The sequence below is a fragment of the Lycium ferocissimum genome, chromosome 7 (assembly GCF_029784015.1).
Source record: "Lycium ferocissimum isolate CSIRO_LF1 chromosome 7, AGI_CSIRO_Lferr_CH_V1, whole genome shotgun sequence".
Lineage (NCBI taxonomy): Eukaryota > Viridiplantae > Streptophyta > Magnoliopsida > Solanales > Solanaceae > Lycium > Lycium ferocissimum.
The window spans coordinates 25,775,447-25,845,825 of NC_081348.1; the positions used below are offsets into that span (position 1 = coordinate 25,775,447).

General features: G+C 34.0%; 7 protein-coding genes and 1 long non-coding RNA gene across 16 annotated transcripts; 7 read left to right on the top strand and 1 right to left on the bottom strand.

Moving 5' to 3' along the window:
- Positions 1-2,375: 2,375 nt before the first annotated feature.
- Positions 2,376-4,671, top strand: LOC132062628 (probable carboxylesterase 9). The gene is made up of 2 exons (XM_059455161.1): positions 2,376-3,006; positions 3,659-4,671. Exons 1-2 carry the CDS (start codon positions 2,754-2,756, stop codon positions 4,366-4,368), a joined length of 963 nt encoding a protein of 320 aa, XP_059311144.1. The 5' UTR covers positions 2,376-2,753; the 3' UTR covers positions 4,369-4,671.
- A 3,874-nt stretch (positions 4,672-8,545) lies between these two features.
- On the top strand, positions 8,546-12,080 carry LOC132062629 (LOB domain-containing protein 31-like). Its single transcript, XM_059455162.1, has 2 exons — positions 8,546-9,001; positions 11,719-12,080. Exons 1-2 carry the CDS (start codon positions 8,723-8,725, stop codon positions 11,959-11,961), a joined length of 522 nt encoding a protein of 173 aa, XP_059311145.1. The 5' UTR covers positions 8,546-8,722; the 3' UTR covers positions 11,962-12,080.
- A 4,247-nt stretch (positions 12,081-16,327) lies between these two features.
- On the top strand, positions 16,328-18,872 carry LOC132064035 (uncharacterized). Its single transcript, XM_059456892.1, has one exon. The coding sequence runs from the start codon at positions 16,690-16,692 to the stop codon at positions 18,604-18,606; it is 1,917 nt and encodes a 638-aa protein (XP_059312875.1). The 5' UTR covers positions 16,328-16,689; the 3' UTR covers positions 18,607-18,872.
- Positions 18,873-20,964: 2,092 nt separating this feature from the next.
- LOC132064036 (uncharacterized) lies at positions 20,965-27,452 on the top strand. Its single transcript, XM_059456893.1, has one exon. It carries the CDS (start codon positions 26,452-26,454, stop codon positions 27,187-27,189), a length of 738 nt encoding a protein of 245 aa, XP_059312876.1. The 5' UTR covers positions 20,965-26,451; the 3' UTR covers positions 27,190-27,452.
- A 7,807-nt stretch (positions 27,453-35,259) lies between these two features.
- LOC132064037 (65-kDa microtubule-associated protein 3-like) lies at positions 35,260-39,566 on the top strand. 2 transcript variants are annotated; one of them, XM_059456895.1, is made up of 12 exons: positions 35,260-35,518; positions 35,596-35,802; positions 35,907-36,149; positions 36,441-36,650; positions 36,733-36,888; positions 37,029-37,188; positions 37,390-37,541; positions 37,623-37,710; positions 38,021-38,094; positions 38,187-38,261; positions 38,352-38,586; positions 38,695-39,566. In XM_059456895.1, exons 1-12 carry the CDS (start codon positions 35,447-35,449, stop codon positions 39,255-39,257), a joined length of 2,235 nt encoding a protein of 744 aa, XP_059312878.1. In that variant the 5' UTR covers positions 35,260-35,446; the 3' UTR covers positions 39,258-39,566. The 2 variants fall into 2 exon arrangements, with proteins under 2 accessions (XP_059312878.1, XP_059312877.1); XM_059456894.1 differs by having other exon boundaries at positions 35,267-35,518; positions 38,346-38,586.
- Positions 39,567-46,105: 6,539 nt separating this feature from the next.
- LOC132064039 (AT-hook motif nuclear-localized protein 1-like) lies at positions 46,106-52,325 on the top strand. 2 transcript variants are annotated; one of them, XM_059456896.1, is made up of 6 exons: positions 46,106-46,420; positions 47,053-47,426; positions 48,246-48,313; positions 50,559-50,690; positions 51,406-51,570; positions 51,665-52,325. In XM_059456896.1, exons 2-6 carry the CDS (start codon positions 47,081-47,083, stop codon positions 51,950-51,952), a joined length of 999 nt encoding a protein of 332 aa, XP_059312879.1. In that variant the 5' UTR covers positions 46,106-46,420; positions 47,053-47,080; the 3' UTR covers positions 51,953-52,325. The 2 variants fall into 2 exon arrangements, with proteins under 2 accessions (XP_059312879.1, XP_059312880.1); XM_059456897.1 differs by lacking the exon at positions 46,106-46,420 and adding an exon at positions 46,478-46,616.
- LOC132064040 (protein cornichon homolog 4-like) lies at positions 51,880-57,700 on the bottom strand. Of its 6 annotated transcripts, none has more exons than XR_009416492.1 (5): positions 57,045-57,694; positions 55,356-55,537; positions 55,128-55,250; positions 54,878-54,993; positions 51,880-52,004 (listed from the first exon to the last, which is right to left on the bottom strand). XR_009416492.1 is itself a non-coding variant. In XM_059456900.1 (5 exons), exons 1-4 carry the CDS (start codon positions 57,114-57,116, stop codon positions 54,966-54,968), a joined length of 405 nt encoding a protein of 134 aa, XP_059312883.1. In that variant the 5' UTR covers positions 57,117-57,699; the 3' UTR covers positions 53,130-53,348; positions 54,938-54,965. The 6 variants fall into 6 exon arrangements, 3 of the variants coding, with proteins under 3 accessions (XP_059312883.1, XP_059312884.1, XP_059312882.1); XR_009416490.1 differs by lacking the exon at positions 51,880-52,004 and adding an exon at positions 53,130-53,348 and having other exon boundaries at positions 57,045-57,693; XM_059456900.1 differs by lacking the exon at positions 51,880-52,004 and adding an exon at positions 53,130-53,348 and having other exon boundaries at positions 54,938-54,993; positions 57,045-57,699.
- Positions 57,701-59,832: 2,132 nt separating this feature from the next.
- On the top strand, positions 59,833-61,481 carry LOC132062630 (uncharacterized). Of its 2 annotated transcripts, none has more exons than XR_009416222.1 (5): positions 59,833-59,974; positions 60,046-60,326; positions 61,015-61,111; positions 61,189-61,313; positions 61,395-61,481. It is a non-coding gene; the product is annotated as an uncharacterized LOC132062630 (long non-coding RNA). The 2 variants fall into 2 exon arrangements; XR_009416223.1 differs by having other exon boundaries at positions 61,235-61,313.
- Positions 61,482-70,379: the final 8,898 nt, after the last annotated feature.

Sequence of the window (70,379 nt, forward strand, 5' to 3'; positions counted from 1 at the left end):
AGGATGATGCTATATGGTTGTGACCCTACAAGCTAAGTTTTCTTCTTTTTATCTAATGGCTAAATATATATTTAGATTCGCACTCGTGTGGTCAAAACCTAGGAAATATAAACCAAGGACTTTATACCATAAAATTTAATGTACTTTAATTTAAGGTATTTTTGGTTTTATTTAGACTAATAAATATAACAAATTTACCAAATTTCTGTAAAGAAATTGTGTTTTAAATGACAGGATGTCGCCCCGACATGCGGCATGGTAGCTGTTGATTGTAAAATCAGTTTGCTGAGGTAGCTTTAAGAAGAAAGCTAAGGATCACTATTATTTAGTGTAAAAAAATATTTAATTATTAGTATTAAATTAATAAAAGGGTACTGAACCTTTAAAGGAGTCAAAGTAGTAGTAACAGGACTACTTGAAGTTTGAAAGTAATGCTAATCATGATTTTTTAGAACGACTTTATGACATTAAAAGTAGATTTGGTCAAGTGATCAGTTCCTTCATCTGAAGAGCTTTTTCTATAGGGGAATATTTGATCCCAAGTGATCGAGAAGGTACATGTGGTAATCTCATAATTTTTAAATAAAAGAAATGCACGCATTAATATAATATGTATACATCTTTTTATAGAAGTGGCGGATCTAACAATGAATTCATGTTCAACAGATCTTGATGATTTAAACGAACTTTACTCTCCGTTCAGATTGTACAGTGTCTGAATTCTAAATCCGTCACGGAGAAAAGGGGATTGGATTGTGACAAAGAAAAATAGAAATGAAAAAAGTGAACATTTCCTCATTTTTATTCTGAAGCTGGGTTGAACTTACTTTGAAGGTTATGACTCTAATAGTTCCTTGGAAGAACAATACAGTGATTTGCTTAACTCCTGTTAAATAATGTATTGTTTTCACCATGGCACTACAAATTCAAAATTGGTAACTGATCCCCTAATTTTGCTTTGGAGTCGATGTTTTCAGAAACAAGGTGCGATTTAAATTCTAGAAATGTAGTTTAATAAATCAATATTTATAACACAATTTCTTAATTTTTCAAACATCTTTCATACACGAAATTAAAGTTTACTACAAATAAAAAAAGACATCTTTCAGAGACAATAGTAAAGTTTACTACAAGTAGAAAGTAACACCATTGAAGTATCTCTTCTAATAATAATTAAAAAAAAGGGAACAAATAGTTGGCCGTATTCACCGTTTACTTTTCCTAAATGATATTCATAGATTATATACCGATTATACACTGTTATGCACATATTATACCTGAATTGTACACATATTAAACAAATGTCGGCTATTTTTAGTTTAAGGTTCCATTGATAATGTTAATGGTTATAATTTAAGAATTTAATACCAAGGATTTTAGTTTAAGGTGCCATTTACAATGTTAACGGGCATGAAACTTTGATGGGCTTGGTCTAAATTGCAATTGACAAATTTCCCTTCAAATGGGATGGTCTTTAATTTTTGTCCCTCAAAATCAAACTTATGCCTAACGGGGAACAACTTGTGAGATATTATGATGCGAAATTATAAACGTATGCCCCGCGAAAAGTTGTTTGCATTGAGGTGCAAAAATTAAAGACCATCACAAAATAGAGACAAAAGTGCAAATTACCCCAAACTTACTCGGCTTAAAAATTTTATGGGCTTAACTTTCATAGTCGATAAGGCCATTTATCCGGAATTAATCTAAGAGCCCACTGGACTTACGCAGCAGAAGCCCAAGGATGACCCTTGATTTTGTAAACTTGGTATAAAGTTGGAAAAAATTACCATATTTAGAAAAGTTTCAAGTGAAATATGAAAATTCCCATAAACAGTTTCCAATGGTAGGAGGAAAATCTTCAAGTATATCAGTTGTCAAGCATTAGAGATTCTATTGCTAATTTCATGCTGTTTTGTATAAGGGAATGACTCTACCAACATCTCTCAAGTTGTATTAGAGAATTGATGTGTGTGTGTGTTTCTTTTAATTAATTTCTTTGATGATAGTGAGTGAAGTGTCTCAATCTTTTAGTGGAATGTCATAATCAGTTGCCGCCTTTTGACGACTCATTATTACTAACTTTAGGTATTATAATTAATTAAAATCTGTTGAGTATGATCAGTTAGGTGGCATTGAACTCATTGTAGTTTTCTCTAATTAATACACCTGCATCTATAAGCTCGTTCTCACTCAGAATTCGACAACTATTCTGGCTGAAGTAATGCTAATGTGTATTCGTTAAATAAGAAATAATATTAATTGCACTAAATTTTTGTCACATGATGGTAAATTTCTAATTTCTAATTTAAAGGTGTTCTCTTTCTCGCAGGTCGAAATTCAAACATGCCGTGTGGAACATGCATTTGCCACTACTCTTCCTAGAAAGAAGATTTTCCAATGAAGTCAATTTTCGACATATATGTTCATAATAAAAGGATAACCCAAAAAAAAAAAAAAAAAATCTCTACCGAATCACTAGGAACATCCAAAAGAATTGGTCAATGTAAAACTAAGATGCATGTATTCACAACCAAAATCCATTTTTCGTGTTACAAGCACAAAATTGTCCGAACTTTAGGGCCGGACATATATTTGTCACAACGCCGTTATGACATAGCAAAAATATACAACTTTCCATAGTTGAAATTACCTTGTTAATATTCTTGGTTACATACAAACAACTCACAATTCATAACTCTTCCCTTTACCTAAATATTCCCAATTAAGCTTTTGATCTTAATTTCATAAGCATGTCAAAATTTGATCCTTACGACCATCTCAGTGTGGTGCTCAACAAAGATGGAAGTTTAACTCGTCTCCTTGCTTTTCCTACAACCCAAGCTACTGGTGATCAAGAACATCTCCCTGGCCAAGCTGTTGTTAGCAAAGATATATCTTTAAATGCAGACAAGAAAACTTGGATCAGACTTTATCGTCCAAGTAAATTGCCCTCCAATGACAAATCTATCGCAAAACTTCCCATCATAGTTTACTTCCATGCAGGTTAGAGGCAGATTCACGATTTTTAATTTAATGGGGTTCAATTTTTAGATTCTTAATTACCACTGAATCAATTACATTTTTGAAATTATGGGTTCATAATCTATTACTCCTTCTGTCCCAATTTATATGACTTAGTTCGAATTTTGAGAGTCAAACAAGAAAATCTTTGACCACGATTTATTCGTATGCCCTTTAAATATTTTAATTTGTTAATTATTGTCACTTATAGTACTTTTTATATAGTTTCTAAACATGTAAATTGTTTTTCAAAAAAATTAAAGATTGTATGTCTGAATTCAAGGTAAAAAAAAAAAAAATTGACATTAGAAATTACTATGTCATACAAATTGGGATGGCGGGAGTATGCACTAAAAACTTAGTGATTTTTCATATATATTTTTATGTTCTAGTGTCGAACGCAGTGCTTGTATTCTTCATCCGCTACTGATGCAGATGATACTGGATTCAAGTTACATTAGTACATTTACTTTAGCTTTAGGTCTAATGTTCTCTGGAGCTTTTCAGTCATGTAAAATATTTATATGCCAGTAAAAAATATAAAAAACTTCTAGTATACGTGCTGTTTATTTGATTTTATTATAATATTTAATTGAGATGAGTTTAAATGAAGTGATATTATATTTCCGTGCAGGAGGATGGATTCATTTCAGCATAGCAAATACCATGATCCATGAAGGTTGCAACCATCTTTCTAGTGAAGTTCCTGCCATAGTTGTCGCCGTGGAATATCGTCTTGCACCGGAAAACAAGCTTCCTGCACAGTACTATGACGCGATCGATGCCATTCTTTGGATCAAGAACCAAGCACTGGATAGTGTTAATGGTGAAAAATGGCTAAGGGAATATGGAGATTTCTCTAGGTGTTACCTCTATGGAGTGAGTTGTGGTGGGAACATTGCTTTCAATTCAGCACTTAAACTTCTGGATCGACAAATAGAGCCGTTACGTATCAATGGGATCATAATGAACCAACCCCTTTTTGGTGGAAAAACGAGGACAAAATCTGAAATGAGGCTAGCCACAGATACATTTTTTCCCTTGCCAGTAATCGATGTGTTATGGGATTTGGCATTGCCACAAGGGACTGATAGGGATCATAGGTTTTGTAATCCAATGGTGGATGGGCCATATAGGGATAAGCTCAAGAACCTTGGGAGGTGTTTGGTGATTGGATTTGGTGGGGACCCTTTGGTTGATAGGCAACAAGATTTTGTGCAAATGTTAGTGAAGGAAGGGATTATGGTGGAAGCTAGGTTTGATGATGTTGGATTCCATGGAATTGACGTGGTTGATAGTCGAAGAGCTGCTGCTATTACTAATTTTATTAAGGAGTTCATTTGATGATCTTTTAATTTGGTGTACGTGGGCATATGTGCACTAAGCTCATGATATGTGCGGGGTCTAAAAAAATCCGACCACATTAGCCTATTGTATGGTGCTTTCTTTGATAAGTAGTATATGTAGTAATGTTAAATTAGGAAGTGATATTACTAGCAGTTACACGATTGATCTTGATCTTATTTATTTCTGCTTCTCTGTTGAATAATTCTAGGAGGTTTTTGACTTTATATTCATCTTTAATTTGAACTTATTTAATTTGTGCAAATGCATTCTTTTGAAGTTTGAGAGAATTTTTGTTCATTGATTTATTATGTAATGATTTTCCGATGACAGCAAGGATACAAATACTCATTGGTAACGTTCAATCCTACTTCTCAAATGAAACGTAGTATGGTCGTAGCAATAATAAACCCAACAAAAGGTTGGGGTCGATCCCATGAGGAGTATGTGTGAGTTAAGATGTCAAAAGTGTGAGAATTTAGAATTTCCTAAAGTATTCTTCAAATAAGAGAGTTGTTTTGAGCAATTACTTCTAAAATTAGACTATTATATTAATCTAGGTCTTTTATCAAACACTTAGAATGCACAATATTTTGTTTGTTTTCAAATATTGAGAAGGACCGGGGTTGTGACCTCAATATGACATAGTTAGTTCATACACATTAGTATCTTGCTTAACTTCTTTAAATTAGCGATTATGATCCAATTTAATTACTACCCATTAGAATTTTCCAACTTTAGCAAGTTTTTTTCCAAACCCAAAGGACTATATTAAAATCCAATTGCATATGACCCAAGTAGAAATCTCCCTATTCCTAGTTTGATTTCATTAATCAAACTTCATTAATTCCTTAATAAGCTCAATTTCTTGCTACTTGTTCAACACCCAAATCAATTTCTACCTTTCCAAGTAAGAAATAGACATACAAGGGCTAATTTAGTGTTTGCAAACACCAAATTAACAAAAAGCTTAAAGACAAGTAGATAATCACAATTCAAGTGCTAATAAGCAAGATAATTAACTATCCATTCACATTAATGTCATAAGAGTCACAACCCCAGCTATGGAGTTTAGCTACTCATAATAGAAATAGACAATATACAAGATAGAAACAAAATAAAGACATAATTAAAGAGTAATTAAGTAAGAAAAAGCAAACTCTATGTTGAAATCCTTCAAAAACCTTCCAAAAGTAGCTATGGAAGCTTTACTAAGTTCAAAGGTGTAAAGATGATATAAGAAAATGCCCTAAAAATATATTTAAAGTCATCCACAATTGTGGCAAAAATGCCTTCTCGCCCAACTACGTGGGTGGCTGCGTGGGTATGTAATTCATGTAGGCAAATCCAGAACTTCATTTTTCTTCTCCTCAGCTGCGTGGGTGGCCACGTGGGCGAGGCCAGCTACGTGGGTGAGCCATGTGGTCCACACAGATTTTCCCTTTCGCTTCTTTAGCCATTTTTCCTTCAAATTTTGGTCTTCCTATCCAATTTTCTCAAGCATTTGAAGCTATTCCAATCCTTATGCTTCTCCAAGGCTCTCAAAAACTAAAAATGCATCGTTCAAACCATTATTAGTCCATTAATCACACAAATGGGGCATGAATTTAGCATTAAAAAGTAGCATAAGTTAGGCAAAAATGCCAACTTATCACTCATCAATCAAAACTCAGGTCTTGATTCTCACAGAAATATTATTCTTTTTTTTTTTTTTTGAAAAAATAAAAAGTTTTTGATTCATAGACCATACAGGTTACCATTTTCATGTAATTACTTTTTTTTTTATTATGTACTCCCTTTGTCCCAATTTATGTGGTAGGATTTCAAGAGTCAAACTTTTTAATTTTGACCGTGCATTCAGAGCTGGAATCATTAATTTTTTTGAAATAAAATTTACATATTTTGATACTGTGTAAAAAGTACTACAAAAAAATTAAGTCACAATAGTTGACAATTAAAAATATGTATAAGGCATATGAAAAAAGCGGTCAAAGAAAAATTGTTTGACTCTAGAAATATGAAAGGTGCCACATAAATTGTGACGAAGAGAATAGTAAACTACTCTAAACGTTCCCATAATACAAGAATAATTTAAAACTTGCATCATCTTAGGGAGTTAATGTGTTTGGTTTTGATTTTTGAGATTAAAAAGGGTCTGTAAATAAGTAAACTAAAATTAAGGAAAAGGGATAATAACATTTTTAGTTCCTCAATTATTAATAAATTCATTTTGATCCTTATAACATTTGATTAAATATATTTAATCTTAATCTATTCAGATGTGTTTTAGTCCTTGATGTTGGACTAGTCAATCAGGATCCGGCTCCCCTCTGGTAGGGGATCCCTCCAGTTGGTCCATTACCCCCTTAAAATAATGACATGCGTCCTTTTTATAATCTAATGGTTCAGATTTGTTTGGTTAATTGAAAGAATTTAACCATGGTAAACATTTCACATTTCACATTTCACATTTCACAATTTAAGTACTCCTACTACAAGCGTATAACATGTGATCAACAATCCCACAAGTAATCGACAAAAGTCTCACTTCATGCACTGTTACTTGCATGAAATTGATGGACTGAAGGGAAAAACACTCCTAGTTTTCTTTTCATTCCTTTCTGTCGTATTTTTTCTTGTCAACTAACTGTAGTAATAGGGGTGAAGACTGAATGTGATTGTGATTGAAATGACTAGAGAAAAATTGAGGTGTTGGGCCGAAGGATTGAGTAAGAGACAATTGGATGGGATGTCTGTACTCTGCGAGTTGATTGAATAAGATTTTTGTGAATATTTTTTTCTTAATTTGTGTTCAATATAATGATATAGTATACATAATGGTACTACCAAAAGTCGTGATGAGGTGACACCGGGCACGTACCTCTCTATCATCAATCAAAGATCTTGAGTTTGAGTTCTATAAATAAAATTATTTTTGACAAAAAGCTTATATTTTGTTTTTCAAAATGAGATTTCAAGCGCGAGTCCGAATTAATGGGGTCTCAAAGCAGGTATCAGACACGTATCTCTCTATCATCAACCAAAGGTCTTGAGTTTGAGTCCTATATAGAAATAAAATCTTCTTTGCTAGAAAGTACATTTTATTTTTCAAAATGAAATTTCAAGCGCAAATCCAAATTAATGGGGTCTCAAAGTAGATAACGGACACCAGATGAGAAACAAACAATTAAAAGAGCTAGTCTTTAAAAAAATTGAAAGGAAACAATCTTTTTTAGATGGAAATAGTGTCAAAAAACCGGGACAGAAATAATACTAGCAAACTACCGGAAAGAGGAAAATTTCATTAAACCACAAGAATGACCATAACTATTGGAATTCAAACTAACATATGTACTACTGTCTGATTTGTGATTTAATTATCCTACTTAGAACATTTAAAAAAAGAAAAACATATGTACTACTGTCTGATTTGTGATTTAATTATCCTACTTAGAACATTTAAAAAAAGAACTTTTCCTCTCATGTATCCACTCAAACACATACTATATGTTTGCTTCACGCAAGCTGCAGCTTCTCTCCTCTTAGTTTATGCTTCTCTCTTTTGCCTTGACTTAAAAGTTTACACAAATATGCATTCCACCACCCAAAAGGCGCCCTTACCCTCTATTCAGAACCTTCTGTCTCTTTAAATGCATAAAATATACTCCCACAAGGGTTAAGTTGCTAACGTCATCTTGTCAATACACAAGATTTTTTATCATACTTGTATGTTGTATCTAATTAATGTATCCGCCAACTTCGAGTGTACTTTAAATTAAAGTAGTCTAATGCTCATAGAACACCTTGTTAATAGTACAATTTAACCTTTATGCATTTTCAGTATAAGTAATACATTCTATATCAATTGTCAATATAAGTAATATTTACATCATCAGATCACCTTTACCTGCAGTAACAGGTTACTTGTCTTATTTTCTAGATGACAAAACACTTATTTTACGAAATCTTACTTGTAGACATTTTTTGGTGATCTGAAAATGTACAAAAATTCTTGTACCAACGATGAGATAACTTATACTCTTTTGAAAAATCATATGGTTGGAAGTAAGATAGCTGTCTATCAAGTGACCCACCACCAAAAGCTTCAACATTTTCTCATCTAAAAAACTAATTAAAGCTGAACTGAACTACTTGTAGTAACAAACAGCAACAAGCAGTATTCCTACCTACCTACCTTGTATAATTAAATAAATACCTCTATCTCTCTTTCCAAATCTTTAACTCTCCTTCTCCCTGTTCCTCTTCATCATTCCCCATACCCCACAAAATTAGAACACTCTTCTGCAGAAACTGAAGAACACAATTACTTCATATACTTTAAAGAGAAATAATTATGAGCAGTGGTGGTGGGCCTTGTGGTGCATGCAAGTTTCTTAGAAGGAAGTGTGTGAGGGATTGCATTTTTGCACCTTATTTTGACTCAGAACAAGGCATGTCTCACTTTGCTGCTGTGCATAAGGTGTTTGGAGCTAGCAATGCCTCCAAACTATTGCTCACAATTCCACCAAACAAGCGCCTTGAAACTGTTATTACTCTCTGTTATGAGGCTCTTGCTAGAGTTAGAGACCCTGTCTATGGCTGTGTTGGCCACATCTTTTCCCTTCAGCAACAGGTAATTTTTTTTTTTCTGGATTAAGTTATATACACACATTGATCAGTGTAGTTTAATTTATTACTAGCAGTTGCGTTAGTTTTCGTTTTTATCAGGTTAGTACTAATTACTACATATCATATATTTTGTTAAAAACTCGAGACATTTGAAATGCTCATGATGATGTGTGTTGCATGCGGACTTCAAAATTTAAGAAGCATGAAAGTGAATATAGAGTGTTCCCTGTAGTAAAGTTTGTTAGGATTTTTTCGAGAAGATGCACTCAGAAGATTGAAAATATGTTCCGTAACTTTTATTAATCATAGGACTTTAAATAGCTGCGTCAACAAAGTAGTAGACTTTTTCTATAACTAAATTGTTAAGACTCTTACTATAACTAAAAAGTGAATAATCTAGTAAATCAAATGTTAAACGTCTCTTACAACCAAGTTAGTAATTATTCCAGAAAAAAAAAGTAACAGTTACAAATGCAACTTCCAAGAAATTTTCCATTTGAATAGACCTGTTTTTCATTAAACTCAAAAGTCTTTTCCTTTGGTCGTCAAAAGATGGTCTTTGACAAGAAACTCATTGATTGTTCAAATATAAAGTTAAGTTTCCAGATCAAATATGGTACTAATACTAGTTAATGTTTGTTGGCTCTGTTTGTATGAGCTGATTATGATTAGTACGAAGACCTGCTCTTTAATTTGACGCTAACATTTTCTGAAATGATACCAAAATATAGCAGCAGATTGAGGGGTTCGCTGAACTTAATATTTCCAATGTATAGTAGTTTTCCCTCAAATTCAACTATATATGTAACAGTCACTGACTCAAAAATTGATGCAAAACTAAAGAAACAATTTTTTGTGAAAATTGGACTAATGTAATAGTTGATTGATGTGCATTTTTATAGTGTTTTCTTGCTTGCCGGGACTAGCAAGTAACCTTAATCAACTTTAGCAGCTCGAGCAATATACAATAAACCAATAATTTGACTTAGCTTGTTTCTTATTGACTTCTTGTCTTTCATGGAAGTCTACAAAATATTGTTAAAAGTATTGAGCGCAATAAAAAAAGAATTTTTCCTTATTCAATCGGATTAAAAAGAAACTCTGGGATTACTGAATCAGAGACAAGTCTTAATTTGGCATATTTCAATTCAGATGCTAATAGGTATATATATGTTATTAACCAAAAAAAAAAAAAGGTATATACATCTTTGTCTTATTATAGTATTACACTAAGATGAAATAATGAAAAGACAACTAATTTTAACCAAAAAAAAAAAAAGACAACTAGTTATGTTAGGTATAGCTCAGGATTTTTCTTTGAAGATTACAGTGTCCTTTATGTCGAATAAAATAGTACACTGTTTGGAGTGTCCTATAAACGAGAAGGCAAGTAGGATAGCAATATACTACTTGCAACTTGCAAGTGATTCTATCCAGCTTGGGAATATAAAAGAATGTTGACTTCCTAAGAACGAAATTAGACTTTTCTGACAGATAGCTTCTATGCAATTCCACGAAGTGTCTTCATCTTATCATTTAGCACATGATTGAGTCTTTAATATATGGAATATACCCATACTTTACATTGAACTAATTAATCATGTCACCATACTTTACATTGGATGGTTGTTTCCCGTGGTTCATTGATGTACAGTATGGTATGGTACAATATGATATAGTATGGTGTTGTATTGTATTATACTGTATTAATGAACACAATATTTGATAAGTTGTATCATTTGTTGTGGTTTAATAACATTTGTATTGTTTGGTTTATTTTGGATGATCTTGTATAATAACTTGTAAGTTTACTAAAATACCCTTAACTCTTAATTAGAAATTAGTTTATATATATTAATAAAACTCAGGTAAAGAATAAAATAGGAACTTTAAAAAATAAGTAGGTAGTGAGTGGGGGTGGTGGAGGGGTGGGTGGTGTGAGGTGGGTGGTTGTGGGATGAGGGTGGGGTAGTGGGTGGTAGGGTGGGGTGAGTGGTTGTGGGGGTGGTGGTGAGGAGTAGTGGGTGGTGAAGGGGTGGGCGGTGTGAAGTGGGTGGTTGTGGGATGAGGATGGGGCTAGTGGGTGGTAGGGTGGGGGTGAGTGGTTGTGGGGTTGAGTGGTGGTGAAGGGTGGTGGGTGGTGTGAGGTGAGATGAGGGTGGGGTGGGGGTGAGTGGCGTGGGTAAGGTGGGGGTGAGTGGCGTGGGTAGGGTGGGGTGAGTGGTAGGGTGGGGGTGGGGTGGATGGTGGGGGGTGGGGTGGGGGTGAGTGGTAGGGTGAGGGTGGGGTGGGGGATGGTGAAGGGTGGGGTATAATGGGGAAATAAAATACGTAAGGAAAAAGCTAAAATGCGTGGTTACAAAAATTGGGACTTTTCATGGTTATATAACCATGGGATAAACCACGGGTTTACAACACCATATCACATAATTTTAAGAACAATAGAAACAAACATGGTTTCATACAAAACCATACATTAATGAATCACGGGAAACCACCATCCAAACAGGGGTTAAGGTATTGTATTTATGAACTAGCTGTATTCCTGTTAAAAAACAAATATTTAGTGGTTATCCATTGATGAACATAGCGCCTTCTAACTAAAAAGGTACAATCACAAGCAATCTTCTTTAAACTCGAATAATTTATTCATATACAAATCATAACTATTGTGAACCATAAGACAATTATCTAATTGTTGGGTTTAATATGTGCGTGTAGGCTGTGACATTGCAAGCAGAGTTAGCTTACGTTCAAGCCCGTATTTCCACCCTGCAGCACAGCCTCCCAATGCCACCAACACCATCGCTGGCAGAAGTAGGAGCATGTTGTTCTAACATATCATCATCGGTGTGTACTATGGATCCTTTGATCGATGTAACAGGCTTATGTGATGTGTTGGATCAACAACTGGATAATTGTGACCTCCATACAGTTGCTGTAGACTTTGTCTCCAGGCATTAATCTAGACTTAGGTTCTGGTCTTCAATCGCCAATGCATCACAATGATACTTGACTTAGTTTTAACTCTATGAAGATTGTCATGTAACTCTCTTTTGTTTTATATGTAATTGAGTCCTTTCCTTCTCTGTTTTACTCTAATCAATGCTAATTGTGCTTGTTTGATTCTTGTTAGGCGTTAAATTAATGTAGATCGATGTCAACTTGTTTTTTCCTTAGCTTTTAGTCTCTTGCTTAAGAAATTGGGCTTTTCTTTATAAGCAAGAACTTGCTAACAACTTTCTTCTTGCTCACTGCTCTGGCATAGCTTAACTTCTATAACCCAGCAGATGGTCTCTTTTGGTTCATTTTTTTGCGCGGATTGCCCTTCTTTTGGGGTGGTCTTTAAATTTCTTTTCAAATTTGTAGTCTTTAAATTTCTTTTTCGTATTTGTGGTTAACTTTAAATTTGTGTTTGTTACGACCGAAAAGGTGGGCAAATACGTGAAGTTAAGGTTCGAACCCCGTCAAGCGTAAAATAAAAAAATAATTTAAAGCGGGGTGGGAGTGTATCTTAGGATCCGGCATCGTCTTTAAGGAAAAGCTAAAGTTATCTTGGATCAGGCATAACTAAAAGTACTCGCCCCATAAGCGAATTTTCTAAGACATGTTTAGTTATGTTATGGGGCGAATTTTAGTTAAGGCATGACAAAATTATGCCCCATAAGGCAATAACTTTTCCAAGGCATAAACTTTGCCTTATAAAGCAAAGTTTAAGTTATCGTAAGGAAAGTTCCGCCATGGGCATACTTTTAGTTATTGTGTCTTTAGGGGCATACTTTTTAGTTAAGGCATAACTAAAGTTTACCTTGAAAAAAAAAAAAAAATAAATAAAATATATATATATATATATATATATATATATATATATATATATATATATATATATAACCCCCTCTAGGCAGACTTTTAGTTAAACATAACTAAAAGTCTTAAACTTTGCCTTATAAAAAACTTTTAGTTGTACCTTAAGGAAAACTTACGCCTTATGGGGCATACTTTTAGTTTTATGAGGCACACTACTAAAAGTTTAGGCATTACTTGAAAAGTTAAAAAAAAAAAAATATATATATATATATATATATATATATATATATCTTCAAGAAATCTATGGGAGGGGGCATAGCGAAATTTAAACTACTTTGCAAATTTTTTTAAAATTTTTGGTGAATGTTGGGGGTTCGAACCCATTGGGTTTTAATGCCAGAAAGAAATTTAAAGACCACAAATATAAGGGGTAAAATTTAAATACCACCCCAAAAGAAGGGCAATTGTGCGAATTGCCCCTTTTGGTTGTCTATTGGGCTGTTTGACCCTATGGCTCCTTTTGGGCTACCCCTGGCCCAATATTATCTATTGTCATTTGTGTTTGGGCTTCCTTTGCTTGATCCAGTGTTGTATCCGGGTGATGTAAGAATGTGTCTTGGAGGTGGGTAGCCTTGAAAATGTGTCTTGGAGGTGGGTAGTCTTGAACTTTTGACCTCGTTTGTCTCGTAGGCAAAACTTCAATCTTCACAACTTTTGACTTTTGACCTTGAGGATTTGCCCACGGAGCGGGAATCAAAAATTGAAAACCACAAATTTTCAAGGTCATTGGATGTAATTTCCTGGTTGTATTCATAACACAAATTTTTGGCCGGGGTATCCCTTTTTGTGGCTGGTCTTTAAGTATTGTCCCCGTTTTTTACTTTGATGCTAAAATAGGTTTCAGTTACGAAGTATTTACTATGCAAGGCAATTGACCTTTTTGCCCTTCAAATATATAAGCTCGTGTTTTCTATGATAACGCGATACAAATAAACTTTAACAAGTTGGATCCAAACACACTCGAAAAATGAGGGAAAATATATCCAAAATTGTTGCAACTCTAAAAAGAAGTTCGGAAATTAATTTCATAGATGAATATGTCCAACAACTCTAGAAAAAAAGTTGTGTAAGTCTATAAGTTGGTGAAATTGAATAAATAATTAATAAATGAATTGAATTAGGTGTATAGCTTGTCTGCACTGTCAAATTAAAGTCACTTGCAAGACAAGTTCACGCCTCTAGCACTAGCAAGTCTAATTTGACAACCTTGTAAACAAACGACAACAACAACATGTTCACGGTATTCACACGAGTGGAATCTGGAGATAATAGAGTGTACAGATAAATTATATTCTTAGTTATTACTACAAATATATGCATAAGACCACCGGAATTAACAATTATAAAAAACTGAAAACTTATACAACTGTGAAAAATTAGAGATGTTAGAGTTAATAAGAAAGACAAGAACTGAAAATTGACGCGAACCATTATAAATAAATTACTACTATTGTTAAGTGAACAAGTGATGTCAATGAAGAAAGATACAGACGAATATACTGATTGATAACAACGTTTTATTGACACATCTGTTGACCATGCCACAAGATCCCCATGGATTTGATTTTATAATGACAGTGTCATCATTTGAGGTACACAGTGTCATCATTTGAGGTACTAAGTTCATGACAATGAAAATGGGAGTAGAAGTCAATCTCTTTGGTGGATGCTATATTCAACTTATGAGTTAATACTAATAACTTTTATCTCAGAAAGTCACTCAACTTTATTTTGTAATACAAAAATTACTCAATTAATGGTATTTATCTCATAAAGTTATTTAACTTTATTTTGTAACAATATAGTCACTCAACTTTGTCAGTTCACCTTCAAAGTCACTCAATTATTGTTATTTCACCTACAAAGTTACTCAATCAATTTAAGCGATATTTTCAGTAGATATTGCTGACGTGGAAAATTTTTAAAGCCAATTTTTTTCAAACTAAAAAACTATTTATTTTGATTAACCATTAATTGACCCGTCTTTTATTTTACTAGAATGAATCGCTTTTTATTTTCTTTTAAAATGGTTTTAAGAAATTTCCACATCAGCAATATCTACCGGAAATATCGCTTAAACTGTTTGAGTGACTTTGTAGGTCAAATTGTAATAGTTGAGTGACTTTGTAGAACTGATAATAGTTGAGTAACTTTTTAGTTACAAAACAAAGTTGAGTCACTTTCTAAGATAATTACCATTAGTTGAGTGATTTTTATGTTACAAAATAAATTAAGTGACTTTTTGAAATAAAAACCGTTGGTCCAAATTTTGACTTTAATGGCCAAAGAAGTATATTTCCCTAAAGCATACAAAATAAATAAATTACCATGTAACCATAGAATAGGCCACTTTGATTATGCATTAATCATCCTACAACTTAATAAGATTAAATTGATAACTGATTGAGCGCGCTTTTAATTTCTTTCTCCTACTCTTAATTACTTCACCTCGTGAATACTTCTTGATTGTCTCTATATAACACTTTTGACCACCAACAACAACAATCTCAACTTCTGAACCTGTCTACCTAAAATGGCTACTGCCTCTTCCTCAAAAGTCAAATTCTTATCAAGCAACACTGAAATCCATTGAATTGAGCACCATCCGAATGGTACTTTTTGAGCATCAAAATATGAAATACAGGGTGAACATCGGACCCCATTAGTGGGTCTGAGGAGGATAGGATGTACGCAGACCTTACCCCTACCTTTGTGGGGCGGAGACATAACACTCTTAATCACCTAAGAGAATTAACTATTTATAATGTCTCGAGCGGTAAAAGAATCTATCCTAAAATTATTCATGTCAAATACAATAACAACAACACGTCATACTTAGTGTAATTCTATAAGTGAGGTATGGGGAGAGTGGTGTGTACGCAACCTTATCCCTACCTTGTGAAGTTAGAGAGGTTGTTTCCGATAGACCATCAGATCAAGTAATGCATATCAAAAATCAAGTAGGCAAAGCAAATACATTAGTGAAGGAGCCACACTGAAAACAACGGAGAAGAGAACAGTAGCAATAACAAATAATAAGGTAACCAAAGTAAAGGAAACAATAGGTAATACTAAAATCAAGAATAAGATAGTATAAGAGTAATGATAGCAACACTGAAATAGAAACTAGACAATGCCCGACTACTTACTAAACATCTATCCTAATCCTTGACCTTCGTATCTTTTCATAAACTCTTGAATGAATAGGGGGGCAAGATTATTGTGTAGGGCGATCAAGAGCACTCTGCAAGTCGCGAACGGTTTGAGTATTGTAGGAGTAAAGTTTGAGGAGGTTACTCGTAAGATGAGAATGAGGAGAGCGACCGGACCAGACGAGATCCCGATGAACTTTTGAAATAGCGCAGTATGGAGTGGCTAATTGAGTTGTCAAATGAGGAATTAAAATTAAAAGATCAATATCCATCAAACATATTTTTTGCCAAACAAGGGAAGAACAAAGATCACCAAAAACTCCCTTCACTCATTTCATAAGTTGGACCACCAAAACAAGAAGATAATAAACAGTAAAGAAATTGAAGGGTGTAATACACACACAATATAAAAGGAAGAAAGAGGCGCAAACCTTAGAAACAAATTCAAACTCACACAAACAACAAAGATTGTGCATGTTTGACATGAGTCAAAGACTTTGAAGTTCCACATCATACTCACGACTCACTTTCCTCGTTCCTCTTCTTCTTTTGTCTTTCCCTCAACCACCACTGATCATAACAACACAAACAAACTGAATGGAGAAATCAAGAATGTAACGTAACCCAACTTCGATTTCTCCGAGAAAACCAAACACCTATTTTGCAGAAAGCAATGAATCCTAGTAAAATTGAAGCAGATGATCTATTCCATCATCACTTAGACCCCCATCATCAAATCTTGGATCAATCTCAACCGTCAATTCTTCGTGACGATGAAGATGAACCGTTCTTTTCAGATATCGGGTTTTTCCGCGATGACGATGAAGATGCTGCTAGCCATAGCTCCTCCGATCACCTAATTCAATCGTTACCCCAATTAGACCATCAAAACGACACCGTTTCTCTAAACCCTAACCCTAATTTGATTTTGGGAAACGATAAAAACAAGGGGGAGAAACGCAATCGGGGGTATATAAGCCCGGAATCGCACATTTCATCTCAATTCTACACATTCAATAAGGAATCACATGCCCTGATGATACGTGTCCTCCTCGAAAACCGTGTCGCCACGCCTGATGAAATCCGATCCGTCACATCAGCACCGGTGCTGCAGAGCTGGCGCGTCGTGTGGAAGGATCGAAACGAGGATACAGCGTACCTGACAGCCTGGAAAAGGATCCAGGACAAGCTCGTGGCGAATATCGACCCGTTGAATGGTAATGAATTACTCTGTTTCAAGAATAATAACAGTCAGTTTGTTTCCCATTTTGATCAATGGCATGATATAGTTACAACTTTTCATTGTGATGCGGATTTAAAACATTTGGGGTTGAAAGAAACTGTAGAGAGAATTAAACAGGTTTGGACTGTAGGTGCTAAGTTTTATGGAATACCTGAGAGTTATATTAGGGTCTGTGTTGAAAATTGCCCCGTGTGCTCTGAGTCTGCGCCACGTACTAAAAGGCGTAGGTTTGAGTATACGGAGTCGTTTGATGTACCCGCCAAGGATGTGCCGCTCAGATTACAGCAATTAGCGACGAAGTATAAAGTGGTGTTGTGTATTAGACAGAAATATATAAGGTATAAGCCATTTATGGCTGAGGTTAAAGATTACGCGTGTCATCGAGCGGGAGAGCCTGTGTCCTCGAAGAAATCGAAGATATTAAAGAGGGAGCCTTACGCGTCAAAAAGGTGTGGGTGTGGGTTTCGTATAAGGGCGATAGTTCCTATATCAAATTATAATGAGAAGGATAAGACATTTGTCTATCAGGAGGAAGGGACAGCAGTATTTAAGTTATACGCGGTGCACTCGGGGCATGAACCTGGCCCTTTGGATGGGAATGCAAGAATAATGCATCGAGTTGTTGGGCATAAAGGAGGGTTTTTGATGGATCAGGAAACAGTGTATGGGATGGGCGATGAAGCAGAAAATGGAGATTTTGGGTTCCTTGGGAAGGACGGTGGAGATCTGCAACATTCGATTTTGCAGCAAATTCAGGAAGCGAGGAATGAGATTGGCCTACTTGAGGGCCAGATCGGGAAAGTTCCTCAGGAGTTATTGTGCTCGGTGTCTCGTGAATTGTTTGATTTTGTGAATAAGCTTAGGAATGTGAGAGAATATGGATCAAAGTCAGCTGGATTGCTCTCAGATAAGCCGATCTCGGATGATCTACTGGTAGGGGAAAATGATTTGGCAGATTGGGGTGCGCATCATCATCGCATTTTTGAGGACGGCAAGGATGCAGAGCTCATTGATGAAGATGAAGACAGCTTTGGGAGAACACTTGGGGAGGTTGCATCTTGGGATCAGATAAGGTCAGATTGTAGGAATGAGAAGGATCTGCTGGGTGAGTCTTGTAAATCAGAGAAACCATTGGAATGCAATGAATTTGATCAGAAGCGCATTCTTGACTGTGGGAATTCTAAACTGACCAAGCCCTTAAGGCATGATGACAGTATAGATACAGATGTAGGTTTCGTTGTAGAGAACTTCTACCCAGAGAACCCTAAATGGTTTGATTCTCCCTGTGAACTGGACTCGCACACAGATTGTGTTGACAGCCGATTCAAGCCTGGGGAGATTGTTTAGAGATCTTACAGCTGGTGACCCACTCTAACTTAATTTGAGTCTTTTTCGCTCCATTTTTCATGCCATAATGTTAGAGGTGGGTTGTATATTTGTGTAAACAAAAGGTTGAAATATCTGGCAGCCTCTTTGTTGTCTTTGCTGTTGTATTTCTGTAAAGTACAGCCTGTGGGCTTCTTTGCACATAGATTAGATAGTTACTTGACTTGTCATAAATTCTCAAAACTTAAACTTGGTTTCCGTATCTGAGTTAGTGATTACCTTTATTATCTTGCATTTATCGTATATATTTCTGCTCTATTGATTTTATTTATGAGATGCATATAGCTGATAATTACTACTGAATCTACCTGTGCTTCTGTTTTGTCATTATAATTATCCTAAAACGATTTCTTTATGCAGTCTCTTAGGGAAAAATTGGAGTTCTATAAACATATAACTTAACCATCTTGCTACAGATAAACTTAACCATCTTGCATATATCTGTAGCATTGTAGAGTGACATTAAACATAATTTGGGATGTTCTGGAAAGGAAGAAAGTCACATAAATAGGAAAAAGAAAATCTAATTAATACTGTAGATTACAGGTGGCTTGTTACATTATACCTTTTTGCTTCAAGAAGCCTTACCTGGGACATGAATTGTGAAGACTTGTTAATCTCGCTTGATTATCAGCCGCACTACCCTAGTTAGGGATCCAGGACAGGGCCAGGATCGTTAACTGACCTACTTCCTTGGACCATCCTGTTCACACTGCATAAACCAGTGAGTGCTTTTAAAACCATTGTTCCTGTGACTGTGGATGGTGAGTTTTTTCTTGAACACTTCTGGAAATATTGCTCCTATGACAGGAATGTAAAAGATAAGCATGATATCTCTGAATGCACTCTGTTGAAGGTTGTTTGTTTCACAATTTAGATAGAACTTGCAAACCTATCTCCAGTTGAAATGACGTTCGACAGGCAAGGATTTCCTTTTTATGGAAGAATTGGAGTTCTTTGTTCAGTTTTAAAGTGATTAATTTTAAATTGGAGTATGGTGAGATTTGAAAAGTATGCTATCTTTGAAGACGTCGCAATATTTTTAAAAATACCATAATTTATTTTAGAAGTGTTGACCTAAGTGCTCCTCCAACTGGTTGTTATCCTTAGAAGCTTGATTACTATTTTTGCATAATGGAGATGTCTTGATGAATTTCATTGAATTAGTTGTCTGATACCCGTTAATTTCAAACTCACATTTGCCTTTCAGTCATGCTAAAACCGAAAGTATCCTTCTTATTTCCCCTAGCATGCATACTTATCCCAAAAAGAAAGAAAGAAAATCAAGTATATAAATTTTGACTTCTTCTTTGTGAACTATTGATGCTAACTAAAGAATGAGGACAGTGATAATTTGAATTTTCAAATAACGACCAAGATTGACTAAGTCTGTTTATATTAGCTGTATTAATTTAGGATTAAGATGATCTCTTTAGCGAACTCTCTCTTGTGTTTATTTAAGAATGTAATCCGAAGTGGTTGTTATGCCTGTCTCTGCCATATTTGTGAATATTATTCGCTGCCATAAGCAATTGGTGGGTAGTAATGGTATTGAAGAAAATCCCTAGAAGACCATAAGTTGTGATTGGTCCGAAATCCTGTGAATTAATAGAGTGGCTAAGTAGATTAATATGAATATCGTGACTCATGAAGCGTCTCATCGTAAACCAGTTGTTGCTGATACCTCCTTCTCTTTTCCTTCTTCCACAACTAGAGCTCGGAGATTAACAAAATGTTGGAGAATGTGGCAAAAAGTTCTAGTTCTTCATTTTTTATGTTTTTCCCTTTTTGATGAAGGTGGCAAAAGCTTCTAGTTGGAGATGACAATTTGGATCTCTATGAAGTCACAATTTCTTTGGATTGTTGATGACCTTAGTGTTGATGTATGAATGATGGATTATATTTTTGGCTTCTGAGTGAGATTGAACAGGGTTTCATGAAATGATACTATTCCCCTCGTTCTTTTTATCTTAGATTACTTTCATTCTTTAAACAATTAAATAAAGTCAAAAAGTACATACATATACTAACTACATTATATACGATATTCTGAAAAAAAAGGATTATACACATACAGCGAGTCTTTAGCTAAAAAAAGAATGAGTGTGTCATATGTCGAGGTTCGAATATTCTAGTAGAAAGCGTGATAAAGCACCCTTCTTATAATGGTTTGAAATCATCATGTAAATAGATGTCTGTAGTTTATTCTCTTGAGGATAACTCAACAAGCTTTGACCAAAAAAAAAAAAAAAAAAATTAATATAGCGATATAGAATTTCGATTTATCACAATTCTAATACCAATTCTAATACTAATATTATTAAATAGTGTAATCAACTCATCTTGATTGGAAAAAGAAGGATAAAACTCTAGCTTATTCAGGATTTGTTTTGGTCAAGTTCTAGTTTGACTTGTTTGCTCTAAAATCTAAGTCCTTTTTCAGAAACAAGGGAAATTTTGGAGAAGATGAGACTGATTTTCATTCAATACATATGATTATGTATCCTGATGCGATATGATCTTGTTTATGCGTTATGACACAATAATAACAGGTATATGCAAACCTCATTGATATTTTGAGAATCAGTAAAATTTATCCAATTTAGGTGAGAACTCTTTATTTTCTTGAAAGAAGAGTCTCAATCTAAGTACAGAGTATTTACAATTGTGTCTACTTATTTGAACTCCTGATACGTTGTTATCAGTGAAGAGACCTGTTCTGACTATGTACTAAAATCACTAGGATTCTTTTTGGACAGTTTTGGCAAAATTAAATGCCGTCAATCTCTAAACTTTGGACACATTTTTGGAATTTCTTTTAAAGCCATTAATAATACTAATGATCAAATCCATTAGGCATCCCTGGTGTGAAAGCAATCTGTGAATATATGATTTGTCATACAACTTTAAAAGTTGTGACGGTGTGGTTGAGATTCTCTTGGTGTGGTTGAGATTCTCTTGTATTTATCGTGTATGTTGCTGCTCCATTGATTTTATTTCTGAGACGCATATAGCTGATAATTTACTACTGAATCTACCTGTGCTTTTGTTTCGGCATTATAGTTATCCCAAACGATTTCTATATGCAGTCTCTTACGGAAAAGTTGGAGTTCTATAAACACATTACTAAACCATCGTGCATGTATTTGTAGCGTTTGTAGAATGGCATTAAACAAATTTTGGGAAGTTCAGAAAAGGAAGAGTGTGGCATAAATAGGAAAAGAATAATAGCTAATCAATACTTTAGATTACAGGAGACTTGTTCCATAATACCTTTTGGCTTCAAGAATCATTACCTTTTTTGTTCATACTCCGTACTTTGTTAGTAAACCTGGGATATGAATTGTAAGGCTTGTTGATCTTTTTTAATTATCAGCAACGCTACTCTAATTTTCAACAAGCTTTGACCAAAAAAAATAACTCGACTTTCGCTAATCAACTCATTTTGATATGGAAAAAGAATAAAGAAGGCAAGGATAAAAATCTTAGTGTTCTGCTCTAAATCTAAGTCCTATTTCAGAAACAAGGGAAATTTTGGATAAGATGAGCTGTGTGATGTTCGTTCAGTACATATGATTGTGTATCCTGATATTGTTTATGTGCTATGATACAATAATAACAGGCATATGCAAACCTCGTTGATATTTTGGGAATCAGTAAAATTTACCCAATTTAGGTAAGAACTCTTTGTATTTAAAATAGTGTTACTTATTTGAATTCCTGATACATTGGTATCAATGAAGAGATATCTTTTGACCATATACTAAAATCACTAGGATTCTTTTTGGAAAGTTTTGGCATAATTAAATGCCGTCAATCCTAAACATTGGACACATTTTTGGAATTTCTTTTAAAGCCATTAATAATACTAATGATCAAATCCATTAGGCATCCCTGGTGTGAAAGCACTCTGTGAATATCTGATTTGTTATACAACTTTAATAAGTTGTGACGGTGTGGTTGAGATTCTCCTGCCATTGGTGCTGGAGAGATTTTTATTGGTTTGCTTGTAAAAAAACTCTTTCCAGTCAACTCTTGAGTTAGTTCCAGATTTGCTATTGTGGAAAATGGAAATGACAGATCTTCATACTAAAGTTGTTTTTGCCTAAGAAAGACACAATCAATGTGTTCACACTACTGAGCATAAGTTGCTAAGTTTAGCCTCGAGTTCTGAAAGCAGTCGTGTGGTGACGACCTCTTAAGCTGCTAGCAAACATGGAAATGTGTGAAGGTTTATTGTTAAAGAACTAGTTTGTGGCTTGTATCTTAAATTGGACATACAATTGATGAATAGAAAGCTTACGGGAACTTGTCATTGTCTGTAATTTTAAGTTCAACCATAAAAGTTATGCTCACACATACCTGTAATTGTTTTCTAATTTTTCTTAATTACGTGGATAGCATCTTAGAATGAAAATGATGGGTAAAGACAATTGAAGTTCATTTAAGATTTCCTTGAATGTGTGTTGGCCACCTTCCTTTACATACAAAGAGCTGATGGAAATTTTTCTGTCATTACTTTTCTTCTTTCTATTAGAATTGTTGGAATAACTATTTTTGGTCTTAGAAGAATGCATTTGTATGTCTAAAGAAGGCTGATGTCTGCTCCTGCATTTTTTTAGGGATAAAATTCACGTCTTGATTGTTATTTTCCCTTGGTGGACCTTGTTACATATTACTTATTAGCTGTGAGGTCTTTCCCCACTTATCCACAATTTGGTTAGTCCTGTTCCACATATGCACATATCTAAATGAAAGGCTCTAAAGTTAATACATTTGTCCTCTTGACAAAAACATGAACAAAAGCGAAAGGCTTATCTATCATTAACCTATTGAGCTTCTTCGGATCTCAAGGTCCTTCATCAACATGTATTTGTATCTTCTTTTTGATTGTACTTCTGTAACTCTTAAAATTACTTGTTGTGATAGACAAATTAAACAGTTAGCCTATGAAATTAGAATCAAGATAAATGCCTCTCCCTGTTTCGGCTTCTTTTTCAAGTTATGGCACATCCTGTTAATTTGGTTTTCCATGTGTCTAGTAGAGTAGGTGTTTGTACCCTAAGCTTAGAATAGATAGCCCATTATGGATCTTGGAAATTGGAGCAGACTAGTTTTTCTGGCTCTGGGTGATTTTGAGGTATGTATGAGATGTTCAAGAGAGTTTATGGCCAGCTCCCATACGGAATCGATAGCACAATGTTGGCAGGCTGCTATTTTGAAGAAAACAAGCTTTTGACACATTGCTTGGGTGGCGTGAAGCTTTTAGTGAGTAAAACTTAAGTTTCAGTAAGTTAATTATTTGCAGTTTTTTTTTTTTTCTGAAGCAGGTAAGATATATTATATAGATAGTAAGACTATAAAAAGACTGCATAATCATCCATAATTACAGGACTGTAAAGAGACCAATTTACAGCTCCTCTATCATCTACAAGGAGTCTAGAACATTAAAAATTCATGATCTTCTACACATGTTCCTTTACACCAAAATACAAAAGTACCAAACACTTCAACTTTATCTTCTGGATATGGCTTGATTTATCTTCAAAGCATCTTTTGTTCCTTTCTACCCATATTTGCTCGTTATGTTCTCACTTGACATACTGCGCTTGTTCCTCTTTTATTTTTGCATTTATTTGCTTCATTTGTTTTATTCTTGTTGGTGAAAATTTACATATTGAAAAGTGATCTTTGTTGCTTGACTGATGCTTTTTGAAATAGTTTTTTTTTTTTTTTTTTTTGAAGTAGAGTTGCTCGACTGATGTTGCTTATGTTCTTGTTTGGGGATGTTCATTAGTGAAGTGCAGACAACAGTTTTCTAGTCCTAAAGAACGAAAACAATGTTTTCATTATCTTCTGGTTTGGAAGGATAAAATTTTACTGTTGGGGGTGGCATGGTCAGAAGCATAGTTGACTCTCTGAATGTCTTTTGGATGAACAAATTCCCCTCTGGTCCATTCCAGCTGATTATGTGGCTTGGTCCAGTTCACCCCTAGAAAGCCAGAGTACCTCAACTATTCTTGTGAGATTTAAATTTCAGTTTTGTCAGCACATACTGTGTATGAAAAACTAAAGAACTTGTATGATTGCAGTTGGATGCCCTTTCTCTCTCTTTCATATGTTCCATATGGGATTTGAATTCTAAAATCCAAGCTTCACAAGCAATTGATTATGTTATGTTGAAAACAAGTAAGCTGTAGGAGCTTATTAACACCCTAATGTCTGTTCTTTATGTGATGATTCTGAAATCACCATTCTCATGTTTGGCCTGGCTAATTCAAAATTCAACTTGATGTGGCATTTGGAATGCTGTCTTTCTAACCCTTGAAGTTTTATATGCTTTTCATGAAAATGAAATTTTAATTGATAGTTTACCCCCAGTTGACAGCTGCTGTATCTGAGGTTGCATCTTTTGAACCTGTTAAAGGTTGTGCGTGCAATCTGGGCCCTGAAATTCATATGCCCCCTAATGTCAAAAAAAAAAAAAAAAAAAAAAGAGTCATATGCCCCCTCCCTTCACATCCCTGCCTTTTTCTTTATGCCCCTTTGTATCCGTCAAGATTGGTGGCACCTTAGGTTGTAAATTCAGGAACAAACAGTCCACTCAGTTGATCCATGCGAAGAAGTGTAGCGGAACTCCAACTAATATTCGAGCCATGTAAACTTCATCCGACTTCAGCTCAGTCACAGGTTACATGGTCTCCAACGTTCGTGAAGAGAACAGCAGCTTTGAGTGCCGTCTTACTCGACTTGGGACCTTGAGGGGATCAGAACAAGCAAGCTCTCTTCCTATGCATAATTGCTGTTACAGTTACCGAAGTTTCACCATCCTCTTGTTTTCTATTTACATGTGTACAGGTTACCTCGTATAATAGTTTAGAAGACTGTTTGTTTTTACAAAAAAATGCAAGTAGATGACCTCGGCGAGTTATCTTGAGAGAAGTCTCACATGGAGTTGCTTGATAGAAGTGCTAAAACATGATCATTGAGGTAATTCTCTGTCCATTGATGCCACCTAGATAGCACAAAGTTGGTAGTTCAGTTGATATATAAACATGATTTCTCAAGGGGGTAAGTAAAATTTAAGTTTTCAACCTGTATTATTGCTTGAGATTCTGATTTTGTAATTGCTGCCATATTTCTTTTGGACTGCTGTCACATAGCTTCCTTAAGTAGGGTGTGAGTCATGATTGGTTGTACTTATTTTGATGCACAAACATTTATCGGTGCTAAGTTTTATGGAATACCTGAGAGTTATATGCGGATTTAAAACATTTGGGGTTGAAAGAAACTGTAGAGAGAATTAAATAGGTTTGGACTGTAGGTGCTAAGTTTTGTGGAATACCTGAGTTATATTAGGGTCTGTGTTGAAAATTGCCCCGTGTGCTGTGAGTCTGCGCCACATACTAAAAGGCATAGGTTTGAGTATACGGAGTCGTTTGATGTACCCGCCAAGGATGTGCCGCTTAGATTACAGCAATTAGCGACGAAGTATAAAGTGGTGTTGTGTATTAGACAGAAATATATAAGGTACAAGCCATTTATGGCTGAGGTTAAAGATTACGCGTGTCATCGAGCGGGAGAGTCTGTGTCCTCGATGAAATCGAAGATATTAAAGAGGGAGCCTTACGCGTCAAAAAGGTGTGGGTGTGGGTGTGGGTTTCGTATAAGGGCGATAGTTCCTATATCGGATTATAGTGAGAAGGATAAGACATTTGTCTATCAGGAGGAAGGACAGCAGTATTTAAGTTGTATGCAGTACACTTGGGGCATACACCTGGCCCTTTGGATGGGAATGCAAGAATAATGCATCGAGTTGTTGGGCATAAAGGAGGGTTTTTGATGGATCAGGAAACAGGGTATGGGATGGGCGATGAAGCAGAGAATGGAGATTTTGGGTTCCTTGGGAAGGACGGTGGAGATCTGCAACATTCGATTTTGCAGCAAATTGAGGAAGCGAGGAATGAGATTGGGCTACTTGAGGGCCAGATCGGGAAAGTTCCTCAGGAGTTATTGTGCTCGGTGTCTCGTGAATTGTTTGATTTTGTGAATAAGCTTAGGAATGTGAGAGAATATGGATCAAAGTCAGCTGGATTGCTCTCGGATAAGCCAATCTCAGATGATCTACTGGTAGGGGAAAATGATTTGGCAGATTGGGGTGCGCATCATCATCGTATTTTTGAGGACGGCAACGATGCAGAGCTCATCGATGAAGATGAAGACAGCTTTGGGAGAACGCTTGGGGAGGTTGCATCTTGGGATCAGATAAGGTCAGATTGTAGGAATGAGAAGGATCTGCTGGGTGAGTCTTGTAAATCAGAGAAACCATTGGAATGCAATGAATTTGATCAGAAGCGCATTCTTGACTGTGGGAATTCTAAACTGACCAAGCTGTTAAGGCATGATGACAGTATAGATACAGATGTAGGTTTCGTTGTAGAGAACTTCTACCCAGAGAACCCTAAATGGTTTGATTCTCCCTGTGAACTGGACTCGCACACAGATTGTGTTGACAGCGGATTCAAGCCTGGGGAGATTGTTTAGGGATCTTACAGCTGGTGACACACTCTAACTTAATTTGAGTCTTCTTTGCTCCATTTTTCATGCCATAATGTTAGAGGTGGGTTGTATATTTGTGTAAACAAAAGGTTGAAATATCTGGAAGCCTCGTTGTTGTCTTTGCTGCTGTATTTCTGTAAAGTACAGTCTGTAGGCTTCTTTGCACATAGATTAGATAGTTACTTGACTTGTCATAAATTTTCAAAACTTAAACCTGGTTTCCATATCTGAGTTAGTGATTACCTTTATTATCGTATATGTTTCTGCTCTATTGATTCTATTTCTGAGATGCATATAGCTGATAATTACTGCTGGATCTACCCGTGCTTCTGTTTTGTCATTATAATTATCCTAAAACGATCATGCATGTATTTGTAGCTTTGTAGAATGGCATTAAACAAATTTTGGGAAGTTCAGGAAAGGAAAAGTGTCACATAAATAGGAAAAGAATAATGGCTAATCAATACTGTAGATTACGGGATACTTGTTCACAAAACCTTTTGGCTTCAAGAAGCATTACCTTATTTGTTCATACTCCGTACTTTGTTAGTATACCTAGGATATGAATTGTGAAGGCTTGTTAATCTCTTTCAATTATCAGCAACGCTACTCTGTTTTTCAACAAACTTTGACCAAAAAAAAAAAAAATATTGACTTGCGCTAATCAAATCATCTTGATGTGGAAAAAGAATAAAGAAGGCAAGGATAAAAATCTTAGTGTTCTGCTCTAAATCTAAGTCCCATTTCAGAAACAAGGGAAATTTTGGATAAGATGAGCTGTGTAATGTTCATTCAGTACACATGATTGTGTATCCTGATCTTGTTTATGTGCTATGATACAATAATAACAGGCATATGCAAACCTCGTTGATATTTTGGGAATCAGTAAAACTAACCCAATTTAGTAAGAACTCTTTGTTTTCTTGAAAGATGAGTCTCAATCTAAGTACAGAGTATGTAAAATAGTGTTACTTATTTGAATTCCTGATATATTGATATCAGTGAAGAGATATGTTTTGACTATATACTAATCACTAGGATTCTTTTTGGAAAGTTTTGGCAAAATTAAATGCCGTCAATCTCTAAACTTTGTTCACATTTTTGGAATTTCTTTTAAAGCCATTAATAATAATAATGATCAAATCCTTTAGGCATCCCTGGTGTGAAAGCAATCTGTGAATATCTGATTTGTCATACAACTTTAATAAGTTTTGACGGTGTGGTTGAAATTCTCGTGCCATTGGTGCTCGAGAGATTTTTATTGGTTTGCTTGTTAAAAAAAAAAAAATCCTTTCCAGTCAACTCTTGACTTAGTTCCAGATTTGCTATTGTGGAAAATGGAAATGACAGATCTTCCTACTGAAGTTGTTTTTGCTTAAGAAAGAAACAATCAATGTGTTCACACTACTGAGCACAAGTTGCTAAGTTTAGCCTCGAGTTCTGAATGCAGTCGTGTGGTGAGGACCTATTAAGCTGCTAGCAAACATGGAAAGTATGAAGGTTTATTGTTGAAGAACTAGTTTGTGGCATATATCTTAAATTGGACATACAGTTGATGAATAGAAAGCTTATGGGAATTTGTCATTGTCTGTAATTTTCAGTTCAACCATAAAAGTTATCCTCACATATACCTGTAGTTGTTTCCTAATTTTTCTTAATTACGTGTATAGCATCCGAAAGAATGAGAATATTTTTATTTCTGGGGAGCGGAAATAACCTGGGTTGAAATCATCGACGCGATGTCAGTTTATTCTCTCGATAGCAAAATAGTTAGGATGCAGTTCTACCCTTTTTACGTGTATAGCATCTGAAAATGAAAATGATGGGTAAAAGACAATTGAAGTTCATTTAAGATTTCCTTGAATGTGTGTTGGCCACCTCCCTTTACATACAAAGAGCTTATGGAATTTTTTCTGTTCATTACTTTTCTTCTTTCTATTTGAATTGTTGGAATAACGATTTTTGGTCTTAGAAGAATGTATTTGTATGTCTAAAGAAGGCTGATGTTTGCTCTTGCTTTTTTTTTATTTTTATTTTTTTTTATTTTTTTTAAGGATAAAATTAACGTCTTGATTGTTATTTTCCCCTGGTGGACCTTGTTACATCATCCCTTATTACCTGTGAGGTATTTCCCCACTTATCCACATTTTTGTTAGTACTGTTCCACATATGCACATATCTAAATTAAGGCTTTAAAGTTAATACATTCATCCTCTTGACAAAAACATGAGCGAAAGCGAAAGGCTTATCTATCATTAACTTATTGAGCTTCTTTGGATCTCAGGGTCCTTCATCAACACATATTTGTATCTTCTTTTTTACTGTACTTCTGTAACTCTTAAAATTACTTGTGATGTGGTAGACAAATTAAACAGTTAACCTATGAAATTAGAATCAAGATAAATGCCTCTCCCCGTTTTGGCTTCTTTTTCAAGTTATGGCACATCTTGTTAATTTGGTTTTCCATGTGTCTAGTAGAGTAGGTGTTTGTATCCTAAGCTTAGAATAGATAGCCCATTATGGATCTTGGAAATTGGAGCAGACTAGTTTTTCTGGCGCTGGGTGATTTTTTTTTTATGAGATGTTCAAGAGAGTTTATGGCTAGCTCCCATACGGAAGCTGCCACAGACGGACGCAAGGACATCGATAGCAAAATGTTGGCAGGCTGCTATTTTGAAGAAAACAAGCTTTTGACACATTGCTTGGGTGGCGTGAAGCTTTTGGTGAGTAAAACTTAAGTTTCAGTAAGTTAATTATTTGCAGTTTTTTTTCTGAAACAGGTAACATATATTATACAGATAGTTAGACTATACAAAGACTGTATAATCATCCATAATTACAGGACTGTAAAGAGACCAGCTTACAGCTCCTTTATCATCTACAAGGAGTCTAAAACATCGAAAATTGAATCATGATCTTCTACACATGTTCCTTTACACCAAAATACAAAAGTACCAAACAGTTCAACTTTATCTTGTGGATATGGATTGATTTATCTTCAAAGCATCTTCTGTGTCTTTCTTCCCATATTTGCAGATTATTGCTCGTTATGTTCTCACTTGACATACTGCGCTTGTTCCTCTTTTATGTTTGCATTTATTTGCTTCATTTGTTTTATTCTTTTTGGTGAAAATTTACCCATTGGAAAATGATCTTCGTTCCCATTGAAAAGGCGCTCTCTTTGTTTTCTGTACTTACTTTACAAAAAAAAAAACAATTTCAATTCTACACCAAAATATCACATTATCATAACAAGCATCACACAATTTCAGTTTGCTTCGCTTCCATTTCAACAGCCTTTTAACCAAACTGAGTAGAGCAGAGAAATTTGCCGGAAAAAGAACACTTCTGTTGGAATATTACGAAACCCTTCCGGTGGAGTTTTAATCAAATTTTTAGTAAGGTTTCTTTCGTTCTATTTCCTTGTTTTTAATTTTTAACGTTTTAGTGCTCTACGGACTTGGGGTGAAATTGGTGCTCTGTTTTTTATATTTCTTTGTTTCCCTAATTCTATCTCTAGAATAACAAAATGGGACTTAGAAAAAATGATCGTAATTTCACATCCATTTAGATTTCTAATTTTTTACTAGTTGATAATTGCAAAAAAGGGGCCTTATTTCGTGCAGTATCTTTTTATAATTTATTAAATTTATGATTGAGGTATCGTTGATTGATTGTATAGATACATTTTTCAAAAGTTGTGATGGTCATTCAGCACCTCTTGGACAGAATCTCTCAAACAATTTTTTTGAAATTGGTAACTGTATCTATATTTCAAAACATTAAATGGGTTGTACTGAACCATATTTACAGAGGTAATCTCTCAAACAATGTTTGAGAGATCAAAAGCATTTAAAGGTTGGATGGTGCTAAATACTTCAACATTTTATTCTAAATTTAGCTGGGATTTTCCTACGTAGCTCATCTAAGTTTAATCTGAGTGCAACATGCATAACCGTCAAAGTGAGACGCAGCGGCGGACCCAGGATTTTAAGACGGCGGGGCACTATTATCTTAACATAAACGCCAATAAAAATTTTAATGACGACTGAGGGATAATATTGTGTCGGACCGGTCACTAATAGCGTAGTAGTGACGAAAATACAAGTATATAGGTTAAATATGTGTAATAAATAAAATTTAATCACAGTGAAGCAAATGAAAGAGATAGCTCAGTGGATAAGGGTGTGCAACATTTGGTGACGAGTCTGCAAGTTTGAATACGGGCCATGAGCTATTTAACGCTTATTATTTTCCTAAAAATAGCTCAAAAAAATAATTAAAACTAACATTCGGTTCGATCGGTGACATGTAAGGAAGCCCAGCGGTGACATGTAAGTTGCGAGGGCGGATCCACATGTTGTCGAGAGTGTTCACCCGAGCACCCTCAACAAAAAATTACAGTGTATATATAGCGTAAATTTTCTGTGTTTATGTGCATATATTAAATTTTGAACACCATGGATAAATTATATCTAGCTTCCTTTTTTTTGCCGAACACCCTGAATGAAAATTTGGAATCCGCCACTGAGTAGTTGCAACCAACATGCCTCAAAAACATTTTCATTTGTTAGAGTACACAATTAAATATATATTAATTTTTCAAGGTATATACATATATATGTACATAATTTTTTCCGAAGGGTGTGAGTGCACATGCACTCCAACCTTCCCACGTTGGTCCGCCTCTGGTGAGACGCCTTTGCATATGGAAACAATTTGTGCCTCTCTTCTGTCTGAGATGCAGGTTTGCTCGAAACACAAGACTTATATTGTATTCTGACAGTGTGTCTTTTTTTTTTTTTTTTTTTTCGGAATGTTGCCTTGGACGCCCATCATCAAATCTTGGATCAATCTCAGCCGTCAAATCTTCGTAAGATTCACAATCTATCGTTATGTATATTGTTTGGTGCCATTGCATATCATGCTGAGAAGGAATATTGGGAGTACTCTATTAAAAAAATAATCTCCCAAAACCAATTTAAAAATCACCTTCTTCTCTATTTAAACTTCATGTTAGATGACGTGGAAAAACATTTAAACTAGGAATGAGAACTGAAGTCCTTTTTTTTTTTTGAAGGGAGAAAAGAACTTATATCGATGCCACCAGAAACTGAAAGGAGAGATGCGAATAAACTTAAATATTTAGAAATTACTTTATAAATCAAAAAAAATCTTTTTTAGTTTAAAATATCCCGAAAATGGCCAAAAGAAAACTTGTTTGAGACAAAACATTTCTGACTCCCAAATAATACTAGTGCCTATAACTTGAGACGGTCATTGCTCTTGTCGCTCATTAGAAAAAAATTAATTTTATGTCAGTTTTCTCGAGAGATATTTATTTTTAACGCTTGTGACCGAGTATATTATAGATCTTATAATGTCATTTCTTTATTCAAATAGTATTTATATTGAAAATAACTTGTGACCTAGAGATCTTATAATGTCATTTCTTTATTCAAATAGTAAAGGGTTATATTGAACCATTCCACACTTGTGACCGAGGGAGTACCTAGAAATATAAATATCAATCTATATGTTAAAAAATTGAGATATACAACCTAATCTTTTAAGAAGGAAACAAAGTAGTAATATACGTATTTGTGCGAGAGTTTTTCCTAAGTACACGGCATACGTTCAAAACTACGTGAGAGTCGAGATGATATTTTCAGTTTTTTGAATTAAATTTTGTTCTTTTCTTCTATCCTTCTAAGTTCCAATCGTTGCTAGAGGTAAAAGGTGTTTGACGTATCAAAAAAAAAAAATTATAGCGGCTAAATACTGCAAATCTGCATTCAATTGGTGCGTTGAAAAATCATACATTTGTATCTTTTTCAAGTATCAAGTTGGGAAAGAGGCCTAAGGTCCCAATTGGTGAATGTAATTAGTATGATCGACTTTAAGTTTAATGTTGAAATCGATTGGGAAATGATAGAATATGTGTTGCGAAAATCAAGGGAGAAGTTTATCCGACTTGTAAATGGTATCTCGATGCTAGAATTAATATCGATGATCTTTATTATTTAATGATTGGTTTATTTTGTACGTATAAATAGTCAATTAAATTTCGATTTAGATAAAAGTCTAACCAAATCAAACCATGAATGCCTCAACTTGAAGATTGACTCTTATTTAATTGAGACATGTTTGGACGGACACATTGAAATTAGGCTAGTGTAATTAAGCAGTTCTGGCATGTTTATTTGCCCGAATATTACTGGATCAACATGAAATTCTATGCAACCGAAGGAATTAATTGCACTCTGTAATTCTAAAAAAGAATTGCTAATTAACCATGAATTCGATTAATCTTATATTTACTAATGAATTTTAAAATAAAGACAAGTTTTACGTCAAATATTGAATAAATAACAATCTTACTTATTTAGTATTTATATTTTTATACAACATCTACATATACAAATATCTATTAAGATTAATCCAAATATACATTTTAATATTCAAACATGATTTCGAATTCGTCTTAATTTTAATAAGAACAAATAATGCCTTGATTAGTTGTACCAAAATGGGATAACCAAAGGATTTGAAAGAAATAGAGTATCTTTAAAGGATTAAATAGAGATCAACTTTGAAATTCAAAAACAGTAAGCAAATGATTATCAAACGGCCCTATAAAGAGATCAGAGCGCCCAAGAAAGGCGCTCTCTTTGTGCATACGTTTGCTTTCATAATAAAACTTTTACAAAAGCTAACTTGTCGTTTCCCTCCTTGTACCACTCAAAATTCAACAATTTCAATTCTACACTAAAGTATATCACATTTATCATAACAAGCATTACATAATCTCACTTTGCTTCTCTTTCATTTCAACACCCTTTTAACCAAACTGAGGAAAACAGAGAAATTTGCTGGAAAAGAACACTTGTGCCTAAATATTACGTAAGCATTTTTCTAGTTACCCCTCTTTGGATGGTTGTTTCCCGTGGTTCATTATTGTATTGTTTTTATTCATACCATGAAATTATATTGTAGTGTTATAAAATCGTTGTAACCTGGGGCAAAGCCATTAAGGGCCGAGGGTTTCTTCTTCGAAAAATTTCACTAAGGTTAAAATTATTTTCTATGTATATGTAGTAGATGTTGAACCCCATTGACTTCTTCCCGTAATTACTTCTTTATATTATTGAACCCTCTTAGTAAAAATTTTGGCTTCGCCACTGGTTGTAAATCCGTTGTTATATAATCATGAAAAAGTTCAATTTTTTTGTAACCACAGATTTGATGATTTCTGCGTGGTTATTTATTTCATTTACCCATTAAACCACAACAAACGATATAGTCTATCCAAACATTGTATTCATTAATACAGTACAACACAATATGTTATACGTTACGATACATTATGAAACCATGGGTAAATAAATCCAAACAAAGGGTAAGATTTCTATTTCTTTGTTTCCCTAATTCTATTTCTAGAATAACCAAATGGGACTTAGAAAAAATGATCGTAATTTTACCTTCTTGGAGATTTCTATTTTATTACTAGTTGACTATTACTTTGCTGTTTTTGTACATTTAACTGGAATACTTGGGAGTTGGGGTGGGTTCTATGGCAATTAATTCATTGTTCATGTAATTTTACATGTGCATCCGTGAGAAGCTTAATCTTCTTCATGTTTTTGGACTAGAAACTGTACATGAACAAAAAAGAGCTTTATTTCCTGCAGTATCTTTTTCAAATTTATAAAACTTAAGATTGAGGTATAATTGATTGATTGTATAGATAAATTCAGATTGAACATGAGCTTTTATTGGTTAACAAAGTAAATACCAGAATTTGTTTGTGACTTTCTGTCCAACAGATGTTGTAAGATCATCACAACTTTTGAAACAATGAAAAAAGGTTGTACATTTAGTTGTTAGGAGCTATATTGCTCGAATTCTCCAAAAATGTTGCTGCACCCATGTCGGATCCTCCAAAAATGCACTACTTTTGAAGGATCTGACACACACCAATCGGTAGTATTGAAGAGTCCGAGCTACATAGGATAAGAGTATTCATACTTGTTTTCATTTTAAAGTTGGAAGGTGCTAAAACAGCAAATACTTCATCATTTTATTCGAAATTTATCTGGGATTTGCAGTGTAGCTCATCTATATTCAATCTCAGTGCTTCTGGATTGCCTCTAGCTAGTCTTATAAATCTTCCCTTTACCATCTCTCTCTTTTGATGTCTCTAAGTTTTGAATTTTTTTTCTCAAGGTGTTAATGCTTCAACATGCATAACTGCCAAAGTAAGAAACCTTTGCATATGGAAACGACTTGTGGCTCTCTTCTGTCTGAGATGCAGGTTTGCTCGAAACAAAAGACTTATATTGTATTCTCAAAGTGTTCTCTTTTTGGTATTCACCTTGTTTTTTGGATCAGAAAATATGGGATGAGATGGGAGAGCCAGATAGCGAAAGGGATAAGATGTTGTTTGAACTTCAACAAGAGTGTCTTGAGGTATATAGAAGAAAAGTGAATCAGGCAAGTCGTTGTCGGGCTCAACTGCAGCAAGCTGTTGTTGATTCTGAAGCAGAACTTGCAAAAATATGTGCAGCACTAGGAGAACAATCATCATATGCTAGGCAGGTTAGAGACAGACAAAAATGCTCTCGTTTGGAGAATTCAGCAAAACTTTATGATCTTTTGCTTGGTATGTAGAACCTTTTAACATTTGGCCTCCTAAATAGCAGAGTTCCAGAAGTTTGAAGGAAGAGCTTGAGGCCATTAAGCCTAACTTAGAGCATATGAAGAGGAGAAAAAGAGAGAGGAAGAACCAATTTGCATCTGTCGTCGATCAGATACAGTGTATCTCGAAAGAGCTCTGTGCACACTTCCAAGAGAATACACAAATGAGTGTCATTGATGAGAATAATTTATCTGTCAAAAGACTAGAAGAAATGCAGAATTATTTGCTTGCTTTGCAAAAAGAGAAGGTTTTTTCTGTTTCATCTCTTTCTCCGTCTTAAATTTTCGCATTTTTTAGCACTAAGATTTCTGCCTTGAATAAAATAGTTGCAAAAATTTTCAAGTGTTCGAAATGAGTGTAGTAGAATTGTCACTTCACAAACACTTCAGTACTGCTTAGATTAGAGGGGAAAAAAACAAATGGGAAGCATGATTCCATTTTATGTTGCCGAGTTTCATACTAATTGGAAATATTTCCTCTGCTATAAATAACTACAAGAGTTATTGTTTGTCTAACAGAATCTTGTAAACATTTTCAGAGTGACCGCCTGGAGCTGCTGGTTGACCACTTAACAACTATCAATTCGTTATGTGTGGTGCTTGGGGTTGATTACAAACAAACTATTGCTGAGGTTGATTCAACCATGGAAGATTGCCGTGTCTTAAAAAACATAAGCAAAGATATGATTGTTAAGTTGTCTGCTACAATCAACAGATTGGAAGAGCTCAAGAAACAAAGATTGCTTAGGGTTAGTATAAATGTCAATTTAATTGTTCCAAATCAAGTTTTATATTGCTCTCTGTACTAATGCTGATCTTCTTGTTGCTTAGCTTCAAGTTCTTGCAACTGCCCTGATAGAGCTGTGGAACTTGATGGATACATCATTAGAGGAGCAACAGAAATTTCATGACTTTACAAGGCACATTGCAGCTTCAGAAAATGAAATAGATGAGCCTAACGTTCTGTCAACCGATAGTCTTCAACATGTATGAAATGAGTAACCAAATTTTGTCCAATTAATTATTTTATGTAGTTAGTTTTTAGCAGAATTCCAGTGCTTCCTAGGCTAGTTGTGATGCTTTCGTAGCAGTACTGAAATTTTCTCGATTCCATACTTCTTCTGCAGGCAGAGGCAGAAGTCTCGAGGTTGCAGGCAATGAAATCAACGAAAATGAAAGAGGTTCTTCTGAGAAAGCGGCTGGAGTTGGAGGAAATCTGTAGGAAGGCACATTTGGTTACCGAAACACAAAATTCAGTCGACTTTTCTGTTGAAACTATAGAATCTGGTAATTGTTTTCTGTCATAAATCAGACATCAAGGTTACATATAGCTACTTCTAACCAAATGAATTTGTAACTGAATCATTTTTGCGGTAATTTGTGGATTATTTATATGCCTAAACAAATTGATTTCTTAGAAGAATCTCTGTAGTTCTTAATGCATGAATGTTTGTTGTATCTCTCAAGTAGTAACGCTATCATTTGTAGGGGCAATTGATCCTTCATATCTGCTTGAGCAAATTGAGGTCCAAATTTTCAAGGTTAAAGAGGAGGCTTTTAGCAGGAGAGATATTCTTGAAAAGTTAGAGAAGTGGTTGGCTGCACGTGATGAGGAGTGCTGGCTGGAGGAATACAACAGGGTTGGATGTTATGTTCTGTTTTTCGACATCTTTCGTGTATGTTCTACACCACACTTCTGTTTCTTATATGTTTCATTTTAGGATGAAAATCGTTACCATGGTGGAAGAGGTACACATCGTAATCTAAAGCGAGCTGAGAAAGCACGAGTTCTTGTCAACAAAATCCCTGGTATGGAACCTATTTTCTGTTCCCTTATCAGGATACTCATTCGAGATGAGAAAACTGATTTCTAATAGAAATACCTTTCTTTTGATGTACTCTTCTTTGAGTTACTTACTGCATTACATGTATTGTGCTCTAAAAATATAGATACCAGAAAGTAAGAGTTTACTTGTCTGTGTGGTGTCTGAAAATTTGTTATGCGAGTCAATATTAGGTTATCATGAACAAAAATCACCTACATTGTTGAATGTCTTTTTAGTATGCCCCTCAAACTTGATCAGTTTGATAAGCAATCTTGACATTTACTTCGTTGCAGCTATGGTGGAGACATTGAGATTGAGAGCTAGAGCTTGGCAGAAAGAAAGACGACATGAATTCTTGTATGATGGTGTAAGAACCTAACCCGTATTTGTTAAACCTAAATGTTTGTCCATCGGACTTGAATTATATTTGTTACTTATCCCTTCACTTTGGCTTTCCAGGTAGCCCTTGTTTCTATGCTTGAGCAGTATTGTGATCTAAAGCGGGAGAGGGAGCTTGAGCATCAGAGGCAGAGGGTACAGATTTTCCATTTGATTGCACATGAAATGACTGCTCTATGTATTAGTAGTTGTTTATAAGATTCTTCTTTTTTATTCAAGGAACAGAAGAAGCTGCAGGGTCAGTTGATGGTGGAGCAAGAAGCACTTTTTGGGTCAATACCTAGTCCTTCAAAGAGTGCAAAGAAGAATATTAGACCATCAATGGGAGGTTTGTCCAATAGAAGACTTTCGCTCGGAGGATCAAAACTTCAAACCCCATATGCTGGTAAAGCTGCACCATCCTCTCGACTGCCTAGCTCGTTGAAACAACAAAAAACTCCCCAAAATTCTCACCAAACTGGTAGGCTTGTGGTCATTTCTATATGTACATGTTTATTGAGCTTTTGCGGCTTCTAAGTTGGAAAGCGTTATTGATATTCGAATTGTCTAACTTGAATTTTTGTTGCAGGCAGGAGAGAGAGTTTCTTGGTACCAAAAAAGCAGTTGTCATGCAAAGTATCAAATCCTCCGAGAACTGAATCAGCACAGACAAGGAAGCCCCATTTAAATGCACCTAGAACTGAATCAACACAGACAAGGAAGCCTCTCTCTCCCTTATCGTCTTTGTTTTTATCAAATGCAAGCACCATAAATATTCAGAATCAGAACCTAAAGAGCGAGGAAGTCAAAGAAACACCGTCTTTGAAAAAAACTCCAGTGATGACTCCAACCAAGATTGCCTCTGCTGAAGGAAGACTGAAGGAAACAGTGTCTTTGAACAAAACTCCAATTATGACTCCAACCAAGATTGCCTCTGCTGTTGAAGGAAGTATTACCCCGAAAACATTGCCCACTCCAATGCCAGCAACTCCTTCCTCAGTTTCCACTGCAATGCAGACAGCGATAACCCCCTTCAGACGCTATGTTTCTGCTTGTGCTGATGATATTGAGTACTCATTCGAGGAGAGACGAGCTGGTTACACTTATAATCCATTATCACATACCAAGGTTATTTCCAAATGCTTGGTTTAGCAGTACTAGTATCAGTGGATTTTCTTGATACTAGTATGTAGTAAAAGCTTTCTAAACATCTGGTTTTTGCCAATGCCTTTTACTCTTTGCGTACGATAGACTCAACGGTTCGACTCTTCCTCGAACCCTACACATAGTGGGAGCTTTGTGCACCGAAATGCTCTTTTTCTTTAATCATTTGTATAGATGCATTGCAAGGCGGGATATGCTGTTTTCTTTGTTTTGGTGATTTAGTGTTGTGAATGAACTGAAGTTCTCAGTGTCCTCCAATACCAAATTATATGAGACTTTGCTTTTCCAATGGTCAAAGTTACTTTCTGAAATGCGAATGTTGAATTGCTTCGGTTGGTAGCTACAATATATACTAGCGGTAATAAATTCTGAAAACACGTTCCAAGTCAAGGTCAAGCATCTTTTGATTCATGCTTGTCCAGTCCACCAATTACAAACGATTATATTTCCTTTTTGCTTAAACAAACGATTATATTTCAACGCTGTTCCTCAGGAACTCAAAGTAGTAGTCAAATGATACTCTATAGTGCTATATTCATTTTTTTTTTTAAAAAAAAAAAAAAAACCGCCAAATGAAAAAGAAAAAGAACATAGATATTGTCATTTCAATTGTGAACTTTAGGTGTTAGATTCTTCAGTCTAAACAGACATATACATGAACTAGTGTCAATCGGCCCGGGCGACATTAAAATTTAATTTGTAGATATTTTTTAAATTTTTTCTGCTCTTGCTTCTTTGTTTACATTAATTTGACACTTTAAAAAGACTTCTAAAATTTCAAAGTACAAAAACGTATATGAAAGTTAGAAAACATTTTTCGTAGTTGTATTAGATTCTTTTAAAAAAAAAAATGAAATAATAGAAAGCTCTTCTAATTTATATTTTAGTTACATCTTTTGAGATTAAAGTCTCCGATGATCCAAATTGAGCTTTTCATATGCTATATTAATTTCATTGATTCTTCGAACTGAACCCATATTGGCAAACTTATTTTTTACCAAAAGACATTACAGTATTAGATAAGTTTTATGTTAAAATTGTGCATATGTAAAATTTGATTAATTATTATTGTACTTCGAAGTTCAATTTTCGATTGAAACGAAAGGACTATAATTTACATTTTAAAAGTATTTAACATTAATATAAGGTTATATGTATTTATTATTTTTATTTTAAACTTAATTATACTTTAAGTGAAATCTTTGTTAATTATTTATTTTCCCAGCATGTACGACACAAAATTACAGGAGAAAATAAAACAACTTTACGTCTAACCAGACGAATAAAAATTGAAAATAGCAAATGATAATTAGTAAACAACATCAACAAATACTAAATAGTATTATAAGAATAATATTTTAATTCAATTATTAAGCCTACATTAAGATAGAATTTGAATGACAGGATAATTTTTTATGTGTCTATAATAAATTCTTAAGGAAATATATATTTTAAAACAAGTTTAATAATATTTCCTCAAAAGACTATGAGTATGATTTGTGGGGTCCACTATAATATGATTTGTGGGGTCCACTATAATCTTTTTCATGACATCATTATTTTTAGTGGCATAAAAAAAGTCCTTAAATTTCTCATAATTTACCAAAATATTTGAGGATTCACAAAATCATAAAAACTTCAATTAGGGGTAAAGAGATAAAATAAATTCATTTGAGGACTACAAAAGTTGGTATTATCAAAATCCATGTGGAGTGGTCTCAAAAAAAAAAAAGAATGAGAGCAAAAAATAAAAATAAAAATATGCAAGAAAAAGTCAATAAAAAAAACCACATGTAAGCATCTTATTAGTGTTGTGAGGATGTGAGGGCTATAAAAACTCACTATCCTCACTTATATATAGTAGTTATAAGTAGTTTCTCTCTCACATAAAACTACTACTCCATTCGTTTCGATTTTGTGAACTTATTTCCTTTTAGTTTTTTTTAAAAAACATATATTCCTTCTCGTATCAAAAAAAGAGTGTCCAACATATAATACTTTACCCTTATTCTTAGAAAAATACTAACTCTTTTTCTAAAAATATATGTAATTTCACTAAATGAGCGACTCTAATTAAATAAGTATTAGGATTTGATCACATAGCACTTCATAGGACAAATCTGAAAAAATAAGGTTAATTATTTTTTGATTTGATAAGTGGATACTCTTTTTTATCCAAAAAAATGGCTAAGTGGACACTCTTTTTTATCAGAAGGGACTAACTTTTTAAATTTAGAAATAATTTAATTTAAGCTTCTTTTTGTCTATATTTGATGAGAAATCTTTTTAATCACACAAATATTATAATATACTTAAAATCCTATAATTTAAAAATCTTTTTTTTTCTTGAACTTCATATTCACTTAAATAGGTTTACGTAAATTCAATGAGGAAAATATTGAGCGTCGCTAAATGAATATACTTTTGTGGCTTAGTTGGAAATTGTTATGTCTATCTTCGGACCCCACAGATGCCCAAAATATGAATTTCTTTCACCAACCAATTTTATTGTTTTCAACAGCAAAAAGACAATAATTTAGGCTTTTGACAAATGAAGGAAGGAGACTCATATTTCAGCAACTTATCGAAGCTGGGCCATGACTTGCCTCAAAGGTCCCGCCAATGCCCCTTTTTCCTTTTTGATTTGTTCCTACCTCAGTATCTTATTTGGATTTTAACTTGCCCTTGTGACTCAACAATTAAGTTTGCAAAAAATAATTGAACACAATTTTAGAATACAGTCATATGTTTGACTTAATGAGGAAACACCTTTGAAAAACCTTAATTTCGGCTGTTTATTAGTCCATACAAAATATTTTAGTTTGATTTTGGGAAAACAGCGATAAGTAATAAGCATGAAATTGCATAAATATGATATCATTAGGGGTGGTCTTGAGTGTTTGTTCTCGCTTAATAAAATCTTTAAAAATGCACTCAACTTCCCCACAATGTATGAGTTCTAGTTCTAATGTGCGCATAAGTTAGTTTTGCCTATAAGGCATAAATTTGTGACATTTTAGTAGTTTACAAATTGAAGATAATGTAATGTGATACTTATTGGGCATAACTTTTCACTTGTATTGACTGGCTTATTTAATATAAAATATATCATGATCAAATTCAACTGTGTTTTCTAGCAATAGTTTAGCAACATACACTTTAAATTAATATGTATTGAAAATTATTTTATATGCTATAAGAATGACTTTCCGTAAGGTGGAGGAAAAAAAATCTAAATAATTGAATAATACATGCAATTTTTACCAATACATTACAATTTGTAATTAACTTAACATGATATATAGATTGAATAGCATGGAGTATTAAGTCTTGCTCATTTGTCATGACTAGTGAAAAATTGAACAACACATGCAACTTTTTGCATATGAAATAGAATTTGTAATTAATTGAGCAACTTTATTATTTCTGACTGATTGAAATATCCGAACTCCTCCCTAATAAGCAAAACTAATTTAACCCCATAACTTATGTCTAATGGCCATGCCTAATGAACTTTCTGAAGCGAATGACTTTTTTTTAGTAAACAAAAATTTCAAGGCCATTCCTTATAGAGTAAAATTATTATTGTAAATCGCCCAGTAATAAAGGAGTTGGTTAGGCCCGATTTGACAGAAGGGATCTCACAATATAGGCATTGAGACACGAGCACAAGCTTTCACAAAAGCTTATTACAAATACTCCACTTGTCTATAATAAAAGTAATCCTTTATATGAAAAATAAGATAATGCAATACATTTAACATGTTAAATTATACTAATAATATAAAAATTATTTTGGAATTATCAATTTATATAAGTTAAATATTACATTCGAAATTACTAATCTCAATCTGTGAATTATTGATAATTAACTTTTAAATAATCTATCTGTTTAAATCCTTTTGTACACTTACAAAATTTGAACTCTTGAACTTTGCCTCTTAAGACATTGGTAAAAATCTATCATATTCTATTAAAAAAGTCATTCTTGATTGAACCCGTGACTCAAAGTTGATATAGCCTCCTTTTTTTACAAATTAAACCCTCCACATGGAAAGAACAAAAAAATGTAAGCTACTATGAGGAAAGAATTAAAGTTCCATTGACTATTGGGTTTAAATTTTTTGATTTTCGATCCAATATTAGAAATTGTCATGTAGCGCGTAATTTATGCATTAAGCCACTATTAATTGGATTCGCAAAATCTATGCAATTGAGTACCACCACAATTTTAAGAGAATTATTGCTCTTGCATTAATTTATATCTAAACAAACCTAAGACAATATTGCTACAAATGGCCCACCCTCTTTACACGAGATGTAACTAATTCTTTTCTCATTTACATATTTCTGAAAAATATACTGCGGATTTTATAGGGATTTTTTAGAAGTACATGAAATAGCAATATCATCGACATCCATTTGTTGACATATCTTTCTAAACAATAAAGTATATAACAAATATTAGAGTTTACTTGTTGGTGTTATTTTTATTATGTCATTCTTTAGTACTACGTTTTAGTAAATTTTTACAATTTTACATTTAATACAACGTAAATAATTGCGTCGTCAACTTTACTTTTTTACGAGTTTGACAAACCTATGCACGACTATTTTTTTATTCAATTAATGTCATTTTCAATACTACCTATATTAATTATATTCACTGTGTTGTACTTTATAGGGTGATAGGTGCGTGTGAGTATTTGTTAGAAAGGTAAAGAGTTGGAGTTGAGCTTCTTTCAAGATTTTATTGAAAGGTAAATTGTTATGTCACGTAGAATTGAAAGGTAAATTTGGACATCTTTGTCAAGTGCAAGAAAAATCTTTGTAATCTAACAGTACAGAAGTTAAAACATAAAAGCTGCAAATAAAGAAATGCAAATTTTTTCGTTGTTTTCATATGGATGACCATATTTAAGAAAATAATTTGGTGGATCCGATTGCATGTCTCCCACGAGTGAGAAATTCACTTCCTCCAAGATAAATAAAGACAAAATTGTGCTGATATTGTTATTCCCTTCTCATTTTATTCATATTGAAAAATTAGTTAGGACCCATTTAATATCAAAGTTTACCTTTTTATTTGGCAGGAGACTATGAAAACATCATCACCTCCTCTTTAATTTTTAATAGTAAAATTAATTTAATACTTCATACTCCCTCCGTTTCAAAATATTTGTCGTCCTTACTAAAAATACAAAATATTTGTCATTTTATTTAATCAAGACAAAATCAAGTAGTTTTTTCTCAGTTTACCCTTGAATTAATTAGTAACATTTAAGAGGTTCTCACCATTAATGGAGTAGATATTTACTGAGGAGAAATTACATGAAATATGTTAAGAGGGTAAAATAGTACAAAATCTTCAACGCTTTATAAATGCTTTCTTAAAAGGGGGTGGGGAAATGAAAAATACGACAAATATTTTGAGACGGAGGAAATAAATATTTACTCATATATCAAACGTCTATTTATTCATTAAATTTTGTGTACGGTAAAGGATTGCTACTTTCACGAAAAGAGTTAATTCAGAAAATTGCAATTACTTTAATGTCTATTCAAATTGGGATTAATCAACTACTCAAATATCAGTGGCAGCATTTAGTAATTAATCAAACACTTCAGGGGCATAAATTTAACATCTCACATATACCATTTCTTTGAAAAAAAGGACAAAAAGTAGGTCAGCGGCAAGAAAAAGGTTGACCGCCCTGACAACCTTTTGGTCCCCTACTTCACTTTTTCAGCTTTAACTTGTACAAAATTTAATCCAATTTTCAAAAAGAAACTTTATCTTTTTCCCCATATTACCTAAACTACCAACATTTTACCAAAATACCCTTAGCCAATAATCATGTGAGGGAGTTTTTAATTTCTTTACTCGGACTTGAAATTCATCTTAATCATATTTCATTTTTTTTTTGGTTCTAGTGCAATTAATACTCCCTCCGTCTCACATTATTTGTACACTTTCTCATTTGCACGGCTTATAAAAACTCATACTCTCTCTGTCTCATAATAAATGTCACTTTAATCAAATTATTTTGCCTCATAATAAATATCACCTTAAAAAATTAAACAATAAATTGACTAATTTTTTCCAATTCTCCCCTTAGATAATAAAGTAACATCTAAATATTGATTGAAAAAGCCAACATTTTACCACTTGATATTGTTGAATTTCTTTACTCGGACTTGAAATTCATCTTAATACGCTCAAATCACAAGATAAAGGTAATTTATTTTTATTATATAGGATAATTCGGTAAACTTCGATTTCTTAATATGTGTGTTTTTGATTAAAATAAATATCACCCAAAAATTAAACAAAAATTATTCACTTTTTTCCCAAAAAAAATTTCACTTTTGGCGATTGGCCATAAATATTCCGAATACAACTTGAAGTTGTATTCCGGAATATCAAAAACTCAAAAAATTTATTTTTTAAAAAAAAATCATTTTTTTACTTTTTTACAATTACATTTCATCAAAAATTACAATTTTAAAAACTATGGCCAAACACAACTGCAACTCCAACCCAACTTCAAAAATTTCAAAAAAAAAAATTTATTTTTGATATTTATGGCCAAATGCCTACTTATTATGGGATGGAGGGAGTGTATACTCATTCACTTTCTCCCTTACACGCCCTTTTAAAAACTCATAAATAAAAGTATATTTTTACTACATTAGCCTTATCTCTCTCCAAATAATTACATTTTAACCAGTATTAATTATTTTAAAAAAATAATTAATAGTAAGAGTAAAATAGAAAAAAATTAATTAATTCTATCATAATTTTGGAAGATGATTTATGTAATGTGGACGCCGGACGCAGAGAGTAGTTTATTGCTTACTAAAATGGAAAAAATATAAGTTGCCTTGTTTTTTTCTTGTGAATTTGCATTGTATTCAGAAATTTGCTTTCCACTTTTTGGTTTACATGTTGTCTTGAAGTTCTAAAGTGAACTGATTTTGCCCACCTGAAAACTGGTTCTCTTGCTGGGAAACAGCCATTTATTTCATCTTAAAACCACCAAAAGAGAAATTTTTTAAGTTTTAATATCTTTTGGTTTTAACCATTTATTTCTTGTAAAATTTTGATCTGTGAAGGCAGTTTTACGGAGCTTTAGATATTATACAACAGTGTAAGTCAAACTCCAGTACTCTCACTCTTGTCTTTTTTTTTTTTTCCTTTCTTAAATCTGTTTTCTAAGACCAGTTACTATATTTCTTGTTAGTTTTCTTGCAAGTTGCAAGCTTTGAGTTTTAAAAATCTCTTGGCTTTTTTGTTTAAACATTAGTTTGGTCTGATCTTTAAAAGCAGCAAGAACATTCTTTCTGGTCTGTACTTTGGTTGTTTCTAATTCAAGTCTTGATTTTTGGCAATACAAAATTAAAGGTTCAGAAAATGTTGGTTTTCCAAAAGTCCTATTTTGCTATTATATTATACTCTTCATGTTGTTCTTTCCTTTCCTTTTTTTTTTTTTCCTTGGTTTTTCATAAAGTAAAAAATGTTGAATTCCCATCTTGTGTTTTCAACAAGAAAAGAAAACAAAAAGGAAAAACAGTTGTTTCTTTCTTTCTATAGTTTGTTCTTTGCGGTTTTTTTTTTTTTTTTTTTTGTGTGTGTGTGTTTCTTGAAATGTGCTTGTTATTTCTGTAGTACAAGGATGTAATCTTGTGTAGATTGTTCAATGTACTTGTTAATTCTGATTTCAAACTGAGTTTCCACTAAACCAAATGTAAGAAAGCTCACTTCTTTTACTTTTTTTAACAGTTGCAAAGCATTAAAATCTTTTGCAAAAATGGAGTCAAGGGAAGGTATGAATTCTGGAGTAACAGTGATAGCTCCAGAAGCTCCATCAAACTATCATATGGCATCAAGAACTGAATCTACTCCAGTGGCAGCTGGAACATCACAGGTGATTACACCTCCATTAGGTACTGGCATTCCAATGACCTCAGAGAAGAAGAAAAGGGGCAGGCCTAGGAAGTATGGGCCTGATGGGGCAGTGGCAAGGACACTTTCACCTATGCCTATTTCAGCGTCGGCACCACCAACCTCCAGCAACTACTTGTCGGAGAAAGTGAGTGTTGCCCGTCCGGCGTCGGAGAAGAAGCCTCGCAACAAAGTGGGGGCTGAAAATTTAGGTAATGTAGAAAGTTTATGTCTTTGGCTTTAGTGTGTAGTAGTGATGTGTTTTTAGTAGGGACCTGGAATCTTGGAATTTTTAGTTGATATGAGCAGGTTGAAATAATTAGGATATGGAGTACTGCTGGGTTTTTTACACTAATGAAGTTAAAACAATTCCCTGTGGAAACTTGTGCCTTGTGGAGACCTGGGACTTGGATTTGTCCATTTGGCAAGTTACTGCTAATTATTGTAGTTCCTGGGGGACCATTTTTGTCTGAATTCATGATGGTAAGTGATTCACTGTAGCTTCTATTTTCTTCTTTTCCTGGCTTGATCTACATTTTGCCAAATGAAGATTATGAAACTTGCTTTTGTAAACTACTAGTGATTGATTTAGCATTAGTTGATCAAGAGGACAGGATTTGTATGGCCCTTCTGTGACAAACTGATCTATGGTAGATATGTGCGGAACAGGGTCCGTGATCTTGATGCTTAGTTTTACCCTTGTTCTTGGTGCAAAGAAAAAACATATAATCCGTGTTTTTTTTATTTACTCGATTAGTTTTTTTAAGGTACTCTATGGTTAGTAGGAAAATATCAAAAAGTTTATTTTTTTGCATTTCTGCTTTGATTGCATGTAGTAAGTGTGAATCTTGACAGGAGAACTTTTTTTTGAATAAAATCTTGGCAGGAGAACTTAAGTAGCCTTGTCGAATCAAAGATCTTTTTGGACGCTAATTATTTTTTTTCCGTAGTGATTGCTTACCCTTTACTGATATGCTTCCAAATAGCAATGCAATTCTTGTAACTAATCACCTGGATCTCATCTTGTGTAGGTGAATGGATTTCATGTTCCACAGGTGGCAACTTTTTGCCACACATGATTACAGTTGAAGCTGGTGAGGTATGCTTGGTTGAACAAGGCATTTCTTTAACATATAGAAAAGCTTTTATTTGTCTTTCCTTGTGGATATTGCTGCCTTTCCTTCTATCTCATGTGGATGTTTACTGATGAACTATATCTCATTCTTTTTGGGATGGGATACTCTCTTCGAAGTCATAACTTGCAAAGCCAACCTCAACTTCGTTGCTGTAGAGTTAACAGCTGGCTTTCTGGTTGGGGTTGGGTAATTTAAGGGAAAGTCTAATATGTCTGATTTGTTTTTCCGAGTCAGAGATAGTTACCTGGAAAGTTTAATAGCATGTTCTCATACTCAGCATTGTCTTTACATCCCAAATCCAATATTGAGGATCAAAAAAATTATTGCACTATCATTAATGACAAATTCAAGGATGAACTGCACAGAATTGATGAAGTGTCCCAACAATAACCAATGACTAGTGAGTAGATGACAGTAAGTCCATAATATTCTTTTAGAGGTATTGGTAGGACACGCGAACATTCAAATGCAAAGGCAAAATCATCACCAACTTACCCTAGTAATCCTGCTATTTCAATTTAGATGATTCTCTTTAACTAGTCAAAAGAAATTTTTCGAGATTAAAAAATCATTGGGCCGAGGGTCTTTCGGAAACAGCCTCTTTGCCCCTCAATGGCAGAGGTAAGGTTTGCGTACATCCTACCCTCCCCAAACCCCACTTGTAGGATCACACTGGGTATGCTGTTGTTATTGTTGTTGTATCCATTATCTTATAGAAAAAATAATGTTGTTGTTGTAGCAAGTCAAATTTGAATATGTCTAGGATAATTGGTGGAAGGAGTTAGAAATAGATTGATTATTAGAGAACTACCACGCCAAGGTTAAAATAATGTGAACAACTCTTAGTTTGTATTAATTTCAGTTTTTGGTTATAAAAGAGTTCTGCTTAAGGAAAGGAATCAAGCAAACAAAAAAGTAAAGTGATCCAGGATACTGGCTGCAGTAATAATTGAAGAATTACCTGACCTCTAGCCTCAATTTAAATTGAGCAACCAATAGTACCAGTATTTCCGTTGTAATCTAGGAGATTTCACATTACTGAGTAGAGGACTGATTGTCCACACATTGGCAGTAGCAGTTCTGCTTCTGTAGCTACCATCTGTGTTCAGCTATGGGACTAGGGGTTTGGAGGGAGGGGGAGAGGGAATGATTGACACATATAGCTAGCATAATAAAGGCTTAGTTGTAACTTTACCAGTTTCAAAAAAAAAAAAAAAAAAATTAAGGCTTTGTTGTTCAACAAGAAATTTAAGTACTCAAAAATGATGTGAATTTTCTAACTCATAAAAAATTATGTGAATTCTCAAACTGGATATCGCTGTTCATGCAATTATTCTTTTTACGAGTTGATGAACTAAGAAAATCGATTCCTACATGTTACTATACCCCACAGTCAACTTATGCTTTTAAATAACCGAGAAATCTCGGAGGGCCAATGGGACACAGTTCGAAACTTAGTGGATAATGGGTGTTGCCCTTTACTCTTCTCCACTTAAATACCCGACTTTTGTTTGTGGCATGGTTCAAAATGTGAGTGCGCCAAACCAACACATGAGGCGTTGGGCTCTTACCAGTAGACCAAAGCCTTGCGGCTTAACCGTCAACTTATGACTTGATTCATCTGATTCGAAAGCTACATGCCTACCTTCCTACCTTAACTACAGCTACACAGTTTTTTCTTGAATCAAACTCAACATCAAGGTTTTAGTAATTAATGTCATTATTTTCTAGCTTACTTAGAAATTCTGCATGTCTGTGACGTAGGTGTATGTTTAGATCACATGTGCCTTCCATCCACTTTTAAACTTAGTTACTTAGCATCGTTAATGCTCTAGCTACTTTAGCTTCGCTGCAAAAAATATTTGACAAATTTTCGGTACTTCAATATAAAGGAGTGATCCTTTTCGTCTATCAATGGGTGATTACTTACATTTATAATCGGTAGGATGTTCTTCAAGAACTTCTACAATTGGAGCAACCGTCTTCGCGGTTCTATTAAGCCAGTTTCTGCATATCTATGGGAGTATTACGTTCTAAGCATATACGTTATGCTTTATGCATTAACCTTTTCCATGCAACTAGAGTTGTCTTTTGTAATTAGAATTTCTAACCAGGACTTGTCAACACCGTCCTCTTCTTCTCTATAGTTTATTTTCTCTGATACGTCTCCAAATCAGAAAAATATTTACTCTTTCGTTGGTTGTTTAGGATGTTACCATGAAGATAATCTCATTTTCTCAGCAAGGACCTCGAGCTGTTTGCATTATTTCTGCTGTTGGGTTGATATCAAATGTTACTCTACGGCAGCCAAATTCATCAGGGGGAACTTTGACTTATGAGGTTGGTCATTTGACTGTTCAACATTCAATTACTATTTGCATCACAATCATGGTGGTTATTAATTTTCTTTATCAATGGCCCACCCTTCTTTGAACTTTGTCGATAATAGAATTGAAATATATGTACTGCAATTCCAGTAGAACTTATCGTCCTAGAGATGGATGCATGTAGGGTCCATATTTTTCTTCGCTTTTCCAACAAATGTCCTACGTGTCTCATTAGATATGCTGAGCCGGCCTTCCTAGAAAATTTTAGCTTATGTAGGTATATTATGATTTACTTCAATAGTCTACTGCAAATAATCTTAGTTTACGCAGAATATGTGCTTTACTTCAATAATTTACTCCACTTAATTATTTCAGTTTCTTTAAGTTTCATAAGAAATATGTTTGAATTGAAAGAAACGCCAGTCACATGGGTGAAAAGAAAGGGAACTTAATAGGTACTAGATAGGATAAAAAATGATAAGACAAAAGAAGTTAAATTTTGCAAGAGTATCTCATTGTGTCCAAATTGTCGAGAGACAAATTATTGAGTAGTGGAATAGAACGTGCATAAATGAAGCTGAATGGATATTGATAATCCCGCCCTTAACTAGTTGGTGATTGAGGCGTAGTTAGTGCATTAGGAAAAGAAAGGAAAGTTTCATTCCTGCTTGGTGCCCTCTATTGTTTGATGAGTAATAAAAATCCCTTTTGCTATTATTGTTGTGTAGGGTCGATTTGAAATCCTTTCTTTGTCTGGATCCTTTACTCCAACAGAGTTTGGGGGTTCTCGTACTAGCAGAACTGGAGGAATGAGCATTTCTTTGGCAAGTCCTGATGGTCGTGTTGTCGGAGGTACACTTGCAGGACTGTTGATAGCTGCTAGTCCTGTCCAGGTAACCTATTTTCTACTGCGAGAATTCTAATATTTGGCATGACATTTTTATACAAAAATCTGCTCAAGTTCTTTGCTCTTTCAATATATACTAGGTTGTAGTGGGCAGTTTTCTACCAAGCAACCACCAAGAGGTCGCCAAGCCAAAGAAACAGAAAGCAGAACCCAAGGCACTAGCTTATGCAACGGTCTCTCCTGCTGCGCCCCATAGCTCTAATATGGAGCCTAGAAGTTCCAACGCCCACACTGTAAATGTTCCTGGAGGTGGAACTCAAAATGTTATGTCTTCTTCCATTCAACCAAATCACTGGGCCGCTATGCCAGCTGTTCAAGATTCAAGAAAGTCTGCTACAGATATTAACATATCGTTGCATGGAGAGTAATCTAACTCACATGAATTCATTCCCAGATTCTGAAGCTCTTCACACGTGGTACCTGAATAGTATAACTTGTCTGATCGGCTATAACTTGTGTTAGGGTAGAATCTGTTGTTTCAGCCGAATAGCATCTATGATTATGGTGTAGTTGCAGATTCTTAGTTGTAGGGAACTGAGTGCTTTACATTTAGCACGTTTGGTTAAAAGTTTAAGGTTCGTAGTTACACCCAAATTGAGACTCTTTTGGGTAGTTTCGGAAATATCTTGTATCTCAAATTCTGTATTATTCTGAAAGGCTCTAAGCCTCTAATATTGTGCTAAAATGGAAACGTGTATGAACTATTGAAAATGTATAATAAGTTTTTAACTTAAGCTTAAATTGAATCCTGAGTTCATTTAAACTATCAAGCCAAATTGATATTAAGCCCAAGTTTTATCAAAGCTTATATGACTTGAGCTTCAGGTTGAACTTGTTTATGTTCTAGACCGTATCAGTTGGTAGTTTTTTCTAGGCTTAATGCATATGCGGCCCCTTAAACTTGCCATTTTTTTTCATTTTAGCACCTCAACTAATTGTTGTTGCTATTGAACCCCTGAACTCGTCTTTAAGTGTGTCTATCAAATACAATTCGACTTACATAGTATTCCATCTTTAGTTTAGCAACATGTTAATATATAATCTAATTTAATTATGCTATCTTTTAATTAAGATTAGCATCAATTGAGAGGAGAAAAAAGAGTAGCTATTAATTAAGCTGGCAGTGAAAAGCAAAATCGACACATCCATGACCTAAAGAATAGCTTACCACGTGTCTAAAATATTACTCCACTTTCATTTTCCCAGTTTAATTTTTGCTTCTAATAAAAATCAAATTTAAGGGGTTTAATAGACACACTTGAGGACGAGTTCAAGGGTTCAATAGAAACAACACTTAATTGAGGTGTCAAAATGAAAAAAAAGGGACAAGTTTAGGGGGCGCATATGCATTAAGCCTTTCTTCTAATAGTCTAATGAAGAGAAGAATGAAAAGAAAAGAGTACCAGTAGGTACTATTGAAAAGACTATTTCGAACTAATAATAAGATCTTATCTAAGTAATAAAAAATTACTTTATTTTACTAAAAAAAAAAAAAAAAAGAAAGATAAAGATAATAATAGCGCTAGTAATAGTAGTAATAAAAGATAAAGATAATAATAGTGCTAGTAATAGTAGTAATAATCAGTGTCAATACGTTTTCCCAAGTTGAAGACAACCAATTATTTCCTTAGATGATTAATTCTCTAGGCCATCCAATCACCATCATTGTCAGCAAAAATGGCTCATTACTGAGAAAACACACACAAGGCCAGCTCCAACATACAAGTGACCAAAGTATCTCACTTCCATCAGTTCATACAGAACCTGAGAGAGAGTAGAAAAAAGGATTTAGAAAATAACTCCATGGGTTAATGCCGCAGATGATTAGGTCCTTTATAATTGTAGTTCCCAAAATTGCCAAAAGGTCCTTCACAAGTGTAGCTCACAGAAATGGAAAAATAAAAAAATGTAATACATCTTAACCAAGTTAGCAGCTCAAGGCATATATAATAAAATCCTAAATGGCTAAACGGTCTGTTTTTCTCCCATGTTTCTTTTGGTAGGTTCTAAGTCATCCACTAATAAGCTATTAAATGTTATGATTGGAGTGTTAAGGCATCTGAGGAAAAATAAAAAATAGTTCTTCGGCTCTAAGAGATGTAATTGGTTGGGTGATTCTTTCACTGGATAAAGTGTAATTGGAGGGGTAACATAGCAACAATGAGCATGCGCAACAAAAACTAGCTTTGCATAAATTGCGATTTATCCTGATTTGCAACTGATTGGCAAGGTCCAAGTACATTTGTACGATTACTTGATCGTTGTTGCAACAGTTAGGATAGATGTGTCGGAAGGATACCCTTCTTTTGGACAATTAGAAACTTGTAATTTGATCCATAACTATAAAGCAGGTCGTGCTTAGAGCAAATGCCAGATTTACCATAAGTCAAAGACCTAATGGCATAGGTTAACTAGTTTTCCTAAGAATCAATTATTTATACTAATGCAAGTGAGAGAATTAGAGCTCTAATAATTTTGTTCATTCTCTTGTGCTTCAAACAGAGGACAAGGAAACCATTTTGGTCCAACACTATCCCATAGTATGCGACCGAACATGACCAAATAAAAACTAAACTGTCCCAAGGAACTTTAACTCCAAAAATATTCTGACAGAAACTGAGCACCATTTGAACAGGTAGTTCAAGGGATCAAGTAAAAGTTACTTAACAGAATCAATAATTTGATTTAGCAAGATTTGAAGTATACTTGCTTTGCATGTAAAGAAATAGCTTATTTAGAAAAGTGTTCCACCACTTGTTGCATAATGATACAGATGAAAGTTTGAAACTTGCCTAATACAAGTACAAAAATCTAGACCATGACTTAAAGCTCATCCATCATGAGTTCAAGAAAATATGCATCTTCAGTAGTACCTACGATTCACATAAAACATCATTATATGAGTTAAGAACATTTCTTCTGTGTTTATGTAGCATGGTTAACAATAGTTGGAAACTTTACACCAAGACAAAGGAAAAAAAGAAGTTGAAGGACAAGTAGAGCCACCATATCATTTTTTATTTTAGGAAGTGTCAATGGGAGTCTGGAAAAGTGAATGCGTCTGGTTTGAAGAGGTAACTATACTCCATCTTTTGCACAGTAAAAAGTTAAAATCTAAAATGATCTCACGTGAAACCAAAATACTAGTTGAAGATATGAGGATATATTACATCTACAAACAAAAAATTTAAAAGCAACTAAGAGAACTTGAAGAGGAATAGCTCTTGTGAGAGCCAATTACTAGTTATATGAAGAGAAAGATAGACATGTTGGACAGGTTGAAGGAAACACACCAAGTTGACGTCCATCTTTTTCTTTGCAAATGCTATACAACAGAGAGGGAACTAGAAAACCTCGGTGAGATCAGCAATTCCTCATTCTTCATTCGGCCACAATGCTCCAGATCATACTATAATCACATACAGAATTAGACAAACAGATGAGGTAAATTAGGTTTGCAAGTAGCTAAAAAAGGGTAACAGCTTGTACAAAAATAGAAAGAAAAAAAAAAACCACGGGAACAGCTCGTCATTGACACCATACCAGATTATAGAAAAGACAAGGACTATCCCGAGGTATCCAAGCTTATACAAACGAATCTTTTTTTCCCATGGTAGCTGATTGAAAATCTCAGTTACATCTAGCAAGTGGCGACGATCAGTATATCTAATCAAAAGGTTAACATCTTTTGTCAGACCATTTTGTGATGCCATTGACAAAAAACAGCAGGAAGAGGTTAGCAGTTCAACATACTTTATTCAAAATACTTACACTTTGACATCATAATATAAGTACGGGAGACAGATCAGACACATTAACCAATGACCCATCACAAGATGTAGGAAGCATAGTGCTCCTTGAAGAATAAATTCTGGAACCACAAGTCTGTTAATCTCGGATGCTGAATCATAAGGGTTGACATAATCACTTTCAAGGTCCGCCAAGGACATGACCTGCAGTAAATAAATCCAATTGCTATATTTACTGTCCCTAAAAATTATGAACAGAAAAGAACAATAGAAAGGAAAGAACTGGGTAGAAAAATGTGAGCAGCTAATGATTCAAGGTTAACAACATATTGCCCAGGAACTTTGACCATTAGATTCAACTAGACATATTAGTCGCATATCGATTTCCAGGTCAATTGATACAAGAAGATAAGACCAGAAGAGCTACAAATCTAACTTACACCATCATCATCCATGAAAAGAAAGAAAAAACTCATTAAGTCGTAATGTGATTTTCTTGATTGACATGCCTTTTTAAGCTTCTCATGTTACCCTCTCTTCAAAAAAAAAAAAAAAGGTCCGAGGATCTTTCTGTTTATTTATTTGACAATAAAGTCGTAATGTGAATTATAGTAAGGGACTCTTTACACTGCAGTTAAATTAGGCAAAATCAGTATGACGCTTATGTATCCGATACATATGTTTCCAGCAAGTACTATTGACACTTGTAGCAGAAACCTCAGAACTGATTGGTTCATTGATTTTCAGATTAATATATAGTAGTTTAGGAGGGTTCAGAATTCCTTTCCTGGTCAAGTCAATGATTGTAGAAAGAGAAGCAAACATGAAGTATTCAGAAAACACGTAAAAGAATGTGGTGGACGTTTATGGCAATTCTGTGATGCTAGAAATCCCACATAATCAATCACCCTTTTTGGTGCCAATTTGAACTACTAATAATAAGTAATAACGGTTCATTCAAGTCTTAGTTCAGAAGAAAACTGAAATTCAATAGATGCTCCCACAAAAAGGAAGATTGTTGAACCTTTTCGACGACAATGAATGCTATGACCACAGCACAGAGATTATTCAATGGCAAATCTAATTTGGAAAGCCTTTATTTGGACAGTTGATTGTAAAAGCAATTTTAGTATAGTCAAGTTCTCAGCCTTTTCCCAGTGGCTCGAGCCACCTTACACTGGGGGTGTCAATTGACAACCTTTTGCCGGAAAATTACACTGTTCAGCTAGGTCAAATTTTTAGTTTTATATACAGTGTATAGTATGTCGGCTCCCTTTATTTTTCACGTGTGTCTACTTTTTTATATTTTGACACCCCTCGGTGAAATTCATGCCTTTGCCATTGGCTACCCTGGCTCTAATAAATCAAATACTGAAAAATAGTAACAAAAGTTTAATTGGTTAAACACACAAACGAGTTAGAATTACACCATTAATACTTGGAGACATAAACAACTATAGTAAAATAAGGAGTATAGTTCTAGATAATTTGCAAGTCCATAAGTTAAATTTGGACTTTCATCACCGCATACTGTACCCATAAATCAGTGAAAAATACTTCCCATTCACATTTTCCCCTTTTTAGAAGCTTCAAAGAACAAAATTATCATCCTATCCAATTTCAAAAACTTTAAAAGCAAAAAGATTTATCAAATAGGGAATATTAATTAAAATAGAGAAAAGGGTAAATGCAAAATGATATTTATATTAACCTGGTAGAGAACTATGGCGAGAACAGCGACGAGAAGGAAGAAGGAAAGAAGCCATGAGAGTAGATCGCCCATGGCTCCTTCTCTACTTTCTTGAATCTAAAATATGATTGTATTTAATCAAAATTATAGGTTTATTTTGGTTTTTCAAAATATAACCTTGAGCATGTTAATAATGAAGCACCTTTGATCCAACTAACAAAATAGATTTAAAAATAATTGTGACTATAAAAAATAAAAATAAATAAAAAAACACGACAAAAATGGATTGATTTTTTAACCGATCGAGACAGACTAGGTCGGGTTGCTCTCAATTTTTTTTTAAAAAATAAAACAGACTGATCTAGGTCGTTTTTTTATGTGCCAAAATCGTGAAAATAAAAAACTGACTAAGCTCGGTCGGTTATTTGATATCTTTATTGAAAAGTTTGACCAAAGTTTTGATCAGAAAGAACGATCGAGCTGGTCGGCTTACGAATTTAAATAAAATCGACCGAGCCCAATCGATTATACCAAAAACATTTTTGCGGAATATGTAAACAACCAAGCTCGGTGGTGTTTTATTTTCCCTGTTTTGGTGCAAAAAGATCAACTGAGCACGATCGATTTTATATCATAAAAAAAAAATTGGGATCAAATCGATCGAGTCAGTCGGCTTTTCAATCGGTCCGGAAGTCGATCAATTTTTGTCGTGTCTTTAGTAGTATTTTTGGGTAGTCACGTTAGTTTTTAAGTTCATTCTGTTAGTAGACCAAATGCGCTCTGCTATAGCAAATTTAAGGAGCTAAAAAAGCTCAAGGTTATTTTTTGAAGGACCAAAATAGACGTACTCCCATAGATAAAACATAATTTTAGTTAAAAACTCGGGAAAATAATGTTTGTGTTTACTTTAAGATTAATAAAAGGGGTAATTTCAATAATGTACAATCTAGCATACAAAATTACATTTGCGTAGTCATATTTTTAAACTACACCCGCATAGCCACTTTTTCACGGTATACACCATTATACAACAATATACAACTTTATACACCTGCAGTACACAATGTATCAACCTTGTATAAAAAGCATATAATAATGTATAAGAGGTATTTATACACAATTTTACACTGTTATACAAGATTATATAAATTTATACAAGAGGTGTAAAACACTTTTACACTAGTATACAATATTATACAAACTTATACAAGATGTACTTATACATAAGAGGGGTTTAACATAATGTATAGAGGTATTTATACACATTTTTACACTGTTATACAAAATTATACAAAAATTAATTTTGATCCCCTACGAATACACCCAAGACCATCGAGAAAAACAGCTAAAAAACATGTCATGGATACACCATAGGCATCTTGCTCCATTAAAAAAATCATAAAAACAGAGCATCTCCATAATCCAGCCAATTCTTCCACCAAGCTCTACAAACAAAGCGCCACAAAAGGCTCTCACCTTCACAAAAGCGGAGAACATGATTTTAGCTGATTATGCACAACCTACAAATGATGGGAATGATTTGCTTATGAATGAAAATGGATATGTCCAGCTTTGACTTCCCCGCAATGGACAATGAGATGAGCATATGAATACAAGCCGATCGTCGTGATAATGGCTAAGTCGGGTAAAAAATTAAAAATGGGCTAAAACGGGTAATTAGTTTTCCCAAGTTATCGGAGGGTGTAAAATCTCTTAATAATGTACCGTTGGGATGCTTCTTTTCTTATTCTTTTTCCAAAAAAAAAAAAAAAAAAAAAAAAAAAGAATCTTGTGTTGCAATATTAATAGTTTTTGACTGGTTATTGTACAATTGGAAGTATAGAATCTATATCTACATATAATATAAAGCTAGGAATAGTCAATCCTATATAACACCTCTCTAAGGCCTTCATTGCATTTATCTTTTTTCTCCTTTTTTTGATATTTTCTCTTCTTCTTCTTCTTTGCGTCATAAATTCCAACTAAATGCAACAATCAAATGCAATTAAGTCCATTAAATTTTAAGTTTGAATCATCCCATGTAGCAGCCCACGTTTCTCATATTTTTGCCTTTTAAAGTGCAATAACTTCTCTATTTAAATTCTTTCTAATAAAGGCTTATTAATTATCTATATATAATTAAAAAGAGGATAGTTTGCAATAGTATTGTGACAAGTGGCAGCGTGACAGAATGCCAAGTGTTACAATTATTTTAGAAAATAGTTAATTAGTTATTAAGTAGTTATTAGTTAGTGTTATTTAATAATATATATAGATGTAAATATATATAAAAAAAAAAAAAAGGAAAAAAAAAAACTGAACCGTGGATACAACTCCCACGTTTCAGTTTTATAATTTGCTATTAAGTTGTACTACGAAAAGGAAAACAAAAAGGGGGGCAAAAAAAAAAAAAAAAAAAAAAACTTAAAAAAAGGGAAAAAAAACATTCCGCTGAACCGTGGATACATACAACTCCCACGTTTCAGTTTTATAATTTGGCAATTAATTTGCTATTAAGTTGTACTACGAAAAAGGAAAACGAAAAGGGGGGAAATAGAAAGAAAAAAAAAGCCTACTCCTAAACCCACTTCTCCCCTCATCCCATTTCTCCATGAACCCTAAAATTAGGGATACCACATCCCATTTCTCCATGAACCCTAAAATTAGGGATACCACGATCCGTAGTTTTTTCATAATGGAGCGCTTAAGAGCGGCAATAGATCACGATGCAGTGGTATTTCTTTTCATAGTTTATGTTTTTTTCACATTTATGGTTATATCTTTTATTAACAGAGGAATTAATGGCGGCTCAAATTAATTTTATTAGCGAAATTAACACCAAGCCGATGAATTGGAGGTTAAAGGTTCGTATTGTCAGGCTTTGGGAAAAACCACTTCACAACAAACCTGATAGTCCTTTTTCAACTGAGCTTATTCTGATGGATGAAAAGGTTAAATATTTTCACTTTAATTCTATTTGTGGAAAAACTTAGTCTTATTTACTGATTTAGTGTTTTTGTAGGGCGGCCGCATTCACGCAAGTGTTGGCAGGAATATTATTCAAAGTTTGAAAATGATGAAACAAGAAATCAAGGAATTGGGTTTGTACATCATGAAGAATTTCATGGTTTGTCCAAATAAGGAGAAACTGAGGATCAAAGACCACAAGTGTAAGTTGATTTTCACGCAGAAGACCATTGTTGAGGAAATACAGGATCCATATTTTGACATGTGTATCTTCAAATTCAAACCCTATGAGCAGTTGTCTAAGGCTTGCCGACTTTGACGACACCGAACTATTCGGTAATAAAATTTTTTTCCTTTTTTCTTTTACTTTCCGTTATTAAATTTCTGTTGTCCATGGGTTGAACTGATTGGTGATACCAATTCCAGTACTTCGAGTTTCTTTAGATTCTATGCAACAAAAGTATTATAGGTTTCTCTCTACTGTTTGTTGGAGGATCATTTGTTTTCTTGTGGTGAGTACTATTGTGGCTAATTGTTGCAACTAATTTGGATGAGTCCGTAATGTTTGTGTAAGCTATTGTCATGGTCTATTTTGATTATATTCTACCTATTCCATTTTTAACTTTTGAAAGGTGAATGCAAATTCCTCCTGTAATTCACGCATACATGTTGTGAAAGCATAATGTGATGTGGTATGAATATCGCACTTTCTATTCTTTGCCTCATTATATCAAGGCCATGGATTCATTAATATCCTTTTTTTTTTTTTTTACTTGTGTTGGTGGAGGAAACCTAAACTAACAATTGTATTAGTTTAGGTTCTACCCGCAATCGCGCCAATCTCTTCACAGGCGGTGTTGATGCTCGCTAGAGAGAATTCATATGGATGTCCATGTCACTTTCATGAAATAATATGCACTTTTCGGTTCTTCAACATACATACATATTAATTCTTTTAAATTATAGCTTTAAACATACCTCAACTATGACCAATTAACGATTTCTTTGGTCAATATTTTTGTAGATGTTATCGGCCAAATTGTGAGTTATGGGGACGTACGATACATCAACCAAGATGGTAACATCCGGATGTTCATGAACGTTGAGTCATAGGATTATAAGTAAGCTTTCGACAACTATTCAATGCTTAATTACTTTGTAATTTTGAATCATTTCCTTAACCTTATAATAATTGTAGGAGCAACAACATATCTGCAACATTTTGGGGCGACTTTGTGGAACAGATCAAGCCACATTTGATTGAATCGAATGATAAGCCTGTTGTCGTCGTCATGCAGTTTGTTAGAGCACATCGATTTCGAGGTTATTAAGTTGTCTACTTATTTTGCAATTCTATGTCTTTGTACAATTAGCAAACTCTTATTAATATAATTAAGCGTGCAGAACAATATTCAGTGAGGAACACTTGGCACGTCTCCAAGCTTTGGATCAATTCACAACTTCCTCAAATTGTTGACTTTAGCTCCAGGTCCAATTTCTATTGGGCGGATTTTCTTTGTTACTCCAGGGAGCGGAGAGTTATATTATCTGAGGTTGTTGTTGAATATAATCAAAGGTCCAATTTCTTATGATGAACTAAGAAATGACCATTCCACTTTTAGAGATGCATGTTATGCACTTGGTTTGTTGGATGACGACAAAGAGTATGTTGATGCTATAAAGGAGGCCGAATGGGGGAATGCCATCTTATCTTAGACAATTATTTGTCATGTTGTTGTTATCAAATTCAATGTCACGACCAGAATTTGTTTGGCAAGCGTCATGGCGGTTATTGTCGACGATATCCTTCATGAAGTAAGAACATTATTGGATAACTCGGTATAAAAAAAAATGATTATATAATTACAATGTTTTTTATGTGCTCTCTAGATTAAACATTAAGTATATGTTGATACCTGATAAATACTGTATATTCTACTTCCTTGCATTTGATAGTCTAATAAACAAAGACAACTCTCTATTTTTATTTGTTCAATGTTTAACAAAAATTCGGGTTTTTTTACCATTTCGTCTTACATGTTCTAAGCGCGTTTAAAAATATATCTTTCTTAAAAAATTGGTTGTGCCCCGTCTTGGACTTGAGTCTACTACCGTGGACTTAAGGATCTGGCCACACTAATTGCTACCTTAAATGAGTACACCGAACTTCAAAAGTTAAACTTAGAGTGCTAAAATGTTTAGTTTAGAGTGCTTGATGTGCAAAAAATATGATGAAGTTTGCAGATTATTTTCGTGAAGTTTTTCGTGACATTTATAGTGCTCAAATGTTCAAAACATGTGCTAAAATCTGAATTTTTTTAGTGAAGTATAGTGTCTTGAAATATGGACTGATTTGTAGTGAAACCGTGCCGAAAGGCTACCGAAACCGCACTATAAAAATTGCGATTTTGCTGCCAATTCTCACTTTTAATTGGGTGTTCAGCTGAAACTTTGCTACAATGTGGAGTTTATCCAAATTGACACTACCAGTTTGGTATTGAAACTTTCTAACATTGCACATATATGACTGAAATACTTTTTTTTTTTTTGGTGCTAAGTTAGCTGAAATATTAAAATTACTTCTAGATTAATGGAAAGAAGTAAGGAAGAACTTTATTCACATCATGATGTCTTTCTCTTTTGACTTTTTGTAATTCATTTAGTTTACATAACAAAAAGAGTATTCCGGATCCAAGCTTTGATATGGTATTCGATAAGATTATTTATGCTAAAAAGCGAAGAACTACATATACGTGAAACTACATGATTGAGTTTTATTTATGATTATATATTTTATTTAACATTTTTATGTCATCCGGAGGCGAGCTTACGGATGATGAATTGAAAAATCGTCGCTTGCAAAAGATGGAGAGGACTTTAAAAGGTTGTGGAAAAAGTTTTAATGATTTTCCAACAATGCCAAGACCGATTACGGTGACCGAGCAAGACGTTGATAGTGCCAACGGACTAATTAATGAGGAATTGCGCTATAACAAACGCTCTTTGACACGAACATCAACAATTAGTGATGAAATTAACGAAAATTAACGAAGTGTGTGTATGATAAAATCATGACTAACATGAACCAAGACAGAGGGGTTGTTCTTTTTATATGGTCATGGTGGAACTGAAAAACATTTATGTGGAGAACATTGTCTTTCTACGCGTACGATCTAAAGGTGATATAGTGATAAATGTTGCTTCAAGTGGTATTGCGTCTCTTTTGTTACCGGAGGTCGAATCGCTTTCATTCGAGATTTGCGATTCCTTTAAATCCAACCGAAGATTCAACATGCAATATAAAACAAGGTAGTCCTTTGGCAAAGTTGATTGTTAAGGCGAAGTTGGTCATCCGGGATGAGGCACCAATGATGCATAGATACTTGTTTTGAAGCTCTTGATCGAACTCTTAGAGATATTTTAAGATTTAAAGATCCATCAAATTTAGATCGACCATTTGGAGGTAAAACAATAGTACTTGGAGGTGACTTCGGACAAATCTTGCCGAATTACAAAAGGTACTAGGCAAGAGATTGTTAATGCAACTCTAAATTCTTGATTTGTGGCCCCAATGTCGTGTCTTAAAGCTAACAAAGAATATGAGATTGCAAGGAAGTCTATCGAGTGCGATTTGGATGATTTAAAACAGCTTTTCGATTGGATTTTGGCAATAGGTGATGGAAAGATTGGATGTTCCATTGATGGCATTGAGAAAATAGAAATACCCGATGATCTTCTTATACATAATTGTGATGATCCGATATCCGGAATTGTAGAAAGTACATATTCGATTACTTGATACATTCCATCGATATAAAATACCTTCAAGAAAGAGCAATTCTTGCTCCGACTCTTCGTATGGTGGAATCGGTGAATGATTACATGGTTTCCCTCAACCATAGTCGATAAATCATATTTAAGTTCGGATACAATTTGCATGTCCGATAATGCATTTACATCTTTGGAGCATGTACATACACCGAATTCCTAAATAGTATTAAATGTTCAGTATTCCAAATCACTCCATCACTTTGAAGGTAGGTGTTCACGTCATGTTGTTAAGAAATATAGATCAATCGACGGATTGTGTAATGGCACAAGATTGATAATCACAAGACTTGGAAATCGGGTAATTGAAGCCAAAGTATTATCGGAAAAATGGTCGGAGACAAAGTTTTTATCCCAAGAATGACACTTACTCCATCCGATGCAAGAATTCCTTTTAAGTTCCAAAGAAGGCAATTCCCAGTCATTGTATCTTTTGCCATGACCATCAATAAAAGCCAAGGTCAATCATTGTGTAATGTGGGATTATTTTTGAAGAAATGCTCGGTGTTTACACATGGACAATCGTATGTTGCATTTTCTCGAGTAACAAATAGAAAAGGGTTGAAGATCTTATGTTATGATGAAGATGGAAAAATAACAAATGAAGCTACAAATGTAGTGTATAAAGAAGTTTTCCGTAATTTAGAGGGCGAAATTTTCATTGAATAAGTGTCAACCGAGCAAAGAACAAGAAGTTCAATGTACATATGCAAAATATAGTTGTGCATCCCGAAGACAAACATAAAGTTGATTGAGGTAAATATTTTTCTACATTTAATCTACTTTGTAAGAGTGTGTTACACTTAAACGATATTCCAAATACCGGATGATACCGTTATTTGATAAATTATCTATCTATATTTGCGGTAACCACTTCATTTAAATTGTATAGTTGCGGAAAGATGGATTAGCAAACATCACTTCACTTTTCCGTGATTGTTGCTAGGTATGACATAGTAGTTAGAATTGAGTTTTATTAGTAAAGATATAATGTCTCTATTTAAATGAAGAATTCGAGCTGTTATGGTGTTGAATTTTCCTATTTATTTCAGGGCATATGATCGTGATGCGATTAAATTTACAGGACTGGATGCAAGTATTACTTTCAATGTCATGATTACCATGAAGAAAGTATTTTTTTTTATTTCTACATAAAATGATATTGCTATGCTGACTTACATGAATTCAAATGAGTAGTTCTTGCATCAAGGATATCAATTTGGAATTACACATGCAATCGTTTCTTGCTTTTTAAATTAAAGGGTGCCAACCGTTTTTGTTCTCGCTATAACAAAGATCTAAATCATTTCCGATCCTTGACAGAGTTGACATGTTCGTAGAGATTCATCAACATGGATAAAGTATCAACAAAAACGGTACTGGTGAAGTTATCGGACCGGTCCGCGTTCGTCAAGATAGTAATTGTCTTGGTTATATTGTTGAATATGGTGGATTATCCGAGAAATTCTTGACGTAAATAGCCAAAGCAAAATTTTCTTATTAGAGTGTGCTTATGTAGTTATCCAGTTATCCATCTCATTTTTTGCTCTCTCGAAAGTGACTAGGGTTCTTTGTAATCGGTTCTATTTAGGAAGGTATGGTCTCGTTCACACATACCTTGACGTCGATAGACATCTCCCCTATTTTGTGACTTACCGCAAATTGATTAGATGAGAACCAATAGAAGAATGGAATTATGCAAAAGAAACTCGGCACATGATCTTATTATTGACAACATATCACTTAATCTTAAAAAATAATTGGCCTTTTTCTCGTTTATACTATAAACCGTTAAAGTTTTGTTTGAGCTAAATTGCTTTTGTTGTGTTGATCGTGTCCCATATAGAGAAGGTGAATCCATTCTTTGTGATTGCTGATGGTGAAGATGCCAATGGGAAGCCTAACAAGCACGATTGTGATCCATACCATGCTAACAAGTTCTTGGTGACTTCGCTAACTCCAAAATCGTAAGCTTTTAATTCCTAATTATTCAAGAAAAATTTCACCTATTACGATCACTCTTGCTTACTAATGTAGCTACAAATGTTTCATATTTCAGGTGACTTGAAGCCTGGAGCAGAGTTCAAGATTACTAGAGCTGTTGATAAAGAAATGGTTAATAATGAAGTTGAAGCAACTATATATACCATGGGAAAATGTTATTATGTGATAAGACTGATCCGAGAATATTATATCCGCAATATGTCACATATGGATCCTATACATCTATTTCTTATCTCTCCTTTCTATTTTTTCTTTTGAATAATTTGCGCATTTTAGTATGTGATAAGACTAATCTGAGAATATTATATCCGCAATATGTCACATACGGTTCATATACATCTATTTCTTATCTCTCTCCTCTCTATTTTTTCTTTTGAGCAATCCGCGCATCGCGCGGGTACGTATACTAGTTAATTAAAAAAACTGAAAAATCATCAAATCTGGTGGTCTCACTAAGCCTCCCTTCCACTACCACTACAACCTATAATCAGTAGTAATATATATGTATCATGTTCCATTATTTCTACTGCATATTCAGAACTCACAGAACCTAAAACCTTAAAAAATCACTTCCATGGCAGAATTAGTTTTGGGTTGATTTTGAGTCCTTTGAATTATGTCTATGCTAAATTGGAGTTTCAGATAAGGATTGGTGAGTTTCTCTCTCCATTCCCAGAGAGCTTTAGTCTTTGAAACTCTTTTTACTGATTTTTTTTTTTTTTTTTAATTTACTTGTGTTGTTTCCTCTCTCAATGATGAAGGTTTTGAGATAGTAAAAGTTAAATTACCAGGAGGAAGAAACATATATTTTTTGATGAAAAGTTTATAGTTAAATCTGAAGGAAAACTCCAAGTTCCTAAATTCATTCCATTGGAAGAAACTTAGATGCCTTGGTTGTTCTTGGTTTCGTATTTTCAGCAAATTTATTTTTCTATTGATGCTTTTAACCAGTTGCTTATTACTTTAGTTATTATACATTAATCAAGCTTTGAACAAGGGAAAAAGGAAACATAAACTTTTATGAAAATATCTAATTTAATTTCTTTTGCTGGCCTATTGCTCTTGCAAATAAGACTAAAGAGGAAGAGGAACGTGGAAGTGAAAACTAGGGAGGAGTTCGAGCCTAGGGACTTGAATTTTTTATTCTTCAAGTTTGTAAATTTCATGCTTCTTTATATACATATAAAGATGGTCATAAGTGTCTCTCACCATGTAGAAATTCTATTTGTATATTTTCTCCTTTTTTGGTTTCTTTATTTTTTCCATCCTCATGTTTATGTCACACTTTAAAGTTTAGAAGTAGGTTATACATAGTCCCCCCCCCCCCACCCACCCACCCACGCCTAAAGACATAGTTGACGTTGAATGAAATTTGAATCAATCAACAAGCGAGTGCATATAATTGACCTTGAATGAAATTTAAACCAACAAATCGGGGAAGGGAATGTCCCCAAAGCCATTCATGTTAGTCACCATAAAGAATTAAAGATATGATATTGGTGAATAGCGCAGGGTGGAAACAAACATTTGAGATTTCTTTACTTTGGAGGAACAATACAAATGAATTCTTGAGAATTAAAAATTTAAGGTTTTCTTATTTCATTGTTATTTACCATATTGTTACATACGATTATGAAGGTATATTGGTAACATAAAATTTAAGGCCATATATTTGAAGGTATGATTGAGATTTGTTTGGTTAGTATTTGAATGTTCAATAAAAGAGAAACAAAATATGATATAATCATTAGTATATGTTTCATACTTAAATCCAAATGTTTTCACAATTTTTTTGTCAAAGAACTTTATAGAGGATGATAAAACTATAATAATATGGTAATTAGTAAACCTTGATTTTTTCCTTTCAAAAATTATGATATCGATGCATAGCGATATTTTTTTTTATGACTGCGCGAAGCGCGGACATGTATACTAATAACAATATGTATTAGCAGTATATGTACCCTCACTAACCCTTTAAATTTAAATTGTATGTTTAGTTAACTATCTGTTACTTCTTATCTATCATTTGTTTCTAATAATGTTTTTCTTAAAATTATAGAATTGATAGTATTAACTTTAAATTCAAAATAAAGTTATGTGGTTGGGGGTTTATATGACTTTTCAAGTGAACTGCGTAATTGAAAGATAAATTTGGTAATTGAGAGGTAAATTAGAGGAATTCGTCAATTGAAAGGTAAATTTGAAGAAGAAGAAAAATAATGACAGGGTAATTTTGACAACGTAATATAACGGAGGATAGATGCGAACAATATAGTAAAATAGAGCGATGAATTTGACCCTTTTCCGTAATAAGAAAGCCTTGTATCTTAAAGGGACGAGATTAAATACCACATCAGTACACAATCTTAAATACTCAATTTAGTTTTATTGATTTCATACTTTTCATGGTTTATCGAAATTATAAAACATATCAATGCTTAATAGTAATATAATGTACTACTATGTTGAGATATGCCATATATATGAGAATAAACTCATAAATTATGGAACATTGAGTGGATATACTAAAAATGACGCTTTTTGATGTGATTCCAACTTCATTGTTAACAATTAACATAAGCTATGGCATGTGCCAAAGAAAAATAAAAGCCCACAAACTTCAACCATCTTCAAAATCGTATGTCTGAAACACTTGCCAGCAATATTAAGCAAATACAATCTCTAGTTTCTTGTATACGTACCGAACTCAAAAGCACTAATTTTGTATCACAAAAATTTGTTGTCATCTTTTAGGCCTTGTTCAACACACTCTTCGCTTGAACCTGTCAACATTGCAAAATTTCTCAAAATGTACAAAACTGAAACTTTCCTGGGTTTAGCCCATGTATTAACTTTCCCATTTTTAACAATTGTATACATAGGGGTTCTGACCCTGCCAATTTCAAATGTGGCGGAGTAGATCACTCTGCTTTAAATACTTCCCTCCGCCTGAACAGCTCCACGATCTTCTTTTCTCCACCGAAATGAAGTTGGAAGTTCTTTTCTTTTACTCAGCTCTCTCTCTCTATGGATTTCCTCCTCTCTGGTTCGCACGAGACAAAAAGCTGAATCCCTATTTCTCATGACATAATTCGAATTGGAAATCGAGATGTAGTATTTTGTGACTTGTTCTACGTATATAAAAGAAAGCCACAATTACAAGTTTGTTAAAAAGAAAATGACACAAGATTCGCCTTTTCTGTGTAAAAGATGTGAAATCCTTCAAGAAGTTATGTAGGGACAAAAAAAAAAAAAAAATAGGATTTCTAGAATTTCCTTTGCCTTTTTGCCATTCTGATATGAATGAAATCTCTCTCTTCTTAGCTCTGCATGGTCATGTTAATTTGGATAAAGATACGAAAAGATGCCATCCTTACGTTCTTATTCTTGGGAAGGCTTGACAAATTCATATACAAAAAAGAAGATTATTTCCTCGATAGCAAAAGTGATCGGGTTTGTAGTAAAGGATCATGACGGGTATGACATCCAACATGTGAGACATCATCAGAAGTGGCTAAAGGGGAGGCTGGTCAAGTTTTTCAACTTTCGCTTTATTCATTTTTTGCTCACTTAAGAAGAGCACAATGAAAGAAGAAGATCCATATTGATGATGTCTATTAGAAGTTTTTAATATTAAGGTTAGTCATGTATTTGCTATATATTATCTTGGATCTTATTGTAAATTTTTTATTTATTAATATAAGTATTTGAGTAGTTTAATTTAAAGTTTTAAAATATAAGTATCGTTAAAAGTAAGCCGTCTATTTTTTTTTCTAATAAAGGTTTTGTACTTTTTCCCCCTACAAACTTCAATAGTCTAAGAAAAAAAAAATCATAAAACTCACTATTAAATTTTTTTGGGGTTTCAAAGTTTGGGGCCTAAAGCAAAAAATTTACTGGCTTTTTCCTTGAATCACCCTCGAAATTTTGGAGGGCGAACCTTTGCCGAGTCAATGCCCTATCCACCTACGGCAGATTTTAGAAGCTCTGGAAGAGAGAGTTTGCTAATTTATTACTCCGTATTTATCTTGGTTTTTACAGGATGCATATATTTTATTTGGCAGGAGAGAAATTTGAGAGTATTTAAGAGAAAATAGAGAAATTAAGGAGTTAATTATAGGATTGATGATCCAAGAAGCTGTTTGCAGAGGGATCATGAAGCCAAGACTAGCAGTGAGACTGAAAGAGTGAATACTTTTATCCCTAGTGGTTTAAGCTAGTTTAGTGTTAGTGGTTTTTGGTCAGGTTGTATGTTGATTGCTTGGGGTCTCATGTCCAAGCTTCATGTTTTTATCCCTAGTGGTTTAAGCTAGTTTAGTGTTAGTGGTTTTTGGCCAGGTTGTATGTTGATTGCTTGGGGTCTCATGTCCAAGCTTCATGTTTTTGGTCTCTGTACATAACTCTCACTTTGATAATAAAAGTTTAACTAATTACCTAAATATATCTTTTCCATTTTTTTTGTAAAAGAAGCTGTTAATTTACAAAGTTCCTATTGACACATTAATTGAATTTTGGGTTGTTTGGAAAGCCACCTTACACAATATAATAGTTATA

Excerpts from the sequence above, each read along its gene's own strand:
- LOC132064040 (XM_059456900.1), bottom strand. The coding sequence starts at position 57,116 with ATGGGCGATCTACTCTCATGGCTTCTTTCCTTCTTCCTTCTCGTCGCT. Across the intron at positions 55,538-57,044 it reads TCGCCATAGTTCTCTACCAG|GTCATGTCCTTGGCGGACCT; the intron begins GTTAATATAAAT and ends TATTTACTGCAG. Across the intron at positions 55,251-55,355 it reads TTATATTATGATGTCAAAGT|ATATACTGATCGTCGCCACT; the intron begins GTAAGTATTTTG and ends CCTTTTGATTAG.
- LOC132062628 (XM_059455161.1), top strand. The coding sequence starts at position 2,754 with ATGTCAAAATTTGATCCTTACGACCATCTCAGTGTGGTGCTCAACAAA. Across the intron at positions 3,007-3,658 it reads CATAGTTTACTTCCATGCAG|GAGGATGGATTCATTTCAGC; the intron begins GTTAGAGGCAGA and ends ATTTCCGTGCAG.
- LOC132062629 (XM_059455162.1), top strand. The coding sequence starts at position 8,723 with ATGAGCAGTGGTGGTGGGCCTTGTGGTGCATGCAAGTTTCTTAGAAGG. Across the intron at positions 9,002-11,718 it reads TCTTTTCCCTTCAGCAACAG|GCTGTGACATTGCAAGCAGA; the intron begins GTAATTTTTTTT and ends ATGTGCGTGTAG.
- LOC132064035 (XM_059456892.1), top strand. The coding sequence starts at position 16,690 with ATGAATCCTAGTAAAATTGAAGCAGATGATCTATTCCATCATCACTTA.
- LOC132064036 (XM_059456893.1), top strand. The coding sequence starts at position 26,452 with ATGCATCGAGTTGTTGGGCATAAAGGAGGGTTTTTGATGGATCAGGAA.
- LOC132064039 (XM_059456896.1), top strand. The coding sequence starts at position 47,081 with ATGGAGTCAAGGGAAGGTATGAATTCTGGAGTAACAGTGATAGCTCCA. Across the intron at positions 50,691-51,405 it reads GGGGAACTTTGACTTATGAG|GGTCGATTTGAAATCCTTTC; the intron begins GTTGGTCATTTG and ends ATTGTTGTGTAG. Across the intron at positions 51,571-51,664 it reads TAGCTGCTAGTCCTGTCCAG|GTTGTAGTGGGCAGTTTTCT; the intron begins GTAACCTATTTT and ends AATATATACTAG.
- LOC132064037 (XM_059456894.1), top strand. The coding sequence starts at position 35,447 with ATGCATAACTGCCAAAGTAAGAAACCTTTGCATATGGAAACGACTTGT. Across the intron at positions 36,651-36,732 it reads AGAAACAAAGATTGCTTAGG|CTTCAAGTTCTTGCAACTGC; the intron begins GTTAGTATAAAT and ends CTTGTTGCTTAG. Across the intron at positions 38,095-38,186 it reads ATGAATTCTTGTATGATGGT|GTAGCCCTTGTTTCTATGCT; the intron begins GTAAGAACCTAA and ends TTGGCTTTCCAG.